Here is a 72089-nt window from a genome sequence, read left to right on the forward strand (position 1 = left end):
CCCCAGTGGTATTCATTAGACTGCTGTGTCGGGCTTATTTTTAAATTTGTCACTGGTTTAGGTGGAAGAGAACAAAATGTTAGTGTACGAAAAAAAAGGCAACGAGCTGGAGAAGATAAAGCACTGTACAAGTGCAGGCCTTTCATATTTAACGTTATATATGTAATTGCATTAATATTCACCCCGTCTCAGTCAGTGTTCAGTGGAAGCAGCGTTTGCTGTTATTCCGCTCACCAATTGCAGGAAGCATCTGCATAGTAGATGCAGCTGCCTTGGGCAGTTTGACACCATAACCAATGCTAAAGCTAGCTGGCATGGCCACAGATTACAGATGAGCAGTTTTCCTGTAAAGGCAAGTTGCTTATCTGCCGTTAGCACATTGAGTACCGTGTGCTCAAGCTCGATTGACAGCACTAAGACCCTCCTCCTGGTTCTAATTGGTTGTTTCTGATTGGATGTGGTGCATTTCTGCGGCTAGAGGTGGACAGAGCAGAGGTGGAAGATCTGGATTTGTTTCACAAATTATGTCATGTTCTACTGTTGATGTTATGAGTTTTAACAAATATGTACATATTAAAAAAAACATGTTTATATGACATGTCCTCTTTAGAGGGAGTATACAATTATATATTTGCATTTGCAATTAATTTTTGGAAATCGGTTTTGTGAAAAAAAATTTTTGATCATGATTGATTTGTAAAAATCAATAAAATAAAAAAGGGAATGAAAGGAATAAAAACTTGGGCTCTGTAAATTCATTTAATTTACAGCAAGGCCATGCGTTTACAGGAAACAAATAGGCTGTTGAAAACAAAACGAGCCAGTTTGATTCAAGCAACGAAGATTGAAACCAAGGGTTTGTTTGAAAATGGTTTAATAAAAGCCATAAAGACAGACAGTAAACCAGTCTGATTTAACCAGTGGGAATAATACAACCTGATATTCATTTGTGTTAATACATGAAGTAATATTTACATTGAACTGTTCTAAGAAAATATCTTTGGCAGATTTCATTTAAAAAAAAGCGCCTCATGTGCAGTTTTAATTTGGTTGTTTTGTTCAGAAATCTGTTTAAAGCAATAAACACAAGTCAAAGATTGTCTCTCTCCATGAGACGGAGCATCAGGGCGGATCTGTAGATCCTTAAAAAGATATTAGGATTCACCAGCAGCATAACCAAACCTGGAGGAAATATGCTTAAGGAAGTAGCTAAAGCTAATCTCGTGATTACACGTTGTTTATCAGTGTTTCACCAGGAGAATCATGTGATCAACAAAGAAAGTGCAGCAGGACTTATAAGAATTCCAACACACCCGACATGATGGCTGTGTGAGAAACCAAGGATAAAAACAGTAAGACGAGAAAATCTAAGTAAGCCAGCACATTAAACCAAAAGGACAACAGCATCACCTGGAGGACAGCATCTGATCTTCACTCTGCTGTAACAGTAACTGAACAATATGAAGGCAGAAACCAACAATAAGGTACTTCTGTTATGACTGGGGACAACAAACCCAGCAGACATGTTTAGAAACATTATTTATCAAAACACACCAATTACAGCAGGTCCAACGTATGGCCTGGGGGCCATTTGTGGCCCTAGAAATAATTTTGTTTGGCCCCTGACAACAAGTCAAGAGTGATAAAAATTTGGCCAGCCTAACAGAAAACAGCTGACTCGAAATTTGAAAATGTTTTTTTTTTTTTTTTTTAAATAAAGCAACAGTTTATGTTTAATAATTATAATAACACACAGACTTGATACAAATCTTTTGTTGAGTAGGTAAAGCTGAAAATCACCAACTCATTTTTGCATTTTTAATTTTACAAATTTTGTGGAATGCCAGTTTTGGCCCCCAGGGCAAAAAACAAATTCTGGACCCCAGTGAACTAGAAGGATCTGTCCTCATTTCTTCAGCTTGTTATGCTCTCAGTAACTACGTCTAACAGGGAAGGACCTGAGCAGAAAACTGGAATGTGATTAAAGCTCAAACTTCTCCATTCAACATCCCATAACTACACACACACAGTAATGTCAGTATATTAGCGCTGGACTGGACAGCTAGGAGGAAACGCAGTGGTACTTCTAGCTGAAGTCTCGGTCAGGAAGCGCCACAGGAGCCACCAGGGTCCACAAGTAGAGGGCCAACCCGATCCAGCTGGAGCAGATCTTCACCCACACGGCCGGCATGGCTGTCCGCATGGTCTTGTCATCGGTGCCGGGTCTGGGGATTCACAGGACAATCAGCTCAGCAGCGGGGAGTTGAGGAGTCTGGGTGAGGGGCGGGATACTTACTGGTACCAGTTGGTGAGGGTCATCATGATGTAGAGAGAGGCCAGGAAGAGGCTGAAGTGGAAGAAGGAGTAGCTGTAGGTGACTCCTTCCTCTTCATTGTCCACGGCCCGGTGGACTCCGTCCTCCCCGGCTGAGACGTCCGAGTCGGCAGTCAGACCCTGGCCCTCCTCCGTCTGCATCAGCTTGTTCACCTGGGAGTTGTTGGAGGAGCGGATGCTGCGGGGAGAGAAGGCAGCCAGTCCAACAGCAGCACACTGCAGCGCAGGGCGAGGAGCCGTGGAACCGTCTGAGTCTCTGCAGCCGACTCACCCAGAATGAGAGAGCGCTGAAAGGCTCACAAACACTCATAGGTGTTTTGGAGTTAATTAGCTAGTTAGGGTGTGATGCCAGTTTTTATAAATGACATTTTTCACAGTATTCTAAGACACTGAATTTAGTTTTCATTATCTGGAAACCACAAACACCAAAATTAACAAAGGCAATAACAACAGAGTACCTGGCATAGAGTGTACAGAACAAGAAGATGAGGAGTCCCACAATGCTCTGTGCGTCCCACCACTGCACATTTCCTGGAGCAGGTGTGGGAGAGGGACCCACAGGTGATGCAGTAGGCTTGGACTGGACCAAACTCAACAGGCTGGGGTTACATTGCTTGTCTACGGTGAAGAGAACACATAAGTATGATTACTCACTGTTTTTACTCTACTTGTGAAATGAAGCAGGATGACATCAGCTGGGACTTACTGGGGTTGTTGGTCATGGCTGACCAGGTGAGGTACATGGTGTAAAGGGAGATGATGGAAGCCTGGAGGAGGCCTGAGGTGGGCTGAGCCTCCTGTGATTAAACGGAGCAGAGAGGAGCTTTAACAGGGCCGAGCCCATTGGAGACGCTCTAATCAGTCTCCTGAAAAAAGTTGTAATCATAACTTCTAACACAAATTCAATCATCAATTATATATTTTGATATTTTCCCCAGTGATCAACGCTTTACTGCAACTCTGGTCAATCACCTTAATATTTTATGTATTTCTGTTTTCTTCTGTGAACTTTAAAGGCAGCTTACATATATAAAGGTATATTAGCGCCACCTAAAAGTTCCACATCCTATGACTTCTTAAAGACACCTAATATTTGCATCCACATAAACTGGATTGCCAATCCAATACTACATAGAACCAATGTCAAATACTGAGTTGCCATTTGGTGCAGCACATGTTTCCTTTCATTCAAGTCTTTACAACAGATTAAGACAACATGCTTCACAGTTTTGATACTCTGACAATAGTCACAACACCCAATATAAAAGGAAAAAAGACAGAAGAAGAAAAAACAAAAAGAAAGAATTATCCTAACCCAGATATGTTAAACAATTCCATTTTTGTTGTGTCACCACTTGGTTATGTTCTGTCTTCGATGTCTCCATTTATTTATTTTCTTTCACACTCCCTTGTCGTTCTTTTTTTGTTTTGGATATTATCTTCATTTTCTCTTTTTGCTTAATATTTTCTACAGATTAATACCTTTGTTTGCTAGTCTGTAATGTCTGTTTTGTATGCCAATTGGTGAATAACAAATAATAAAAAAGTAAATTAAAAATAAGCATAGAGGGGTGCTCCATCAAGAAGACACATTAGCGAGTTATTTGTTCTTAAATTCTAAAGGTGCTAAAACCCTGTCTATCCAATGGAATGAGAACTTGTTTTTAAAAAATTACTGGCTTAAAACAAGCTTGTACATTTTATGCAAAAGCTACTTGTAAGTTAGTTTTGTCTCATTTTAAGTGTACCAAGAAACTCGCTCTAGAAACTAGACAAAAAATAAAGAGATACTTGATCAGATTCAGTATTTTTGCACTGCAACGTTACCTGAACTTTGGGCAGAATGGCCACGATGGACACAGCGATGCAGAAAAGCAGGTTGAGGCTGATGAAGACCTTGTGCTCGGTGCAGTCGGCAGGTTGGGTGTAAAACACGTAGAAGAGGACGACGGCGGTAAAGGCCAGGGCATAAAAGATGAGGGTGAACGACAGCAGGGCTGGAGAAGGAATGACAGTCACGGAGTCAGAGAGCGCCTCCGCTGGCTGGCACTACAGCACGCCGACACGGGAGAGCTTTCTACCTGCAAACCAGCACTTTGTGTTTCCGTTCTCGGCCTTCTCCAGCCACGACTGGTTCCAGGAATGAGCAAAGTCGACCAGAAGGATCAGCTGGATGATGATGAAGACGAAGGAGCCCACCACGCCGAAGTAGTACCACACTGACAACACAGAGGAGGCAGCTAAGTGACACTTGTGACCTCACGCAGATGCTTGTTTGCTGTGTACAACAGGCGGCATACCGGTGTTAAAGGTGCCATCAGGAATGTAGAACGCTCCGACGGTCAGACCGACCAAGGCCAGAAACTTGAAGAACCAGAACCTAGAAAGGGCCAAATGCCACTGTTAGACCTGTCACAATAACACATTTTGCTGGATAAAATATGTTTAGCGTAATCAAAAATGATTGTGATAAACAGTAATAGTCATTTTTAGACTACTATATGATAAAAACATGAAAACACAAATCCAACTTCTCAAACATTGAAGAAGTGTTTGAGAACACTTTATCAGCGTGGAGAACCCTCCACACTGGAACCTGAAGACATTTTAAATATACAAAATGAAAAACACACAACAACCAAAAACAATAAATACACCTGAAATAAAAACAAGATTAAGATGATATTTTCAGAATATGGAGGCACAATAAAAACAATGTGCCACAATACAAACAATGTGCCACGAACTGACATTGGTGTTTATCCACCAATGTCAGTTTGAGGTTGCATCAAAACAAAATGTCATCACCTTTCTAAAACAATGGCCTAACTATTTTTTTTTTCCAAAAGTGATCATTTTGGGAAAAAAAATGAATTAGACCATTATTTTTAGAAAGGTGACAATGGAGAAAAAAAAGACAGTTTACAAAAAAATCTGCAATGCACACATTTGGCCATCAGATGTCAGTGTGACGCCTCTGTGCTGTACCAACCCGTTTTGGATGCTGGCTCGGGGGTCCTTGCTGCTGCGCACTCGGATCATGATGATGGAGAACAGGAAGAAGAAGCAGGCCATGGCGAAGCACACACGGTACACAGACTTGTAGCCCACGAAGATGTCACAGTTCACACTCGAGATGATAGAGCCACTACAGAAACCAGGAATCTGGGGTGTAACAGCACACCCACAAAAACACAGGGCCGGGTTAACAACGCTGCTCGTCTTCATCTCCTGTAACACATTCCTGTTGTCCAATCAGATTTTATTTCCTGTCAAGTACCTTTTTCAGATGTTCCTCCATGCCTGGAAAAATCATAATGCCAGACACCAGAGTTCCCAGCAGCAGCAGGAAGGAGAAGGCCAGCCGGCTGATGGTGGAGTTGTATGTGGAAGGGCAGCATGACGACAAGAGGCAGGAGGCCGAGCCGCACAAGCAGGACGCCTGGAGGAGGAATGGAGTGGGGATGTTAAGACTAGAGGTAGAAGAGTGTGTAGAGTGGGATGCGTGTGTTGGTCAGGCTTGTGGGGAGCAAAAATGTTTTCTCCTGGATCCCCCAGGAGACCAAAACCAAACAGCTCCTTCACAGGTTTTAATCAGGTTAGGGCAAATACAATCAATCCTCCTCGGCACAGAACTGCAAACCGGATCACAAGGGATGTCCAGCACGAGTCACGAGAAATACACCGAGACAAATGCATTGGCTGAGACCATCCATCCTCTGTACACCATCAGCGTCCCACTAGTAGATTAAATAATAATAATAGGTTTTGATTATAATGCCCTTTAAGGGAAGATCCCTTTGAGCTGAACTTTGGTGTTGTCAGCAGACTGACAACACCAAAGTCCGGTAGACTAGTTCGATTGAGGGTAAGAGTTGCAACATTTTCTTCCATTTTTAGTTGCTGCTGCTGCTCTCCTTCACACTGCACTGTCAACCCACCCAAACGCTTTGAAAAACCTGTTCCCAAAAATTCATAAATGATAGTGAAAGCTTGGTCATTTGTAGCAAAAGATAGACCTGTAGCTTAAAAAAATACTTCTAACATGAGCATGTGAATAGCTCAGCCCTTTCTGCTGGATTCAACTTTTCAATTAACCGATTAATATTTGGATAGCAAAAGGCGCTAATAAGTTGTTTTTTTCTACAGAAGTTGAGCCAGGAGTCGCAAAAACTCGCATGAAGAGTTCTGGGTAGACGAAGAAGGCTTTTTCCATTTGACCATAGTGTTGATTAACAGGAGAAACTTTAGCATTGATAGAAATGCAATCCAGTCCTGTTTGATACAAACAGTGACGTCATGTGCCAAACAAAACACGGAAATGACGATGCAAGCCGTTTAACTCGCTGTTTCTAAAAGGAGTATGTGTGTTCTGTTGACAGTCAATGAACCTTATGGTTCACCACAGAAGGCCACTGTTCGAAAACGGAAAAATATGTCGTACGCTAAATATTTTGTTTCTTGTTGTGGCGTAGTTTCACGTGAAGCCGAGTTGCTATCCAGACAGGCGTGTCTGGTCGAACAACGCAAAAAAAAAACTTGATAATTTATCAGAAATAACCAGAGAACAATTCGTTATATTCTACAAAGGAAGAAGAGTTAGTACTCACACAGCTGGCGAGAGAACTGACAGCCAAACAAGCTCCCATTGTGGTTTATTTCTCCGTTTAGTCCACAACCGTCTCAGCTAAAAAAGTTCAGGAAGAAACTCAAAGAAAAACAGCGACGTCAAGTTGCCGTAAAATAGAAGACACACATCCGTTGGTTTCTTTCAAAATAAAAGCGCGTGAACGTCTGACTGCGTTGAAACTCCATTGTTACGAATCACTGTTGGTTTTATTTTGTTACTCGTTCATTTTCCGGTAGTGTTCGGCTAAATTCATACAAATCTCAGTTCAAGAGTTGTTCGTTCTGGGCGTTATTTCCATCAGAATCCACTCGTGACCTCATTAGTCCCGCTTCTCAGTTAAAGCGCGATTAGTATTGGTGTGTGCCCATATTTCAAAACAATATAAATTATATTAACAAAAATGTCTAAGGAGGCACGCCTTCTTCGTATGTCACGGCGTGAAATCTGATGTCTACTAATTTTGCACACTTGAAGTAAGAACTAAATCACTTTAGATATTAGGCCACTGTTGGCTTTACGTTTCACACGTCGTGGACACATTTAACGTCAAGCCACAGAAGATACGTGCAGCGACATCATGAGGAACAGCAGCAACCTCCGTCTAACAGCAGGTGGCGTGAACACCTTAAAAAAAAAGTATATATATATATATATATATATATATATATATATATATATATATATATATATATATATATATATATATATATATATAGAGAGAGAGAGAGAGAGAGAGAGAGAGAGAGAGAGAGAGAGAGAGAGAGAGAGAGAGAGAGAGAGAGAGAGAGAGAGAGAGTCTTTCAACTGAAGAAGCTCTTATCGCCCCGAAAGAAGCAACGCAGATGAACCTGGTTTGGTGAAGAAGCTGGAATTTGGAAACTGTATTGCTTGACTGTCTCTAGGGCGGGGCGTCAAAACTCTTTTTCATTTTGGGTCATGACAGGATTGTACTGTACATCCCCAAAGGAAGAGGTGCAGCAAGATGTATCGCTGAAGCCATTAACAAACTCAAAAATATTAGTAAATAATTGTCTTTGTATTCGATGAGTACTTCTTGAAAGTAAACAATATTAAATTTCATAGTTATATAATTCGGCTTCAAACAGAGTGCTTTGATTTAATTGATTAAAAAAACAAACAAACAAACAAACAAACAAAACATTTAAGTACACAACTGTTGGATAGATAGATAGATAGATAGATAGATAGATAGATAGATAGATAGATAGATAGATAGATAGATAGATAGATAGATAGATAGATAGATAGATAGATAGATAGATAGATAGATAGATAGATTTTATTACACAGACTCAAAGTCCAAATATACATAGAAAGAAAAGAAAAAACAATAAAAGAATAAAAAGTGCGTTAAAAAATGGCAACTAACCCGTCAGGAGGCAGTCATACCAATGTCTCCAGAGTACAGATGAGTATTTTACGACACTATATTTAACATTTGTCAACAATAGAATAATTCTATTAGCCTACTCGTTTACACGACAAATAAATTGATACATAAGCTTCCTTAAAACAGCCATCAAAGTGCTAACGCGAGCAGATACAAACAGTTCGCTAGCACTGGTCCATCTGGGCTTATTTAACAAAAGTCTTAAAGCATCATTAAAAGCCACCTTCAATTTTTGAAATTTTACTTTGACATTTCTTGTGGTCCTCTTGAGTCCGGACAAGAACCGCATTAAATTAGAATGAATTCAGTACAGTTATGTAAAGATACATTCCTCAAATTTGAAATATAAATTTGGCTGAATATAATAACCCTTCGGAATTAACTATGAGAGAAATAACAGGATTCCCGTTTACGTTATATGCAGATTACAGGTGCAGAGTGAGCTATTCTGAACAACTATGTGTAGTATTATGATAAAGGAATTATGTTATTTCTATTCTGTTCTAGTTTTTCCCCATTGTTTTAGAAAAACATGTGGTTTGCCTGAAATCATTTATCTGTATTTCATCATGATCATAACCAACTAACTGAAGTGGAATCACCAAATTATCCAGTGATAATTACATTATAAAAACCTATCACATCGCTATTTGTATCAGCGATACAAGCTCTGTAATTATTTAATCATCAGCAAAAATTCCCAGTATTGCACGTGCACGCTCATGGTGCATTTAAGCGCGGCTCGGAAAAAACTTGTGACCACCTAGCACTGAATCAAACAGTTGTAACGGTTGGAAAAAGTGCAGGGGAGACAGAGAATAAATGAAGCGGCCGACCAAATATTTAGTACATTCTGTTAAGAACATGATCATGCTTGTCAGACAAAAACAACTGATTTGCTGAAATCTAATATTTTAGTTTTTAAGGAAAAATAACACTTGTTTCCACTTAGGTACAATATAACACTTAAAATTAACAGAAATAAATAGTTATGATTATTTTGGATATAATTGGTATATTAAACGTGCTCCTTTTTATTTGAGTTACTGAAAAAAAAAACGTAATTATTTTTTTCCATTTGCTTTTATTTTGAAGGATCCTCCTCCTCGTGAGCGCGCTCATCTTCAAGCTCTTCTTTGTAGATAAGGCGAACCGCTGCAGAGAGAGAGAGCGCTCGAGCGTCAGTCTGGCAGTCTCCGCCGCCTCTTCCAGCGCGCGCAGGCCCATCGGAGAAGGCTTTGAGCCGCGGTGATGTGCCGCACCGGACGGACTCGCTGACACGGCGCACTTTCTCATCGCCCCCTCCCGCCGAAGATGGTGGCAGTCGGCTAATTCCAACTTCGGACTGCTTTGTTTTTTCCTTCTGCGAAGCGCACTTCATTGGTGAGTGTTTGTGTCTCGCGCCCGTATACGCGGTCACCTGTTCTGCTCCACAGGTAGGACGAGCTGGTCTCAGCCAGACACCCAGCTGCTGCATTAAATGACAGAGCCGCTACACCGAGGAGTCAGTACAGCGACTTGCCCGCACATAAAGTATCGCCTTTATTTAAAACTAACCGATAACAGAAGCTTTAACAAGAACTTCTTGTTTTGGTCAGCACGTCCGCCGTTATTAGTTGCAGGTGTGTAATGAAATGTTAACTCCAGCGGCTAACCTGTCACCTTCGTATGAGCCGCTGCTGTGTGCATCAGCTGTTCCCATTGAAATGCCACCCGGCGCCCAGCAGTGAGCCCTGGGGCAGTAGGATTATCCGCTTTGGTTTATTTAAATGTATGCTGACCATGACCTTCATCATGCACTGAAAGAAGAAATTATGCCAGAATTCATTCTTGTGTTTTTTCCCCTGTATATCACGGAAAAGTGCTGCATCTGGGAAGTCATTTACAACTTGCACCATGTTGAGTCAAACTGACTGCTTACATGTCGGGTCATAACCTCGTTTGTCTTCTTGTCCTCATCCCTGGCTCAGCATGCATGCTCCCTGCAAAGAGCCTCAAACAAGCCTGAATCTTTCTGCTTTGGTGAATGTGGAGCTAAAAATATTCCCCTCCGAATTTTACACCCAGTCAGGCTGTCTGCCTTTGTCTTGTCTCCTTGTCTGAGCAGCTTAGCAGATCATGAGTTGTGCAACGCCAGGTGTAGAGAAATGAACTCTGGGTCGGTCTTTTCATATTCATTTTAACTCCAGGGTAGTTGCTTTAATTATAATTGTTTTTTGCTATGAGGATTTAATTGATTCTGCTTAAGGGTGAATGTCAAAAACAAAACAAAATAAACACCGGCCTTTATTTATAGTATTGGTTCAGTGGCAATGTTCAGTTGCAATTTGCCTACTCATTATATTTGCTGAATTTCCGGCATCACAAATGGTGGAAGTTTAAATTCCGCCGCTTAAACTTCCGTGCATTTCTTATGAAATCATAAGAGATTTTATATCTCTTATGAAAGCCAAAGTTTCATAAGAGATATGAAACTGGATTTAAGAAGCATCAGTTCTTATGATAGTCCAGAAGGGTCAAAAAATGCAAAAGTTACAACACAACAGCAAAAGGCCGTAACTAAATATATGTTAAAATACAAGTTTTGTTAAAATGGAAGTTTTGCTAAAAAGTTTCCTACAATTTCTGTTTTAGAATAAATTCTCACCTCTCTGCACTCCTGCCCCAGGGCTTTCTTCTTTATGTTTTATCAATAATTAGGGGCTATTGCAGGTATTCTTGCATTATTTTGTTGTGAAGAGCTTCAGATAATATGTTCGTCTTCTACTTATCTCTCAATGTTTCAAAAAAAATATTTGTATACCAGTAAGGACAGTTTATACTCAACATTAAATCCCGAGTAATGCAATGTAAATGTTTTTTTGATTTTTTTAATTGTCTGACAATAAGACGATGGCATGCTCTGCTCCTAGTGTCTTCTAGCTAATCTTGCTGTCAGTGATTGCTTTGGGCTAAGAACATCTGGGTTTGTCCCTACAGAGATATCAAGATGTCGGAACATAAACAGTGTCATTCTATCAGTGGTCACAATTCTGATTTATGTATGTAAAATTAGACACACCCGTTCAAAGTACACCTGCAGGAACACATGATGCCAACAGTACATTAAAGAACAGATAGTGAGTTGCGAGTGTTCAGAGAATTTAAGCTTCCTGAAAATGTTTTTCTACTTCAGGAATAAACCTGTAGATTCAGCAGATCTGCTTCTGTCTGCTCTTCAGTGGTGACCTCCTTTTATATATTCTTGTATGTCTAAATTGGAGTTGGCTGCAACTTGTAGCAGCAGGTCAAATCTTCACCTTGATCTGCCTTGAAGACTTCTCCAGCGTTTGCTTTCTTTGTCAAACTATATTTTTTATATCAAAGATAATAAGAGTAAATACAATACGCAGTTTTCAATTATGACTTAGTTCATTAAAGGGAAAATGCTACTCAAAGCAAGTAAGATGCATAAGTAATAGCCTCCCTTCATTGAATCAGGAATTATCTTTGAATCATGTAAACAGTTGGCAAAAATGTCTTAACAAAAAATTACAATTTTAAGTTCTAACTCATTTTGTTATTTTGACAAAATAATAAAACCTCGTTTCACGTTTCTTTTCAAACTTTTTCATCTCTCTTCCTCTGTCAGCTCTGTACACCAGTGTGCCTGATCTTGTACACTATTTTGTGAACAGGCAGCTAATTGACTAACTTGAACACTGTTGCCACCTAGTGTTTGGAGGGTTGTTCATTGTTCAAGCATAAATAAACACACTAATATGAAAAAAATACTCCTGTCTCTATCAAACAGAAGAATTCCTCCACAGCAACATGCAAGTTCAATCACTATTTATTGGAAACACTTGATACTAGTTTTTAATTTTTTTTTTTAAATATTCAATTGTGGAAAAAAAAGAAGAGAAAAAAGGTTTATGTAATTAAGTGAAGTGAACCGGGGTGTTTTCTCACCTGAGGTAGACTCGGTTAGATTGGGGACCAAAATTGCAACATTTGTTTTCTTTCACACTGCACTGCGTCAAACAAACAAATAAACTTTTTCGCCTGTGGTGGTGCTACACCAAGAACCATTGAAGAAAAAGACATAAAAACCTCTGAGGAAAATGCTGATCGCAACTTCCCTCCTCCCCAAATAGAAACAAAGATGGAGTAGCATCAGATGTTAGTGGTTATAAGATTTTTCTTCTTATCTGTGGTAAAAGACCAACAGCCATTTTCCCCTCTAGCGCATTTGTGTTGATTGTATTTACCCAGAATCAAAGTTCAATTGTGTATTTACTCCTCCCCAAATAAACCGGACTGTTTAGACAGAACTAGAGTTTGATTAAAACGGATTACACAAGGCTAGTGTGAATGCACCTTAATACACTTGAATTAAGACAAAACAAACTTGCATGCTATAGGAGATTGGTTTAAGCCAGTAATTCTTGAATATTCACATAAAGTACCGTTTTCATTTTCAAACTCTTTTTACTCATGGGAAAAATGACTTGTTTTTATATTTAATGTTGGCTTTTAAAGGATTTCTTGCAGTGTAACTATTTGAGCACTTCTTTGGTCTCTAACCTCTGGGAATGTTGGGATCCTCTGCATTTTTGTGTATATAGCTCCTTTTACAATTAAAGAAATAAAAATACAATAAACATATTCTAAAAATAGATTATCTTTAGGTGCTTTCTTTAAAATGATTTAAATGATGAAGACAACGTAAAAGCAAAAAAAAAAAAAAAAACTTTTCCACATCTGTGAATGAACAAACAAGCTGTTGTAAATAGAAGCAAAGCTGGCACACATAGAACCACAGGAACAGGGAAGAGGTGATGGATATAAATGTTTATGGTCAGTCAGATTTATGGTCCCATCCAGATCCAGGTTAATATTTGGTTTTACAGATGGAGGCTGGGTCAGCCACACATCCCGCTGACTGCTGTCACTCTGGGTGAATCATGTGGCTTCCTCTCACCCTGCATCCTGCTCTTTCTGAGAAATCAGACCACATGTCACCATAAGTTACGACAGATGAGGACTGACAGAACCATGGCCTCCACAGCAGCACAAGCCAGAGTGACTGGTTGCTCAGCTGTTTTTCACCCAGCACCTCACCAGTACCTCTCATATGGTGTGTACGTACAAAGGCCAAAGGTCGCCGCTTTTGTCAGTGCCCTATCTGTAGATGTAGTTCTATCCTGCTTGGCTTTTGTTCTGGTTTAGCAGCTTATCTTCATCTGCTATCAAACAGTTTCTCATTATGGAGCAAAGAAGACCAGATAAAGTGTATTAATAGTTCTTCATATCTGAGCAGGATATACTGTAGATGTGGTTGACTAATTGAACGTCAGAGACTGATATAAAGACTGATATAAACTGTTGATCATTGATCATTGTGACGTGTGGGGAAATCATCTAGATTTGTTTATAGCTAATTCACTTTTCATACGGTAGTTATGTGGGATATTTCCCATGACTTTGTTTATGGTGATATTTTCATATCTTTGTGTTGTCATAAACACATGATCGAGTTCTTAAGTTACTAGCCTGGTAAAAAACACTCCATTGTTCTACAAGCCGCTTCGTCCAGAGGGTCTGGACCCTCAGCTATTGAGAAGTGATTGCTTTCTGGAGGGGTGGCCTCTGTTGAAATGTTAAATATTAACCAATTGCTAAAGATTGGCTGTGACGTACGTGATATGCCATACGTCTTATAAGAAGTTTACAGGTTAGGCTTACTTGTGGTAAAAGTGGAAACTACCTGCACTGTAAACAACCATCCTCCACTGCGAAGTGCCGAGGCGAACAAGGCAACTGTTAATGCTAATTCAATATTTGGAAGCGTGACGTTAACGAGTCAAAGAAAATCTAGAACAGATCAATAAATATAAATCCAAACTAATTTTGGCCAACAAAAACAGTCTGAAATCAGCTACTGACTACCGAGTGTAAATAAAATACTTAAATACACAAATACAATATACTGCTATATTTCAGCAGGACACTAGTTTTACAAGTTGCTAAAAAGTGATTCCTTCTCATGTTTTCTTAAGAACTCAAACATCATGTGGAAAACTAAGAATCTTGTTTTAATATACAAGAAAATCATTTTAAGAAATGCTCAACACCAACATCACAAGACATAAGTTGCATAAAAATCCTGCAAAAAGTAAAAGCTTGTTCTCCTGTTTCCTGCATCTCTGTGACCCTGAACCACTAAGCTTCTAGTTATTTATTTACTTTTTGGGAAGATGTCTGTTTTTCAGAAAGTTTTTTTTTTTCTTCTACTGTGGCTGATCAACTCTTATCGCCTGTGTTGAGACTTCTCCTCTGTATTATTAGCGATTGGCAAACACCTATAGGAAACTTCACCACATAGTGCCTCACACTGCACAGGTCAGGCTCAGCTATATGATGTCATTTGATTAAGGAATATAATTATTATTTTTTTCACTATTGTCTAGAAATCCAAAGTCAGCCTTCTATTACCTGAAGGACATTTCCAGGATTAGAGGACTAATGCCTCAGCAAGATATAGAGAAACTCATTCATGTATTTATCTATAGTTGCATTGGTTATTGCAACAACATATTCACAGGTCTGACTAAAAAATCTATTCTGCAGCTGCAGCAGATCCAGAACGCTGCTGGTCACGTTCTCAGTAAAACCAGGAAGATGGACCACATAACACCGGTTTGACACTGAGCTCACCACTCTGACTCTCCTCGCTCGTTTTTTCTCTCCCGTTTGTGATGCTGCATTCTTGACTGCAGTATAAGACTATGTATCATGCTGCTTTGCTTTGAACTATGTAACCCTCCATGAGAGACAGGTTTTTAGATCAAAATATTTAATGTGATTAATCCATAATGTAATATTAGCGCCTTAACGCATGCAATTAATCTAAAACGCTTATCAACTCTCTTCTCAAGGTGATAAAAGTGAGCTTTTAATTACAGGTCAGAGCGGAAACAGAAATGACAACACTAAGGTGTTTTTATTTAGAATTCTGCAACAATGACCTAACATGAATTCATGCTACTTTGATGAAGGAAACAGTCTCATCTGATCTTTAAGTGCTTATTTTTTGTTATTTGACCATATTGATGAGTAACTTATAAGAACGTAGGCCAAAGCTTCTGCTTCTGTAAACCCCTTTGCCCTTTCATTGTGACCTTTTTTTCGCTGGCTGCCATTTGGCTACAGCTGCTTTTATCTTTCCTCCATTAAAATGTGCCAGTCCATCCTTTCCCCACCTGGCTCTTAGTGGCATGAAAGACAGAATGTGTGTTACACAGAGATGCAGGGGAGGACAATAATAGCAACAGAGGACACCTTTTTCCTCTAAGAAATTGTGTTAGGCTGTTCCAACCCTGACCTTTCCACGCCCGTTTTTCCAGCAACTCAACTTGACGACAGTCAGTGTGGTTCCTTTTTCACATAACAGGCTGTCTGACCCCTCCACCACACTCCATGTGAAAAGATTGGGGTTTGTCAAAGTCGACAATTCTGCTGCCTGCTTCCACATACAGATTAGATGGAAAAAGCAATGGTTTGTTGTTCCACCATGTAAAGGACTCATTCTGCTGATTGGCAGGTGGAGAGGTTGGAAGAAGGGCACTTGCTGTTCAAACTGCGTTGGAGCAGGTATTGTCAAGCTAAAGGGGTTTATTCGAGGTAAAACGCTGCGGCTCTTTGATAACTGTTGGATATCATTTGTTAGAAATCCAAATCATTTCACCCTTATTCCTTGTTAATGTAAATATTTCAAAATTACAAAAAGAAAAGTTCTTTTTGAGGATATGTGGTAGGCGGGGTTGGTACCTACTAGAGCTGGGTGATATGGCTGAAAAACAATACAAGTACTTTTTGACAGTCGATATTGAAGATCATTGATTTGTTTTTTTTTGTTTTAAATATCCAAAATTCAAAACTGGTAACATGACTTGTTCAGTCCACCCTGATATTTTTTTCACTTTTAAGCAGTTGTGGGGAAAAACATGCATATTCACGCATACTGAGTCTATTCTATGGACCATGCATAATCTGCAGGTGTTTGAGAGTTCATACTGAAGCGTACGACTTGCTTACATTTCTTGTGAAATTCTTAATTTCCTACAATCCTAATGGATACTAGCAAGTTTAATGAGCTACTTTGGTGTCCAGCTTGTTTATTCTGCATCAGGACAGCCACTGTCTGGAAGAGACAGAAAATTCAATGTGAACACTGTTTCCTGTGCAAGTCAGTGCATCACTGAGTACGCATTATTAAAGTACACCTGAATATGTTGGGGGCAACCTGAAACTGCTGCTGCACGTTACTCAACAGGTTGTTGCCAGCTCGCCACAGAGAGACACAAGGGCAACAACAATGAACACTCACTCACTTGTCGTGTAGAATAGTTTCTTTTTTAACTCTATAAGTCCTAGACATAGTGGTGATGATCCAGCCAAATTTGTTGTAGCCTACCATAATTCCGCCACACTTTGCAATACCTGAAAAATTCCAACGGTTTCTGAAAGGGCAGACATTGTGTGGTCCAGCCAATGTCATGACAATTTCACCCCCTGCTGTCACAGGGATTAAAATTAAACTGAGGAGCACTCTTTTAATAGTCGGTAATTTGCAAAACTATCTTGTTAGATATTGAAAGTTCCAGTTGTTATGGATATATGGGCAAATAGATTTACTCACAGAACATTTCAAGAACTGAAATGTTCTTGAAATTTTATTTCTTGAAATTTTAAAATTGAAAATTATTTTAAGCAAAATATATTTTTTGCTTATCAAACTAAACAAGATATTTTTTTGCTTATTAAAAGAAGCAAGATATTTTGTTTCCTTATTAAAATAAGCAAAAAATATACAGATGGAGAAGTTAAATTTAGGACATAAAGGGTTAATTCATTTTTGACATTCCTGTGCTTGCTTTGCCTCTTACTCACACGTTTTCTAATGCGTCCTGTCCAGAAGGTTTTCCAGAAGGTTTTCAGTCAATCTCAGGACATTGTTAGGCCACTAAATTGAGTGTGAGCTGTACAACTGTAAAAGGCAAGTATGTTGCAAGTTGGTCTTTCATTTTTAATAACTTGTAGATGGTCACAAAAAGATGAATCATAAAAAAATCTAAGGAATAAATGTAGGAATGCTTGATATGTTGGTGTTTGCATCACTAGCAAACAATGTCACATATTCTAAAATACAAAAAATAAAAAAATAAGCTCCTAAGCAAAACTGGTCCAACATTAACTGATATTTATTTTCATCTTGTGCTGTTTTTGTTGCTGGAGAGACAGAAGATGGGTTGGTCATATGGTGTTTGTTTGGTCATGTGACAGAAGCATTATCAACTGCATCAGCATTTTATTTCAGAGCTCAAAGAGTGGGATACCATCTACAACATAATGTACTAAGGTCATATATTAAGTATTTGTAATTGTTCATGGCAACATAGATATGACATATAGTCCAAGTTTTCACATTTCTGCCTCCTAAAGAAAATACAGGCAAGGACCTCAGACGCTACTATAAATTAAAAGTATTTGATCGTCATGCCAATGTAGGCTTTTTCATATATTACTGAAATTTTCTAAGCACCTATTTTTATTACTATGTAAAATCAGTATCAGGAGAACTGATAGTACTATATCGAAAAGATAAAGAACAAAGACAAAACTATTAACAGTTTAAACCAAATGTTTAAACTGTTTTCCCCTCCCTATCTGAAATTAAATTAGACCAATCTTCTCTTGTTTTTGGTTGGCTGAAATCACCAAGATCATTTTTGTTTGCTGAAAACCTCAGTAATAAAAGAGAGAATATTTCATAGATCTATTTATCGTTAATGTCTTCAGAATTAGAAGCTCACATACATTTCATCAGCGAGGAACAAATTCAGGAAGCTTTCTTACACTTCTTATTTTATCTCACATCACACACTCATAAATTAAGCCCAAGACCTCGACTCTTCTGCTGACGAAGTCTGAGAGTGTGTGCATGCGTGTGTGTGCCGTCACAGAATCAACTATGTGTCAGCCGTTGCCCCATTTACCCCGACTGTGGTCGGTGTGTGCCAGAGGCTCATTTGTGGCGGCCAGCGTGCTGGGGCGGCACGTGTAGCAGGATCTCTGTCAACACCATGGTCTACTTCGCAGAGCGCCTGGGGTACAGGACGGCCTTGGCCACGCTTGTCCAAACAAACAGTTTACGTGTTGAAATATGGATGTGATGGAGGCGCACGTTATGCTGCCGTTGTCATCCATGCATTAGAAACAGCAGATTTATGCTCGGGGACCCGCTGCTGCCTCAAGGATTCTGTAATTGAAAACCTAAGAAAGCTGATAATTGGAGCTTGGACTGGAAGGCATTGGTGCAACACTTTCTTTGTTTTATTTTCGTCTTGCATTTTAATAGCAGATGTATTCAGGAAGAGAGGAGGAGGAGATGTCACCTTGGACTGAACAGCGGGATCATCAGCGTGTATGCTGCATTAGTTATTCACTTCACAGGTGTTGCTGCTGACAGATGAAGCTAACTGAGGTCAGGATGCTCAACCTGTGGTCAGGAAGTGCAGTTTATTTAAAAAAAAAATAAAAACATGATCTGTCATTATGCTGCAATCAACAATTCATTCCAGTTTCACTTTTATTTGTCATGCTAAGTTAACATAATTGTAAACTGATTACTGACTAAAACAGTAAGTTACGATTTAGCAAACATTTACTGTGTGCAGGATCCCGTGTGAGCAGAAAGGCCTGACTTTTATAATTTCATGTCTTGGTCTCTCAGGGATTTTGAAATGAAAGCTCCAGACTAAATGGTTGATGGCAGATATGAAGAAAAATGGAGGACTGTGTATACATTATTTTATGATATTTCCTATATATTTTACCGTTAAGCTGACATCTAGCACCATTTGTTTAGCTTCTGTATTTCGCGTGATCCTAAACACATAAAACAACCTGTTTACAGAAAGATTGATCATTTCAACCTTTATGATTTTTAGTGTGTGTTAAGCAACCTTGGCTGATTCACTGCACACAGCAAAGGCTGAGGTCTCTGTCAACAGCTAAAACACAAAGCTTCAGGAGTCTTAAAAAATGTACTACCCAACAATTTTTTTTCTCCTTGTTTTACATTAAATGTGGTTTAAACAGATTAATATTTCCTTGTTCACACCATTAAAACCAGTTTAATTTACAGTCACAGTTTGGCCATATAAACTAGAATTCAGAATTGATCTATTCTGTTTTAACCCCATCATTTTCATAATGTCACTTGCATAAGGTAACGACATCTGTGATTTTATTTCAGCTATACTTGATGCCACAATGGTCAGAGAGCAAAGTTGAGTTGACATCGCTCTAAATCAGATTCCAGCTGTTTAGACAGGAAGATACTATTCCTTCAATTATTACTGTTAAAACAAGGACAAAGGCACGTAGGAAATTATAAAGTGACGTGGAATGTATAGATTATCAATAACTGGTCCCTGTGGATACAAATGGAAAACAATCTTAACACAGTCAGATACAAAAACACAGCAGTCACCTCTCTTACCTTTGAGGGAAAGGTTCTTGGCTGTTTTTTGTGTAATGAAGCTAAAGTTTGTTCTTATAGTTTCACAGTTTAGATCTTACCGTAAAACAAAACACACCTTAATGTCTAAGAGTTGTTCTCAGTTCAGTTTGAATTTTGTCATATAAATAAAAAAAAAAAAGGCTAAAAAATTGACCTTCAAAAATGACATCACAAATTTTGCTGTCTGACTGTTGTGCTGCTGCTCCATCTCAGTGGCTTATAAGGATGCACTGCCTGAGGTAAGTGCTGCTTTGATAGTGGATTTTACATAATTTGATCCAGGGTTGGGCATTAATTGCATCATCTATGATTTATAACAAAACATTTCTCATCTTGATAGAAATTTTGATTTACAATAATACAGTCAGTGTTGTTTGTAAATGTATTTTCTTTACTACTTGTTCCCCATCAAGAAGTATTGTTGATGAGGAACGACACTATTTGTTTGATTATATCCGAAAATATAATTAAATGCAGTTACAGTGTGCAGTTTGGTGCTGTCACTCTCACTTCTTTAAGTGAGTTGATTCAGATAATAATTTCACTGCTCTGATGCAATCATAGAGTGAAATATTTTAATATTTTAGTGTTGACAGGACCAAAGTGAAGTTTGGAACCTCAATCCCAATATGCATGCACTGTGCAACAGTAGCTGATGTCACACAAAATATATTTAGTTTCCTTATGCTTACGTTCAAATTGTAAAAAGTATTTTTAGACATGTAGCAACAAATCACTTACATTAAGGTTGCTTTTAAATGTGTTTAGCTTTCATGCAGCTGTAAATATTCACAGGAAATACATACCCATGAATTATGTATTAATTATTTTTGTTTAATCAACTTTGGATCCAAAATCAAGTGAAGACAAGTTGTGGTAACATTTCATTTGCCTTTTAGGGAAATGGGACACTGTGTAGTCTGTGTCAGATAACTCGAACCATAAATTGCTCACAATGTTTGCTGAAAAAGGAACACCAACTGGTGTAAAACTGCAACACTTAGTAGACTCAGCTCCCAAATTCTTGAAAAATGTGCTTAAAAAGAAGATATTATGTAATACAATGTTTTATACCCGTTTTTAGAGTGCTCTCTTGACATTAGTGTCAGTCTAAATACAATTCAAAGAATCTTAGGATTTTACTTTATCCGTGTTGCAGAGTAAAAGTCCAAAGTTCTATGAAAAAGTTTCAGATTCAGTGTAGAAATCTTGTTTAGCAAAATCAGTGCAGCTTCCTGAAAGGTCCACACACTGATCAAACTCAACAGGTAGTGATTGGTATTAAAGGCCACCTTCCATATTTGTGTTTCCTCTCTCTAATTAGACTCGGTAATCAATGCCACACAAGCAGGAAATTTTGTGGGGTCAGGACGGGACTCTAATTCTCCCATTTGACCTTTTCCAGACAGGAGCAGTATCTGTGAAGTCATTTATAACCGGAGCTCTTTTAGAACAAGATGCTTAAAAAAAAGAGGCGTACATTTTCTAACTGTGTGTTGCTGCTTGTCCTGTCCTGTTCTGTCTCGCTCTTGCTGGAGCCGCTGCCAGTGCTGCTCACCTGCCTTTGTTTCCAGCTTTCTGTTGAGTGTGCTAATTGCTGTGAACGGCTGAGTGCTCTGTTGTTTGGATTTGACCCTTATGAAAAGCTGCTCAATCTGTTCCACATTTGAAGGCGCTTGGCTGTTTGTGTGCCTCTTCTCGTTTAATGGTTTGTTGTCATTACTGCATATTAAACTCATTGCAGCGAGGGTCAGCGAGCTTTTAGGCTTTAATGGAGATTAATAAGAATAGGAAAAACTTACTGGGATTAATAATCAGCAGCTTTGCATGCTATTCTCGTCTGTCTTAATTTTTAGAAGTTTGAACTTGTTTGTTTTTTGCAACAGGAATTCTCAATGATCTGTTGGAGTAATTGTAGACTCGCTTTGATTTGGAAGCAAAATTGCATTTTGTTCCATTTCCAGCTGCTGTGGTTCTCTTTCTCTCTGCACTGTGTCAAAGCAACCAAACCCTTGGAAAAACCTGTTCACCTCCTGCCCTGTGGGGGCGCTGCGCCAAGAACCACAGAAGATAACGACACAAAAGAGCAACTTCTTTCATTACCAAATGTAAACAAATGGATTTGTATCAGATTTTAGCAGTTGTTAGATTTCTATTTTGTGTTTGGTAAAAGACCACTCATTCGTTTTGGTTGTAATTACCCAGAATACCCTGCACTTCTTCTTCTTCTGGATGATTATGACTCAAAACTGTGAAAATCCAATATCCAGTTTTTCATAAAAAGAAAATGAATGTTTTTCTTATGGCTGTATGATAGAATTTTAAGCAGTAATATTCCGTCTTAAAGAATTTTAGAAATGCATTTCAGCCAGTGAAATTTATTGTTGACAAATGGATTCAAATTTTTGGAATATTTTTGTCAGCAGTTACTACATTCCAATTCTTGAGTACAAAAATATTTTACAAATTGATAATGGGCTATCATTGTATTCCTAAAGAATATGAAAATAAATCTCAATGTTTTCAGTGCAGAAACGCCAATCTACTCAGAAGTGTATGTACAGACTATGCAGCACATGCATGGAATATCTGGTCAGGTACCACGCATTCTCCTTCCACTCAACTTTCCATTGAGAAACTTGACAGCCAACTTCTTTAGTAACTGTTTCCGCCTTGCTTTTCTGGTAGAGAGTGTCAATTTGTTTTAATTACAGCTTTTGCTTTTTAAACTGAGGTACAATATTGTTAGATGTCTTGTGTATCTACCATTGAGTTGTCCCGAATCATTCTTGTCTAGTTAATACTTAGATCCTGCAAGTCTTTTCCTATTGAGCTGTATAATAGCGGTGATTATGTTGTCTGGAGCCAATCTTGAGGCGGCAGACCTCGAAATGTCTCTGAAAACATTTTGTCCCCCAAAAGCCAAAGAATCTAGATGGCTTGGATGTTACTGTGGCTTCTCAAACATTAAAGGAGGAGAAAAGGCTGTGATCACTCCCTCTAATTATATCAGATTCGCCTCTCTGGTCCTTCATCACACTCTACAGAGAGAGAAAAAGATTTTTTCCATTTCCTTTTTAACTAGTCACTAATGTCTTAGTTGAACTTTACCTTCCCACACATATGCAGGACCCTCTGTTCTTTTTATTTCTTAAATTTCTCGTTCGTCTACTGCACACATTACATGCCTTTTTATCATCCATCCTACATCAGTTATGTTTTGAACTGATTTAAATAACCATAACATAATTCCTCAAAATGATCAGGTTTGTCTGCGTTGCTCCTATGTTTTACTGCCGACCTCTTTCTCCCCGGACATGAAACGACTGTCTCTGAGAAAGTCTTCCACTGCAAGCTGAGAAAATAACAATATAAATGCCACAGAAAATAGTCTTCTTCCAATGTTGGCTCCCCTCCTCCACTATTTAACTGTCTTTGTACCAACGGTGCTGTTTCCATGGCAGCTAGAGCATGTTGAGCTTTAGGATAACAGTGAAAAAAGTGGGGAGAAGGATGGGGAGTGATCACTGGCTAAGAGGGACTAAAAATAGTGAAGCACCTAATCCAGGCCATTATTTATTCATTCGAAACTTCTCATGTCTGTGTAAACATTTCTTGTGCAGTTCCCTGCCGAGTTAGCTGCCAGTCTTCCTGCCTCAGCCCTCTTGGTCTTAGTGGCTATCGCCCCGGCTACAGAAGGGCCGGGAGCCGCTCTCATCGTTGTTCTCAGCAACGGAGACAAGACATTGTCAACAGTCACTGTTTCGGTCAGAAATGAGTAACTGTTACCAGACAAAGTTTTGATTTGTAGGAAAATACATGCACTGTAGAGTTAAGCTACTGGTTAAATGCAGAAAAAAAAAAACTGAGCTAGTCTAATTTGAGCGTCGCAGGGAACGATAGCCTCAGTGGTCTGGAACTATCACTCTGTGGGTGTTAGATTGATGAGCAGCAGAAGAGAGGTCAGCCTCGGGCGGCAGGCAGAGCCGGGCTGTTTGATTCCTGGAACTGATGGCTAACATTGCTCCCGGTTTCTCCCAGCTGCAGCTAATTAGCAGAACCACGGACCAGTAAGGATGTCATATTCAAGAAGAGACTGAGGGATGTCAAAATATCAAAGTGATGTACATGATATGACATTTTTCTTACCCTCCTTTAGCTTGGTAAATGAACATTGATTTGAAAATAAAAAATGTAAAAAAAATTTCAAACTGCAGATGTTTGAAGGAAACATCTGCAGTCAGAGTTTCTTTCAAAGCTGCAGCAATACAGACTGCTACAGAAGATCTTTCCTGCCCACAGCCATCACCTGCTGTAACTCTTTGAAGAATCTTGATTTGATGAGTTACAGCAACATTTCACTTCCCCTTAAAAATAAGGTATTTTTAAACTGAATTGAGCAGAAAATATAATTCAAAAAAGTTACTTACAATGAAGCGTAGCAAAATGTGCCATGTTACAAATCAGATAACTTATTTATTTTGCTGTTATCTAATGATAGCTACATCAATAAAGATGATAATTTTGGTCTACTATTCATTTATAACCATGTTTTTGTGCTGGGATTTGAACCATTTCATGGCTGCACATTGCTTTGAGCTCTACATTTAAAGCTTCACTCCACAAACAGAAACACAGAAACTGTTTCTTGTTCTGATAGTTTGTGTTTGATATTGATGTACAAGATATTATCTTGAATTTTTAAAAAATGTTCAAACAACATTATCTCATAGTTACTTTGCACCATAATGTACCCATGTTTAGTTTCTAGAATAAGTTAAGTAACAGATTAAAAGAAATAATATGATTCTGCTCCAAAGACTGGAGATATGACTTGGACTCATAATCTGAGGGTGGAGTCATATATAAAATCTTCATTTCCTGTAATCTGGAGTGAAAGCATGCTGGTATGTGAGGCACAGACTGCAGTCTGACAGCTGCATATTTTTCTGTGAAAGCTTTAGTTCAATAATTAGAACAATTATTGATAATGATTAATAACAATATATTAATGTTGATGATAGTGATCATTCAGATGTCTTTCCAACTGTATTATACCAGGTAATTTCAGTGTAAACAAAATTTCTGACATTCTCCCACTGCTAAGCCATCTGTTTCAGTACAAATTCACTTTCAGCCTATCACAATAAAAGCACTTTATGTTATGTTCATGCTGAAAATTGGCATTATTCTCCACACTGTACATCATTCATACTGTCATTTAAATATTTTTTACAATTATTTTTATAAATTGTTTACTGTTTAGACTTGTCAACAAACACTCTTATTATCCTGTCACAATATTATCTGCATTGTGTTTTTCAGGGATATAAAGATCCCTGAAAGCAGTTTCACCCCTACATTCTTGCAGCAGAGTTTTAAAACATGGAATTCTGTGTTCCATGGATTTTGCCATTGAGAAATGTAGTATGCACCACATATTTGGCACTGCTGTGAAAATTAATGTAGTAACTATGGCTGGTGATAAAACAATAACGATATCTATCGTCTGATCAATATCAGCCCCTCACAGCCCAGCTAAGAAACGTTGGTGCCATCAACTGAGTCGCTCAGTCTTTGGTTACCTAGCAACAAGTTGTTGGGGAACAAGGTTAGCAGTTCCATGTAGCCTCCAACATACCGGGGTGTCCTGCACTCCTCGAAGGTCTGCGGGTTCTCGAGGCGGGCTCAATGCAGACCCAAAATGGACGTCCACCAGACAAGTCTGAAGAAAGGTAAATTTTCATGTGGCGCAGGAAACGGCAAACACTGCGAACTGTTATGTTGCAACACCGAGCTGATTAATGTTGAGAATCAGCACAACCAGTCACAAGAACACACAGCGTGACTGCTGCTCAGAACTAACAGGTGAGCAGTGGCTGGCCTGGTTTAGAAGAGACAGGGCTGGGTTCCTAACTCCTCAAACTAGTTAATATCCATTTGGATTGTGGGAAATGAAGGACTTTGTCAAGAGAAATATTGTCAATCAGTACACAATCTCAGACGTCCACAGACGGTTTGAGTTCCACAGAATAGAGGCAGTCTCTCTGAGTATGTGGGAACAGTTTCTTGATTTGATATCGTGCCCCATAACTAGACATGTACCAATCCAATATTAATATCTATATTGGTTCTGATATTGAATTCCAGTCTGCATATGGGTCGGGATGTTCTCGATCCATAAGGGCAGATGTATTCAAACTAATTCTATGCCTTGTGCTCTGAGTGATGTCATGCTTTATCATTTATTTTATGTTGGCTGTTTTACTCCTAATTGCACTCGCTGAACAAATTAATGTTGTGTTGTTGTTATATGTTTGACCAAGCTAGTGAAGCTATTAGTGCATTTAAATTTGCTGCAGAGTTATCAGGTAATTTTGTAATTCAGTACATTTATGTCTGTTTCAAAATAAGAACTGTTTTAAATCATTTCAGCTCTTTTTCTGTATTGGATCGGTATTGAATGATACTAATCTTCAGGTATCGGTAACAGAAGTGAAAATAGGGGATGGCGTTCGTACTTATAAATGCTGAAAAATAAAAACGATCGTGGTGGCATAAAAGAAGAAAATGAGCACAAACATTCAAGAGGAAATTGTGCATAAAAGAGGAAAACCCCAGAGGAGCTGGTTTGACTCATAAAATATAAACCCTTTTTTGTAAGGGTTCGCTGATTATTCGCTGATTATATATATTTAATGTTACATTTAATAAAATAACAATAGCTGTTGATGTCTGCAGAGCATCATAAGCAAGCAAAGTCATAAAAATACAGAACGACTCTCTAACTGAGCGTCCAGTCCTACTGTTCAGGGTAAAAAGCCGTTCAAAAGAGTCAGACTGTAAGCTGAAGATGATTACAAATACAACATGTTAGATGGTGGAGTTTTTTTAGCCCAAAGAAAGCTGGATGTGAAAAAGTATTTTATTTTAGGTGTTTAAAAATACAGGACGCAGTTAGACAGCATAACTTGGGTCTGTTAAACTCATGTACAATGGCAATACTTTCAAAATCTGGAATAAATACAAATATTGTCAATCAATTTAGCGGCTGTAGAAAAACTAATTACTGCTATGCTAACTGATTTGGAACATGGATTTTGCAGCCCTTCTTCTTGGTTTAGTCTTAAATACAGCACTGTTTCTTCTGCAATCACTCGAGGAGATGAGACTGAAGAAAACATGTAATTTATTCTGACATGACGACTGATTATATAATGGAGATGACATTTTCCAGGATCCTGCTGTATGCATTTGATTCACAGCTGGTTAAATCCACCAAAGCCTGATCAGAAGCAACCACGTGTTAGTTTCTGCATTTGGTTTTGGTACTGATCACAGATTATTGATCAACCTACATACAAATCAGTTTTTTTTTTTTTCTTTATCAACCAGTTACTGACCACAGAAATTTGGGATTAGGCACTTGCTGTCTAATACTTAATTGAAACCTGGTTTATGTTCATCATCACCGGTAACTTGGAGTGTAATACAATAAAATGCTACATATCATTAGTATTATGATACGTAGGCCTCTAGAGTAAAATCATCCATGGCCTTGTTCTTCGGGTCATGACTGAAAGCTATGAGGGTAGGAACGTAGATCCAATGTTAAATCGAGAGCTTCTCCTTTTGACTCTGCTCTCTTCACCATGACAGAACTGTACAGCTCCTGCTTCACTGCACATGCTGCTCCAATCTACCTATTAATCTACCGCTCCATTTGCCTTCATTCATGAACTCAAGATGCTTAAATTCCTTGCACTTGTGGCAGGACGTCTTCCCTGACCTGGAGAAGGTGCTCTACCCCTTTCCGGCTCAAGACCATGTCCTGGGATTTGGAGGTACTGATCCTCGTCAGTTCACACTTAGCTGTGAACCGTTCCAGTGAAAGTTGTAGATTACAATCTGATGAAGCAAACAGAACCACAATAGCAGCAAAGAATAGAGACACAATTCTGAGGCCACCAAAATGGATCCCCTCAACACTTTGGCTGTACCTAGAATTTGGTTATAGACATAATCTGAGACTGAGAGCAACCGTGGTAGAGTCCAACTCTCACTTTAAACCAGCCAAACTTACGATGTGGACTAACTTCTGACACCGCTCATACAAGGGCCTAACAGCCCTGATATTATATATTGATATGTATTGTGAAGTGCACAATTCAGAGACTTGAAAATAATTCCACTGGTGTTATTGTAGTTTTCAACAAAAAACCTTTGGGAACCACTGATCTAAGACAACACAAGTGAAGTAAAGATGTCTTGTATTGTATTCGTGTTTTATCAGTCCCGTTCCATCCTCTTTGTTAGGGGAGATGGGCTCATGCTATGAATGGATGAAGTTCCTTCGCTCTCCAGACTCCAAAAGCACCAAGATGTTAGGGTTGGGTGCTGAATGCAGAAGATATACAGCTCTAAGCATCATTCTTTTTGAAGTTGCCGTTTTATTTTTGGTTCCCCTGTGGGTGAAGCTGAAATCTTTGATTTTCTGTCAGTGAAAGTGTAAACAAAGAAAAGTTTGCCTGATCTGGGTTTTGAAAGATACAGCAAGGCGTCTACTCCAAGTTGAGAGAACTAGGCTCATTCGGTATCGTTGGTTTTTGAAGCAGTACTTCTAACATTTCATAGGTTAGAGGGAGTATGCAAAAGACTTGCTCTGTTTTACCAATCATTGCAATTGGCCTCAATCCCAGTTACACTGCTGGAACCTTCAACCTCATACTAAACCTTCCCATTTCAAAATGGCCCCCACTGTAGGACTCCTGAGTAGTGGCCACCTAGCCAACCAAAGGCCTCTCTGTATAGTGGCTTTTATTGCCAGATGACCACATTTCCAATAAAATGAAGCCCCAGAGGGTGGTGGTCAGGTCTAAATCTTGAGTATAATCATGACTATTGCTAATTTTGTCTATTTCTACACAATGAAGAAATACTAAGTCTCACAGAATATCTGTTCACATTAAAACAGTTTATCTTTTGAGAGACTCTCTTAAACTCCAGCAATAGAAAGCTTTCAGTGCACTACATCGTTGCATAACATACCTTGAGTCTAGTCATGTCACTGGGATAGGAAGGACTTTGTAGTATGTGGGTCAATTTATTTGACAAGATAATCCCCTCGAACCTGTTGTTGGATTACAATCTAAAATAAACCTGTTCACATGATAGGACAGTGCCTGTTTAATGTTTAATCCTCCAGCTTAATGAAAGTTACCAGATGTTCTAATTAGAGCAAGACCAGCCATGGTTTTCCCAAGGCTTATGCTGCTAAATATAACAGGCTTGAGGCTGCTAAGATGGTACTGTTGTTCAGTTCCTATGGCAACAGTTTATAGCAAGATAAACAGTTGACCCGTCGGCCATAGCTGCATTTTTGCAGTCTTAAAGTTGAAATGTAGAAAAAAGATCCATCACATTGCAGATTTTGGGACCCAATGAATTGCTAGGACTATGGACTAGAGCTGCCAGTGAACAGCTAAAATTCACAAGTGCTTTGGACCCCTCTAAAACACTTCCAAAATCTGCAAAATTTAAACTGCTAATAGATGGCGTCCACTGTAGCAGCTTTTTTTTGTATGGACTTGATGCTTAATAATGCTTGATACTAGCCAAAGTTACCTTTAAGAGACAGACTGGTGCTTTTCACCGGTAGGTAATCAGTTTGATGAGCCAGCCTTACCAAAGCTTGAGAAAAGGATCCAACTCAATTTCACACCCTTTCATTCAGCAGAAAGAGCAGATTCAGTGCTTGAGTTGATAGGGAAATTTGAAATAACATTAATTCTTTGACCACCCACAACACTCTACTACTGATGGACCAAAAATAGATGAGTAGTCAGAGACTGGAGAGCACTTCATTCCAGACCTGAATGGAGTGGTAATCAAGGAGAGGGCATGGCCTCTGTATGTTTCTGTTAACCCATGTTGTTGAGTAATCGAGATTGTTTTGGTCTACATATAAACTGGGTTTTCAACAGAATGGAGCTAATTTATTAATAAGCGTTTAAGTAAATGAGGAAAGAGACAAACATGCATTTATTTTGGAGTCAAAAGTTAAGATTAGAAATAAACTCTGGCATACTGTGTGTATTCTGTTGGCTTTGAATTGTGAGCAAATGTTCCAATGCCTACATTTCTTGTGACAAATTCCTTCATTTCCCACAATCGATGCTAGTTTATTGACCTAGTTGGGGCTCAGGCCCAGTTTCTGCTCCACCAGGGCAGCAACTGCACATCCATCATCTCTGCACAGAGACGTGATTGGTTGTGGAACATGAAACTGCTGCTGCACATGTTACACAACCAGATGTTGTGCAACATTGTACATGTTAGCTAACCAAAGAGCAGGTGAATTGCTAAGCCACCAACCAGCTTAACTGGTCATAAGGTGTTGAGCCTTTCCTCTGCCTACCTCACACTCCTGGAATGCCATGTGCTTCTGGACTCCAGTGAAATTATCAAAATTTTATCAGACACATTTTCTATTAATATTAATATTTCACCACCTAAAATATTGTTTTACATTAGCCTTTTTATAGTGCAAGTTCTTTGAGTTTTTAATGCAAGTAAACAGAAATTCTGGGGGAAGTCATTCCGCTCTGCTTTAGGTTAGCATCCTGTGACCATTTGTGTTTTTCATGGACTTCAAGATTGCTTGTGTGAAGAAAATGTGTGAGCTCATGGTTGTAAAAACACATAAACTCATAGTGTTTATTTGTTTTAGAAGTAAAATTAGTTTTTCCCACAGAATGATGTAGTTATTTAAACACGAGCGACGCAACAAAAGACAGTGATGGGAGAAATGAAAAGTGTGATAGCAGAAAACGGATTTGAGTCGCGTTTACCTGCCAGTGGTCCTTTTTTTTTTTCTGTATTGTTGCCATAGCAACAGCAGATTCTTGTGTTAGTGTGTGCTCCTCTGGGCTCCAGTGTGAGCGTGTTTGAGACAGGGGATGTAATTCTGCCTGTCACCAGAGCAGCCCAGAGCCGACTTCTCAACTGCTGGTTGCCAAGAGACCAGACAGACACATCCTCCGCCTCTTCAATGAGAAACCCTTTTTCACTAGATTCCTAAAACCTCCAACACACTAAGATTTTCTTTATTTTCGGGAAAATTTCTACATGAGTACGTCTATTTGAATCTCATGAAATAGGGACCACGTCAGAGACCTTGTATACGACATGAAAGGAATGAGCTCTGCTCACTAGATCATGTAAAATGTACTTTAAATAAACTTTTTCACAGTCGTATTAATCCTTAGGTCTTTTTGTTTTTAAATTGCATAACTATAGGAACATAATAAATAGGCATATGTCATCTTTCCCACTGTGTCAGCCTGTTATAGCTCTGGCTAATGTGAATGATAATTGTTGAACACAGTTGGCTCTTATGCTGTTAATAGAGAACTACTGTTCTAGCTGCTGATATGAATTGGTTAAGTGCCATTTGTACTGTAAAAGAGTTGAGCCCCAAATTATTCAGACCTCTGACAAATTTTGGATTTTGATGCAAGACGTTTGTCTTTGATACATGTGTGTATCAAAATATAATAAAATATGCAACATAAGTTCTGTTTTGTTTTTTGTTTTTTAAATGTGATTTTATTTACATTTTATTCAAAATGTTTTGAATCAACTGGAAATTCCTTTTTAATATTACAATTACAGAACCACCTTATGTGTGTTTCCATTAATTATCTTTGAGACTGGAACACCAGCTTACCATCACCCTAATCTTTAGCTCCCTCCACAGATTCATCACATTCACACTGGGATTGTGTTTGGTCTACTTAAAAAAAAGTAAACGAGTCAGAAGAAACAACTTTAGATTTCAGCTAAAAGATTTTTTGAAACTTCAATCCTGCAGGTGTGTGGATACTGTTGTTTAATTTACATTGACATATATAACAGGATTGGACAGTGCCTATAAGACGAGGTTCACTTGCAGGCGCTATTACTATACATTCTGTTTCAAAAATGGTTGCAACACTGTTAATTTTCGTCCCATTTCTATAAAATATATCTTAATTTAAAACTGAGAAAATTGTGGACGTTTTGATATGTGAAATACATGTTCTTCTACCTGGACATAAATCTATAAACATATTGGTTTCTGTCAGTTCTGTCAAGATGCAAGAGAAGACCGAACAAATTTCACCTTTATATAAGGCAATTAATTAAATTTTACATAACTGCCGCTGTAGGATATACTTTATTAGTCTACAGGCAGGATATGCACTTTGTTACTACAGAAGGTGGAAAGTACAGAATATGAGCAGCAGAAATGCAAAACGAGAATAAAATCTTCAATTATTTCTTACATGCAGACAGTTCACAACATTTTCATCTAAAAACTGTTTATGTAATTTATTAGTCATTTAGCTTTTATTTTGCAAAAAATCAGTGCTGCTTGCTTTTCAAATGAGAATCTTTGCTGTGGTGTAACATTGCACTGTGTGTTTCTGTTTTCCGTCCAGTAAGCCTGTGATGACGGAGGTGGAGCCTGTATTGGACTTTGCCTCCTCGGGGCGATCTGGGAGGAGAAATGCTCTTCCGGACATCCTCGGATCTCCAGCAGGCGTGAACCCCGGCGACCTGCCTCTGAAACTGGCCGAGCTCTCTCTCGAAGGTTTAAGAACTTTCTCTTGTTTTCCATGTTTATTTTCTTCAAATAAACTGTAAGACATTCTGCAGATTTTTAAATTTTTTTCATTTTAATAATCTCCTCCTAACGAATCCTAATGACTGGCACCGGTCCTGTATACCCTTCATAGATGACGACCACATAATATCATGTACTCTTAAAAAAACCTCTTTGGACCTTTGGAAGAAAAGCAAGCCCACAGCATCACAACTGCACCACCCTACTTTACAGTGGCTGTGAGGTCCTTTTCTACTCATCTTCTGTTTTAATCCAGCAGGAATATTTATTAGAGAAAAACTCTTAATTCTCAACTGGCTAAAGAAGATATTACTCCAGCATGGTGTGCAGAAAGTGTCTGATTGTTGCTATGGAGATTTAAAGACCCCAAGATACCAATTTTTGCTGTAGTTTTGAGTCTCCATGCTCTCTGTGTGTGGTGACAAAATAAACCTGGACGCTTCTCCAGCCCAGGGGTGAGTGACTAAACGTAGTGGGAAATGGTGTCATATTTGTACCCCAAGAAAACAGAAACTCTAATTATAAGTTCATAGTAACCCTGATCAGTTCAATAAAGTCAGAGAATTATTTCCATTCAATTGATTTTCTGAGAGCGACCAGCTGTCTAGCTACCATTAACTTTGGTAAGATGTCTGTTTCTTGTCATGTATTATTAACAGTGCTCATGTTAATGCACACGTTAACACTGGAATTTGTCAGGTATCTGTGTTTTTGCTCCTTAAGTCCAGTTTTCACTGTGTTTGCAGATGGCCCTGGAGGAGCTCAGTCACCCACAGCGGAGGAGACCCCTGCGCCACCGGAGGGCTCGGAGGAGAAAACCGGATCATAGACGCTTGTTCATTAACCTTCCTGAGGACGATGCATAGGTCAGCTGAGTGGAGCGAGGTGAGGAGCGACCTGTGGAACAACAAGCGACGATCCGCGGAGTGTTTGCCTGAGTTGTGGCGCAGCAGAACCACAGGGGGGGAGGGAGACAGAGAGACTCCTAAAAGGACCGACGCCCGAAGCTTTTTGCTGGTTAAGACTTCGCACTATCTGAAAAGGTTCAGATGACACTCGGCTGGTGTTTGTCTGTTCAAAGATGACTCGTACAAACCGCTGAGAACACAACACGGAGAATCAAAGAGACAGTAAAAACTTTCACACTGTACAGGACTATTTTTGTATGATTTATTTAAAACTAAGGAACTTGTTGCTGTAATTTCTCCTGATTTGCTAATTTTGTTTTGTCATTCTATGTGTTTTTCCAGCTTTCACAGGATTTGGAGTGTGACAGATTTGAAGCTTTTTCACCCATATGAATACAACCTGATGGTAACTAACCAGAGTGAAAAAAGGAACTCTTTGGTTGTTTCGCACAGATATGCTGTAACGTTTAGGGTATTTTCACACCTAATAGTCCTGTAGACTCGGTTCGGTTGGGGCCCGATACTGCAACATTGGTTTCATTTTTAGGTGCTGTACTTCTCTTTCACACAGCACTGTGTAAAACAAATCAAATACTTTGAACAACCTGTTCCACTCCTCGCCTGTGAGGGCGCTGCACCAAGAACAACTGAAGGAAATGACACAAAACCCTCTGAGTGCAGCTTCCTTCTTCAGGAAAGGTAAACATAAATGGAGTGGCATCAGATTCTACCAATTGTGGAATTTCTCTTTTGTCTTTGTATAAGACCATGAGCCATTTCTCCTGTTAGCGCTACACTCATGCGTTTCTTTTGGTTGTATTTACCCAAAATACAACCAAAAAAAATGGACTGTAGTCCACTTCCTGTCTCTGGTCCGCTTGGCTCTTGCACCAGAACCCACTCCCAAGTTTTTTCTAGGCAGACCAGAGTTCACTTTTTAGTTTGGTTACACATTCACACAGCCCTAACGGAACTATAGTTGGATTAAAGAGGACTGAACATTACTGGTGTGAATGCACCCTAAATGGGGATAATCTGCTGTATGTATTCAGATCTGACGCTGAGCTGCAATTGTACAGTTTCTACCTGTTTGACTGTTTCAAGTCAGAAACAGTTTAGCTGACCATGCAATGAGGTGTGAGTGCTTTTGGAGGGGGGTCCAGCATGGTTCCACATCTTGAGACATTCCTCTAGAGAACAGTGTTCTACTGCCACTGATGGCCCAAACTCTTTTATAACAGTGCTGATATAATAGTTATTTCAAATTTCTTCAGAATTTTGATGAAGTCTGCTGTATTTTCCAAATGTATAAAAGTTTGTGCCTAGTGGCAACTTCGTTGTAAAGTACTGTTATCTAATGACTTTGGGCTACTGATATTTCCTCAGATTTAATTGGCGGTCCATGTTTACTACTGTGGGATGTGTGGACCTGTTCTGTGTTAGCTGTTTCTTCATCCCGACTCTGGCATATGCCCATTGCAAACAATGCGTTTTCCCTGCAGGGAGAGCGCAGGCCGTCTGCCTCTCCAACCCGAGGAAAGTCTGTTCGCGGTTATCAACACATGAGCGCGAGCTGTGAATTTGCCGCGGGACTGAGCGCCACACACAGACACAGAGTCCCGTCTCGTCAGCCAGCAGATAGGCTACTGTATATAAACCCAGCTGTAGTGTAACATGTCATACGTCGCTGCGTGTGTGTTTACCAGACGTTGACCATAAAGAAACGCTGTTGTGTAATTGTGTCTATCGGGGCGTGTGTCGCCAGTGGGTGTGTGTGTGTCTGAGTGGACGCTAACTCACCAATGCAACAAGTTGAACCCCGTGCTCTCATTCAGATGCTGAGTTCCCACTGAGATGGTTTCCACTGGAACCGTCCCAAGGAACCAGACTTGTATGTTCGTTGGTGCATATGTCTGACTTAGCTGGGCTGAATCCATAATGTTGATTCTATCTGGTGGTGAAAATTGCCATAATAAACCCACAGGCTTTATGTATTCCTTTGTGTGTGTAATATCATTTCTCTGGAGGGATTTTGTTTTTTCCTTTCTTTGCTTTTACTGATCCAGATTCGAAAATTCTATATTTACTTTCCCCAAAGGGGAATTAACTCCTGTCATTGAAGTGTCTTTAGAGAGTCGTGGATGCTGATGTGGGCAAGAAGGCTCTCCAGTAGCAGTCAGTCTTCCAACGAATTTGAATAAGCCTCTGACTATTGGACATTGAATTCTCTCAGTAAATGATAAATGAGAATATTGTTTTGAGGCCATTTACAGTAAATATGTTAATAATCAAGTTAAATGTATTTGCACGGCTCATTTCAGCAATGTGTTTTAATGAACAATTTCATAAATGATTAATGGAATTATAATGCCAGTTTGTCCTCTCAAAGACAAACTTTAATTTTGTAAAGAGATAACGCTGAACTGGGAGATATTTTAAATATCCAGATAAATTAAATGACAATATGGGATATGGAGAAACTTCTCAAAAAATAAAACTAAGTAAGGATGTTGATGTCAAGTTTGGACATAATTACAACTACTTCAGTCTGATGCTCCAGTTAGGGAAATTTTCTATAGATCAGGGAAAGTCCTCCAGATCTCTCTCCAACTTCTAGGTTTTCTCAGTTAAGTTGACTCAAACAAGAAAGTGGAATTCACCTTCCTGCACTTTCAAATTTTATTTTGGAACGACCCTGAATGACAAGAACCGTGCCTTTAGTTGTCAAAAAAAAAGTTTCATTTGCTACATTTTCTTTGTAGAATATTGTTTATTTTCATCATGCTGCGGCTTCGATGTTGACATTTTTGAAATGTTCCACAGCGGCGGCAGCGCCTCCTGCTGCTGGGGAACATGACTGCAGGTTGCCCACACACTGAAGAGATCCACCGGGCACAGAGTTTAACTGTAGATTAGGATGAGGAGGTGGAAGGTAATCCAGACTTTCCTCTGTTAGGTGTCATAAAAGCAGGTTAACATTTTAATGATAGCTTGACGGCTGAACCGCTCTTCACCTGCGCTTACATAATGCTGCTATTCCTGCTGCCGGGCAGCAGATGGCGACATTCCCCGCATCATCCTGCAGCCTGATTCCTCCACAAAGATGGGAGGATTTCTTCTATCTGTGGAGAAACAAAATGACGGAAATGCTATTTCGGCTCTAATTTGGGGAAAAAAATTAATAAATCTTTTTTTTTTTTTTTTTTTTTTAAAGAGCATGGTTTTTGAATGGATTTGCTGTAAAAGCTCATCTTCAGACAGCAGTTTGAGGGTGTCGGATTGACACTTCTGCTCAAGGCCTTTATGTCCTTCTGGAGTGGGACACACCCAGACTGGTTATTTTTTATAGGTCAGCCTCAACCTGTGGAGAGGTCTGTGTGTGTGTGCATGTGTGTTTGTGTTTCAGTTGTGCACCCTGAACCCTTCTGCCTCTTTGAGGTCAGACACAAGGCTCAGATGTTTCAGACGCTGATGCTCTACTGCTCATTAAATATGCAACAAATGATCCTCCTGCACATGGCAGCATGATCTTAATAACTCTGGCATCCAGTTTTTGTTCTTGCTTAAATATCTTCCTTTGTCTGCAGTCTCAGACATCCTCCTCCCTGTAGCTCAGAGGTGGCTCCCTACACCCTCCTGCTACGACGTAACTTGTTGCCAGGGCAACCTGGCCTTGTGAGAAGCTCGGACCTTGCTTCATTACATGTAAGCACATTGTCACAAGGAATCGGTTTAAGGACTTTTGCCTGCAAAAAAAAAAAAAGAGTGCTTTAAGTATTTGCATTTCATGCTAGCTTGTAGTTGGGCAGAGCTTCCACCCTGCAGCTTTTCACCATGAGAGACGATAAGGAGATGACAACATGTCAAGCGTGATCTTCCAACCAGGACCTAAATATAGCCGTAAACAGTTAGGCTTTTGCTATTCATACATGACGTTGCGACAAGTTCTCAATAATGCAGCAGAGCAGACAGCTGTCTCTTGCTACATAATTGAAGAACACAACATCAGCGGTCAGCTGTTGGCTTTCCTCAAGGAAATCTCTGTAATTGCCTGTGGTTCCTCTCACAAGCAGATTAAAGCCAAACCCTGCCTCATCAATCGAAGCTAAATGAATGAAGAGCAGGAACAGCCTCAGAGCCTCTCACGTATCGCTCTCTCCTTTAAACTGAGCCGAAGAGCGATGATGGTTCTGTGGAGGAGACAAAGAGTTGCAAAGAAAGACAAAGATGAGACAGGCACTGGGGCCATGCAGACGCAGGACAGCCAGGCGGCCCAGCCAACGGAGGATTTCACGTGGAAGCCAACGTGCCGAACCTAACATGAGAAAACCAAGCGGCAGAAAAAACTAGATGCCAGACACGAGAGGGAGAAAATAGGAGGGAATGTGGAGGGTGGTATGTCGACGCTTCTTATCGAGGCAACATTCTGTGTTTCTTTGTCATTCATCAAAATGGGAAAAATGCAGCGACAGATCAATCGTCGGGTTGGTGCTGCGTCTGCAGTGATGTGTCTGAAAGTGAAAAGAGAGCTGAGTTAAAAACGAAGCTCTTTATTTAACGGTCACTTTTCTTTCCTATCCTCATCTATGGTCATGACCAAAAGAACGAGATCTCGGCCAAAATGAGTTCCATCTCCAGGGTGTCTGAGCTGTCCCTTAGAGATAAGGTGAGAAGCTCAGACTGAGAGTAGAGCCACTGCTTTTCCATATTGAAAGGAGCCAGTTGAGGTGGCTTGAGAATCTGTTCCATCCCTTTGGGAGGAGGTGATGTGGAGTGACTATGTCTTTCTGTTGGCCTGGATTCCCCAGAGGAGCTGGATCCAGAGGCTGGGGAGGAGGAGGACAAAGAGATTTTTATTGAAACGTGTTTGATGTCACGTTCAACCAATCACTATAAGCTCCACTCTAAAAAAGGAAAAATAAAAATATTCATGGCTGGGAATAAATGTTAGGAATATTACTGGATTAAAAATCCATTTTACAGTTTGCCAAAAACCCAAATATTGAAACGGAAGGCTTTGACCTCGCCTGGTAATAACCAGCCCCTTGTTTTATGCTTTGCTTTGTACAGAGTATCTGGACTCGCAACTATTGAGAAACAATTGCCTCCTGGAAGCATGAAGTGAAGTGGGAAGTTTTAAACTTTACCTGGTCGCTAACGACTGGATATGACATGTGTACAGTAATGTGCCAGATCCACTGTGAAGAAGGAAATGCTGAGCTGAACATGTCTGATAATATTAATTTAATATTTGGAAGACTGAACGGCTTCGTTCTCTCCTCCAGTGCCATTGTTAAAACTACAGGCAGAGTACAATTTTAAAACGGCGGAGAAAATCAATGTCATCGTTCACAACTTCTTTTTCTGTTCACTCATTGGCCTCCAGCTCAAATGGAGAAACCTGTGACGGAGCAGCTGAGGAAGATGAGCATCGAGCGGAATTATGAAGGAAGTCAATGGCCAGGCAAGTTTTAGAGAAGGAATGCTAAAAGTCAACCATCTGTCCTCATTGTCATCTCTGCTGAGAGGAGAATCTCTGCACAACAGCTGTTGGAACCCGCCTAATGGGAGTTTTATGGAGGAAGCATCTGGCTAATCTGGCCCAGCTTGTTGGACGATTCTCCACTTTGAATCACTGTGAATCTTATCTGGACCCAAACACCAAGAGTAATGCTTAGCAGATCCTGGGAAGGAAAAACTGGAGATCTCAACCAAAAAAACACAAAAACTGTGTTTAAAAATAAAGCAGAAGACAAGCAGCTTCACAGCAGACTCACAAGGCCTGCTTCCACTTGGCAGAACTTCTTGGTTCAGTGTAAAGCAGATTGAGAGCATCACTCTGCATCCTGTAAATTGGGTTAAGGGTTGAATTCCCAATCAAGAGTACCAATACATCATTGTCTTAGTTAATAAAAATGTGAAGATGATAATAACCAAAATATAATTGCATCATAGAGAATAGATGAGAGAGAATGTCTAACTTGTGAAAGAACAAAACAAGAAGTGGAAGGACAGATCAGTCACATGCTGAGTGAAAGCATTTCTCAAATATTTAAACAACTGAGCAGAAAAAAACAGTAACATTAATGAATTAAAAGAAAAAAGCTCTGGCTTTTATAATAAATTGAATTTCAACATAAGTGAGAAGCTTAATTGATTTACTTAGATTTGACTTTGATCTAGAAACGTTGTGAAATGTTGTGAAATAATATATATGGATGTAAAATTTGCCAATAATTTAAGTGAACAGCATACCTTGGTTTATATAATGTCACCATGCTATCAAAATCAGTTAACTTTGAATGAAAGTTAAATCAATTAATTTTGATTTAATTGGTTGCTGCAACAAATTAAGCCCTGGCCTGCAACTTAACTGACCAATCCATGCCATCTATTTACCAATGATTGTCATAAGATGCTCAGCCATCCTTGTTCTGACCGTGTTTCATCATGATCAGAGCTCCTGGACCACAGAGGATTGAGTGGGTCCAGTTTCAGCTCAGAAAACCTTTTTACTTCATTCTCTCATGCAGACAATAACCTGATTATTATAGCTGATATCTTAATGGTTTTATATGGGAGTGATGAAAGTCAGGCTAAAGCTGATGCTGGAGGACCTTTAACCTCTGCGGTATAGAAAATATGCAGACTGTGGCAAGGCTATGGAAACAACCCAGTGCAGATTACTATTGACTGTGTGGTAATCTATGAACAGACTGATGATCAGTGAGCCCTCTTGAGTAGAGTTAAGTAGGTGAAACCAAAGCATCATTCTAATATCCTGTCTTCAGAGAAGGAAGGAGATTGAGACTATAAGCAGTAAATAGACTGGAACTAATGTTGTCAGGTTTTTCCTCCTCTTTTTCTCTCTCTTTAACGCGCTCCCTTCCTTTCTCCTGATTTCATTCTTTGTCCGGGCCTGGATCACAAGGCTGCCAACACACACATGCTCCCACAACCAAACGTATGACATCATTCGAGCAGCAGTGGGGTGGAGACTGGCAGAGTAAGCCTTGCATCCCAAACACATGCGCATACACACAGTGTGTCTTTCTATCTTCGGAAGAATTGTATTGCCTTCCATTCATTTTTCATCATTGCTACAGCCTAAACCTGACTTTTACCTTAGTCTAGGGGTGCCTAAAGTCGGTCCTCGAGGGCTGGCATTCTACAAGTTTTAGTTCTCTCCCTGGTAGTACCAGGAACCTTTTTTTAGCATGTCAATGTTCTTCTGAGGCCTCTAACGAGCCATCATTTGATCCAGGTGAATTAAACCATCATGTGGGATGCTGGCCCTCGAGAACTGACCCTAAACCTAAATCTAACCTAAACTCTATTCACACTTTGGTCCAAAACTGAACCCCTAAGCCAAAATCAACACTTCTTCATATAGGACCTAGGCTTTGGACCCAATAGGGAGTAGTTGGTTAGGAAAGGGGACCTTGCACTTTACATTAATTAAGACCACATATACACACACATCACCCAACTGAGGACAGAAATGACTTCCACTCATTTCTATAACTATGTTTATGCCTAACTCAGACATTTTCTCTAATCCTAGTCATTATTAGTCTATTATTCCTGTAAGCACATGTATTTACCTGTAAATACATGTATTTGTAACATGTACAAATACATGTTACACATAGACACACATGTGCATACACACATAGACAGTGTGTCTTTATATCTTCAGAAGAACTTTGTATTGACTTCCATCCATTTTTATTATTTCTGCAGCATAACCCTGACCCTAACTTCTTCCTCTATGGTCCTTATAGGGTTTTGGTCCCAGAAAGAGCAGAGGGTCCTCATAATGTAGCAGGTTTTCAGAAAATGGTCCTTACAGTATATCAAATACAAGGCCACACAAATGTGCAGCAGGACGGTAGGACTCTTCAGCCTCAATAAACTCTCTGTCAGACGGCTCTACTTGGCATCACTCCTTGGGCATGACCCCTCTCACTCAGGGTCACACACTCTATGGCTTCACTAATCTCTACCATTGACTCTGTATGCCATGTTTGCTCTTTGGTAAAGCGCCAGTCCCTCCTCCTCTCCAGTCATTTCACCAGAATAGACTGAGACCTTCTCAACTGGTTTTCTTCGGCAGCAAATTGCACTGTAGCATTGTAGCATTGCCCCAGGCCCTGCTACGTCTCATAAATATTTTACTGCTTAAAGGTCAGTGAGTTCATTGTCAGCCATGATTCTCCATGTGTAACACATGCAAGTCAGCCATGGCAAACACAGAGTCTGTCTGTTACAGCAGAGGAGAGAATATGATTAACCATATTATTATTAAACCCAAAAGGGGGAAGATTACCCAGAAATTGTATATAAATCATATATTTTAAAGGGATAATATTATGTAAAAATTGACTTTTTAAAGTTTTACATCATGTTATTATGTTATTCCCTCATCAAAAGCATACCTGTAGTGTTGCTTTGATTCTTTCATGCATGTTTGAGAAATCCTTTAATCTCCATGGCAACCATTCAGCTGTCCAAAACACCTGGGTGGACCAAGCTCTGCCTTCGAGGCACAGCTGCTCCTTTGAGCTGCTGTTCCTAAGAAATGCCACAGAGCACTGCTCCCCTACAACTCCTTCAGACTAGCCAGCAGTAATTAGCAAACACCTGATGGAACTGCTCATCCACTGAACTCATAAATTTACCGTGTTAACGTGAGGCCTTGTCTATATTAAATGATGAAACCTTCATTTTATTTCTTGAGTCTCCCACAGAAATCTCAAATTTCACTTCCCAGTCAGGTAAAAAGGAAGAAAACAGTATTTCATAAATAAATATCAGACTGAATAAATATCATCAGAGCTGGCCAGCATGAGATTACACCGATAAATAAACTGTGCTAGGCTTTGCAGGCAGACATCTGGCTTGTTTGACTGGATGTTGATATGAAATGATTCCAACACTAATCTCCTCGATTGGGATTATGAATATTACACGCCAACAAACGTCCATACCAGTGGTTTTTACACACATCTACTTCTGAGCCTAATGAGATGCGTTCATTTTTCAGAGGCCATCTGGAGGTAATCTGCAAATCTTTGTTTTATTCCCTTTAGATTTCCATTATTACCAGCCACTCCTTCTCATCCCTTTGTTTGTTGCATTTCTTCTGTCTGCCTTGGGATTGACATCAGACTCCCTCAGGACTCCAGTGATGGTAAAAAGCCCTGATTCAACAACAACAAGCTCCATTGCTGGTTTATCTCTCTGTCACTTTGTAGGCAGTGGCATCTCCATATCCTATCCATCTTCACCTTCCTTCTAACATGGTTTGAAACCACACATGTCCAAACAATGGAGGAAGCCAAATAAGCCATTTGTTTTGATTTTCTCTCAATTTATATTTTTGTTTGGACTTCATTTAGGAATAATTTCACACATTTTAACTGGTTTGTTTTTCTGTTTTTGTTTGTCATGTTAATATGTTATTAACCCTTTACCACTAAGTCCAAAAATTCTTACATGTCAGTCAATGGGTCCATGTGGACACTGGTGACCTCATGACAGTGAAGGGGTGAAAGTGTTTTGTAGACACCTATACATTTTGTTTAAATTCTGTCTTAGGTGTGAACTAAAAATTCAAAGGAAAAACCAAAAAATAAACAAAATGACCCAGAAATTGAATCAAGCTTTTCTTTATGCTGGTTTATTTTCTTTCTTTCTTTATTTTTTTATTATTATTATTTTTTTACTATTATCAGCAACTGATAATTATCTATTTCAGTGGCCCCCAAAATAAATGAAATAAAGAATTGAAAACAGTAACTGCACCCTCATCTTTCAGTGAGCGCTGCGGTACATTTTTTGCACGTGTGCAGCCATTTCTCAGACACGTATGCAGACTGTACACACATCCAGGGGAGGTGGGGGCAGGGATGCTGGAACCTCTTCCAGAAGGCCTGCTGCCTCCCAGAGAGAGAGAGAGAAGCAGCTGAGCTGGTGATGATGTAACCCTCCATTACATAAAGTTATCACAACTAAAACACAAGAGCAGCATCTGGTTAACATGAGACAGACAGACAGCATCCTTTTCCTGTGCATTACTGGGCGGGTTAGCTGGAGGCCTCAGCCCTCTGCCATAGCTAGCATCCTAATAATGTGCTGCAAATGGGATCTGTGTACCTGCTGCAGCTAGGCTAGCTGGAGATTAGCCTAGAGCTCCATATGCTAACTTCCGAGGATCCCCGTTGTGCTTGTTATCATCATGACAATCAGATCAAGCTCCCTCTCTATCAGCTCTCTGCTCCATCCTACCAGCTTTGCTGATAGGAGAGGCGGGAGGGGTGGGGGGAGTGGTGGTCTGCTCTCTGTTTGTGTGTGCTGGAAAATGGGTCAGCAACCAACATGCTAATGCTGCTCCTGTGCTGTGTGCTCCACTGGATCAGCTCCTGCTGTATTAGCGACATCAGAGATGAAGCACAGCACCGGTTGATCACATTCCCGCCAAGTGTCTCCGTCCTGTAGCGATTCTTACACATCTTTCACTAGACTTGAGATCTCAGTGTCCCTAAAGACAAAAAAAAATATTCTCAGTGTGTTTTAATTTGGAAGAAGAGATTCTTGATCAGATCCCAAACTTTGACACTCACTGGCACATAAACGCAAAGTGTAAAAAGTGTTTCTCTGCAGACCAAAGATCCGGTTCCCATCAGTTGTGTTCATACACTTCTACCGGGCCCTGCTGTCTCCATCTGTCTCCTGCTCACTCCCTGCTTTGCTAATTTGATCCAATAAGGCATCATAGATCCAGTCAAAGGACAAAGGCTGATGCTGAAAGGCATGAATCTGCTGTCTGACTGATGCAGCGGAGCACACCGCTGTACACAGTTCCTCAGACATAGGGACCAAACACAGGTTGAGGACCAGGCAAAGCTTCAGTCATGCACTCCGGTCTCATTAACAGAATAAAAAATACATAACTCAAAGCCAGTTCCTCTGACAAAAAAAATATTTAGTCTTTGGTAAAAGACCACAAGCCATTTGTCTTGCTAAGTCCATTGATGTTCACTTTTGCATTTGAGCTGCACCAGAGCTCACTTCATCCAAACGCAGACCAAGTTTGGTCCTCCCACTTCGTAGGTGGACCAGAGTTCAGTTTTTTAATTTGCGTCAGAGTTTGGTTATGCATTCACTCCTCCCCAAATGAACCAGACTCTCTAGGCAGACTGCAGCTGGATTAAAGCAGACTAAGCAGAACTGCCTTGAATGCTCCCTAAGGGATTGAGGAATTTGACAGAGGCCTTGGAAGAGCATCTTCTAAAAGTGCTGTTCTCAGCAGCAGTTGCTGGTCCGGTGTAGTCAGTGTTTTTTAAAGGATGGTCCAAAGAGAGCAAAAGCTGACCTGTCATCTTATACAATTGAAATAGCTAAATAAGTCAATGGAAAGGTAGTAGGATGATGCCCAACATTTCTCACTGCTTTAGTATTTCATGTCATCTTCTTCTCAGTCATATATTCTGCTAACTAGTTTACGCAACATTACTCCTGTATTTTGATTTGTAAGCACATTTAACCTCACCCATGTCAAATGTCTGTGTTCCATACAGTCTGCATTCAAGTACACAAACAACATCATGGAAACATTTTATTGAAGAAAAAAGCTATGTCGCATGTCTCCTTCCTGTCTGCCTACTGTCAAAAATATGAGCCACTAGCGCCGCAAAAACTCTTTGGAGAAAAAAAGAAAAAAAAATCAAATTTTTAGATTATTACAAAAGTCAGATGACTTTTGTAATAATCTAAAAATTTGATTTCGACTTTTGTAATAAAGTCAGATGACTTTATTACAAAAGTCATCTGACTTTTGTAATAAAGTCAAAAGTCACTTGACTTTTGACTTAGAGATTAGAGATTCAGTTTCATGATTAAATTAACATTGATGTTGTGGAATCCATGGCGGTGGGTGGATACGTCCGTCTCCAGATAACAGCACCAGAGGATGCATCAGAGGAGTCGTCTATATGAACGGCCCAGCTTTCACACACCACAATGCAAATCCTCCCGAAAAGAAGACTCACCTGAACAGTATGTCTCATTCCATGTGCATAGAGATTTATAATTGTGCAATTTGACATTTAAAAAATACATTTGCTTGATGGAAAAATGTAAAATTTTCAAAAACTCACATTTTTCAATGAAAGGTTTTGGTGACAGGATGTTTTTTTTTTTTTTTTTTGCCATATCAAAATTGGTACTGCAATGCAATCACTATTTTCGCATCACACAAGTCACATGATCAGGAACTGGATGTTGCCACTGGCACAAACCATGAAGAAGACGACAGGAAGTGGTGCCATTTGTAATGAATATGCAGCTTTATTGATGAGCCTGTGTATTAACAAGTTTTCTCTCAGTGTCTTCTCTTCCACTCTCTTCTTTCAGAAGTGTGGAAGTCGAGTCATGTGGCTTGGAATCTTGCCAGACACGAGTCACAGATTTAATGACTCAACTGGATGAAATCAGAGGATTTTGGACTTGATTTGCATTTTCACACCAATGACTCATGACTTCACTGTGACTCAAACCCTTTGACTTTATTGTCATGTTGTGTTTTTGCAGTGAGGAGCACATCTAAGTGATGTGCTCAACGTTTACTTAAAACAGCTAAATTTAGGAAGTACGCTTTTCAAATGTTTCAGACAAGCTTCTGCAATTCCATAGACCATTTACTTGGGTAATTTGATATTTTGAAAATAAACTTAAACACCAAACTTAGAAAAATCTCTAAGTTTTCGATAAAAAGTTTTGGCTCTAGGATTAATTGCTTTTTTGGTCGTATCAGAATTGGATTCTTTTGCAAAACTGCAATGGAAGCAATTTTATAAAATTTTTTTGTTTTGCATCACACAAGTCACACAATCAGTAACTGGATGTTGCCCCTGGTACAAACTACAAAGTAGTGGTAGGAGGATAATGGGATGGAATGGTTTTAAAGACTTATCGCTCAAACTAATTAATTTATGCGTGATTTCTAACTTCCTTTCTTACTTAATAAAAAGACTTCAAATGCAAAATGTTGTTTTTTGATGTTAGCGGAATATAGGCAAAGTTTTGTGCATATTTGTAGTGGACAGACATTTAGACTGACATTTATAACTAAAATGTCAATTAAAAAAAGGAAAATTGCTTAAATTATTCGGACTTCGTCAGGTTTTTGAGACAAACAGACGTAAACATAAGTCAGATATGGAGACTGGGTGGAGAAGTGAATGCTCCACATGCATCCTCACTGAAAGCGATTTCAACACCGGTAGCAATCGGAGAGCCGACCCACAAAATGAAATGATATTCACACAAGGTACAGGTAAAAATAGATCTAAATGTTCTCACATCAGATACTTTTAGTGCAGCGTCTCTGTGACAGAACAAACACTGGTCACCTTCTGCTGTCATCAGAATAATGGTACGTTAAAAATAGTTGATTACAAAAAAAAAAAAAAAATCCAGTGAGTGTTTGCAGTCCTAAAGTTAACGTTTCTAAAAGGAGCAATGGTTTTATCAGAGGGTTTTATCTGAAAATGTCACGTCTGTTTGCCAAAAAACATTTGTATCTTGAACTTTTCCTCGACACAACTCCAGCCTGTGTGAGTCTTTGAATTGCCGCAGTGCGCTCTTTGAAATCTTCCCCAGTGGTTATTGCTAGCCGGATTCTGCCGAGCGCAATGTGTGCTGATCCTTCATGTTTGAATCAGCAGATCATTAAGTTCAGGGTCCAGCTGACCACTCACAGCAGTTTCCTCAGCAATAACACACATGGCCAGAATGGCTACCTTTATGAAAGAAAGCAAATACATTGAAAAAATATATGAATGACATAATGTGCATCATTCTGGTTGATTCCACTTTCGATTCTTCTTTTCCCAGAGCTAACATGCAGATATTTGACCCTCAGACTAGCAACTGGACATGTGAAACTTCACACGCCTCCAAATATTAAAAATAGTTATTTCCCAAAATGAGCTACATCTCACTGGCCAGGAAGGCTCAAAATATTTGTCCAAATATTTGCACAGTGCATCCAGAAAGTGCTGACAGCGCTTCCATTTCTCTGTATCATGTTATGTTACAGCCGTTTTCCAAATTGTTTTCAATAAATCTCTCTCCTCAAATTTCTACACACAAATACCTAATTATGAGCATTTTTCTTTTTAACTTTAGCATTACATTTGGGCAATCCAAATGACTAAAGTTAGGGATATTTCACTGACTGGTTGATTAGAATACAGCGACAGTTGGAGAAAGTACGTTTAAAACTGTTGTCCTTGTTTTACTATAAGGCGTTTTTTTGTCATTTTCCATGCCAGCATATTTCTCATATGGATGCATCTAACTTCAAACTCACTCCAGTTTTCAGGTTGAATCACATTGAGACTGGAAAAAAATAACCACTCATCGTTTCCTTTTCTCTTTCTTCCTTATTTCTGCTGTATTTAAATGACTGTGTTACATAATCATCACGAATTAGAGTAATGCAGTCTTGACCAACTTTTTAGATTTTTAGCTTGTTTCATCTTAAAACAACAAGAACAATGGATATATGTGCACAACCTGATATGTTTGGTCAGGAAGGTTTTTAAAATGCTTGTTTATCAAGAATAAAAAAAACAAACAAACAAAAAACAAGCATATTGGGTTGTAAAAACAATAGAATAATAGACAACATACTCCATTCATTACAATAGGCAGCAAAAACAGAGCTAAATGGTTGCACCACACGGCAAAGAGCCTTGAGAAAAAAACTACAATTCCCACGCGGAGTATAGCGCCAACTGATTGGTGGCAGACTGTTGAAACGTCACGGGCCGTGTTCTATTAATGCGCGCGTTGAGGGTGCTCGCGACCGGGGCTTGTGGTGAAACCTGAGCGAGAGGAGCTGAGCAGAGCAGCATCCGCAGCTTGTTGGAGGTGGGTGTGACAGGCAGGCAGCATCTCTAGCCCAGAAACCCGACAGGAGAGCTTTCCCTCGCTGCTGTAGGTAGGAGTATTCACCTCAGCGCCAGGCTTTACAAATCCTCACTAATTGGGGTCTAATTGCTCTAATCAGGGGAAGTTTTTCTTCACCTTAGAATGAATTGTTTTGTAGTAATTTGTTTTCGTCCTGTGTGAATTACGGCTGGATATGAGTTTAAGGCTTTAGGAGATGTTGCTCGGCTGTTACTGGTGCTTTGTGTTATTGGAGACAAACGGGCGTTGTTGTGACGGTGGGCTGGCGGGCTGGCAGCCCATTGTACTCGGGGAGACATTGGCACGGTCGGCTCTGAGGGGGCATTCAGACCAGTCATTTCTGCCTCTTCAGCTCGACTGTCTTTGTACTTAAATGTACTAAAATATTTTAGCAGTCACTTTATTTTTGATATATTCGTTTTTTAGTGATGTATTTTACAGCGAAGTGTCCAGTCTGAGCGCCCCTTTGTCTGTGGCTGCTCCCCTCGTTGCTGTCAGAATAAAAGCTCCTTTGTTTGCTGCGTTCTCCAAATGGAGCTAATGAGACCCATCTAATTGAATTTATGCGACTAAGATTTGTTAAAGTTTTTGAAGCTTTGTCGTCTTGACGAAACATTGTTTCTTTGCCAATTCCATCTGTTTGGACTGTTAAGTCTTTATTCTGCTCACATGTGCGACTTTTATTCGAGCTTTTTGGCATTTAAGAAGGGTAAACAAAGAACTTAAGCTAGCTGTTAGCCCCAGAGAAAAGCCAGGGAAGGGCTCTGTTTCTGGGATAACTCAACAGTTCTTCAGCCCTCTAATTAACAAGAGAGCCATTTCATCACAGAACATGGCTGCTGTTATGTCTCGTCATTTTTGCTCGCTGTTCGTCACAGTGGAGCAGATATTTTTCCAGCCATCCCTTTGTGGCTTTTGTTTCCCACCTCCATCTGTGGGTTCACCCCTCCCTGGTTCCCTCTTGCTTCCGAGCACATGGTGGAAGGAACAGGTGCTGCCTGCTGCCGATGTTCCCATGGATCTGCACATTCCTCATTCATGTCGCTTATGTGTCGTTTATGTCGCGTCTGGGCGCCGAACACACCCCACTGGCGGTCTTTTGTTTCAGCAGATTATGACTGTCTCATTAACTATTGACACTGTGGCTCTGCTTATCCAGGAGCCCCTCCCTTCGAGGGAGGAAGGAAAGGAGGGGGAAGGGGGTTCGATCGGTCTCTGATCGATCTGAATGTCAATGCTGTTGCGATTTGAAACATAAACAATGGCGCGTGCGCAACACGGACGCACTGAATGCCGTGTGTTGGGTGGGCTGATGGGCGGTGGTTTTATGCAGACATGCAGTGCGCCACCAGATGTCGCTGTTGCCGCTGGTTTCTTTTCTTTTTTTATTGGCTGCGTGAACAAAGATGTTTCCTCTGTTTATGACAGAAGCAGAGGTCAGCGACCTGCGGCTCTTTGGCGCTTGATATTTTGATATTGATATTTTCTGGCAATCATCTAATCTCTCTATTAATAATCAGCACTTATACTGAATGAATACAATCTGCTGACTTTCAGGTTACCTGTCCTGCACTTGCGTCGAAGATGGCATCAGCTGAAGGTAATTTTGCATTTAAAGTAAATGTACCTTTAAATTGCTGGTATCTCCTGGTGTCTTTACTCTGGTGTTCTTCAGATATCCAGGTCAAGGAGCTTGACAAGCGGGCGTCTGGCCAGGCCTTTGAGGTCATCCTGGGTGCTCCAGCCCCAGATGCGAAAGGAGAGTTCCCCTTGTCTCCTCCCAAAAAGAAGGACGTCTCTCTTGAGGAAATTCAGAGAAAGCTGGATGCTGCAGAAGAGAGGCGCAAGGTAAGAAGAGAAGACCTATCCCTTGACCGTCTTCTGCTTTTGTATACAAGTAGTGGAGAGTTTGCTAAAGTGGTCTAAGTCTAACTTCCCTCCCTGCCATCAGAATCATGAAGCTGAGGTTCTGAAGCACTTAGCTGAGAAGCGGGAGCATGAAAAGGAAGTGCTGCAGAAAGCTATGGAGGAGAACAACAACTTCAGCAAGATGGCAGAGGAGAAGCTCAATCAGAAGATGGAGGCCAACAAAGAGAACCGCACAGCCATTATGGCAGCCATGAATGAAAAGTTCAAGGAGAAGGTTGGTGGCGTTTGCCTGGACGTGTGTGTGGAGCGACATGGGGATCCACTGTTACCTTCTCCTTTTGTCTTTACAGGACAAGAAGTTGGAAGAGGTGAGGAAGAATAAGGAAAAGGAGCCCGGCTCAGAAGGCGGCTCGGAGGACTGAGGGGCAGCCACCCGGGGATTGTATAGGGTTTTTTACGTATCCAAAGATTAATTTATTTTTTGTTCAGCCAGTATTGTTTTTTCACGACTCACCTCTTTTGGAAATACAACTTCTACTTTGTGAATTTTTTCAACTCTCCTGCTATATCAGTGTAGTTGCGCTCGTTCTACATGTGGATAATTCCTGAGTCTGCTGTAATCATCATGTAGCTTGTCGGTGCAGCTTGAGCCCCCTTCCTTTGATATTAGCGGTGTGTGTTTTTTATTCTCTCGGGAAGCATGTTTCTATGCATTGGTCTTTTACTACCACCCGTTTCATAGTGGGTTTGAAAACGTCTGTGAACCACACCTGTTCTTGGCACTTACTGTATATTTAAAAAGTAGCACAAGTTTCCATCGAGGTGTTGGCTGTTGGACATGCAGCTTTGCTCCCGGATTCAGCTGACTTTTACCTGCAGGTCATGGGGGATTTTGCGCCACTGCTGATTCTTGGCTTTTGTAAAAAACAAAATATTCCAAAAAAATATGGGGTTGACTTAAAGCACACGACTTCCTGCTGTCTAGCTGTGAATTAACATGCCCGTCATGCAACTGGAGGTCATTTTCAACATCACTGAGCAGATGTCTACACATGGAATGCATAAGAGCAATACACTTCTGGCATTTCAATAGAAAAGTGGCTAGCTAACTTAAACTGTTGTACTAAAACAAATAAAGTGTAAAATTGGTTGCTGTGTAAATGTCTTGTTCCTGTTTTAGATGAAAGTGTTCATTATATTGCGCAACCCCAAAGTCAGAGCTGCTGGGTTGGAATATGGCTCCCTCTGCTGGTGAGATTGTGACATGCAGTTTAACGAGGACGTTTGAAGCAGGGGGACCTGCATGTATTTAAATGATTAACAGAACTTGGTAAAAACTGAGAGCGGCACTAAAGGTTGGTGTTTTAGTGGTGGGGTGGCTAAAGTATAGCCAACTAGACTAATTACAGAACTATTGATGAATAGTTAATTGCAGGGAAGGTTTCAAAGTGCCAAAAGGCAACGTTACGTACGTCTGAACTTAGCACAAGGTTTTAGATACTGTGTGGCTGGGTAATAACTTAGAAAAAAACTGTAAGGTGGGTAGAGTCAGCAAGTTGCACATGAGCAGCATTACTTCAAAATACTCTACTAATTTCAGTGAAGGTTACATCATCACTTCTCCAGGGTCGGGTCATGGTGACGTCAGGCTGCTGCCAGCTTCTCTTGGGGAATCACAGGCCATCAGAGACATAGTCCCTCTCTGTTCTGGGTCGTCAGCTGATGGAACCTGAACACCTCGCCAGGGAGGCGTTCTAAGCAAATGCTTGAACCACCTCCATTGTCTGAAGCTGGAGATGCAGCAGCTCTACTCCAGGATGGCTGAGCTTCACCCTATCTGTGTAGGAGAACACAGAGACCCTACAGAGAGAAATCATTTCAGATTTTTTGCTCTTGAGCCCCTTTGATGACCCTCATTGATGACCCTCACATACTTGAACTCCTCCATTTGGGGCAGAACCTCTTCCCTGACCCAGAAAAGTCCATTCAGCTCTGAACTGCTCCAGTGAAAGCTGCAGCTCACAGTCTGATGAAGCCAAGAAAAAGCAGAGACCCAGTCCAGAGGTCGCCTCAACGAAGGCAAACCTGCATTGTCACAGAACTTTTGTCTTGGTCAATAAAAATACCAGAATGTGCATTTCAAAACAACATAGTTGAAGTTTCAGAATCATCTGTGGACTTGCTGAATAGGAGTTTTTTTCTACAGGAGCTACGGACCTGGTCTTTACTTCCAGTCCAAGGTGACCAACAACAAACCAGATCTCAGGTCTTCTTGGTGCTTGTCGTTGCCAACATTCACTTGAATTTGCAGCGCACAGTCTGCAGATGGCACTGTGAAACAATCTATCGGGTGGATTAGTTGGTTCATCTGTGGAATGACATCACTCTGCCTGCAGCTAAAACTTCAGGGAATATCGACATTAAAATTCTACGGTTGCCGGTTCAGATCCCCTCTTTTGCAATCGTCATATATGAGAGTCAGACTCAGCTCATTGCGAGGCGTCGCGTTATCCAGGGCACAAGTGAACATCATGTAAATCCTTAATGTGGATGCACTTTAGCAGGCTCACAGTCCTGTTACTTTCACCCAACTTACCAAGTATGTTTGGTTTAGTTTATAGACACTTATTTCTTGTTTAGTACCCTTTTAATAAGACAAAACTAACTCACAAGTAACTTTTCTGCAAGATATTGGAGCTTGTTTTAAATCATTAATACCTTAATATTGATGAAAACGTTATAAGGTAAATTACCTGCTAACGTTTGCTAGTTTATCATTAATATTATGGTATTAATGACTCAAAAAAGCTCCTATTTATTTCTTTTGCTGAAAAGTTACCTGTCAGTTACTTTTGTCTTATTTTGAGTGGACTGAAATATTTGCACTAGAAACTAAACAAAATACTTCGAACATTTTAATGTTTTTGAAATGATGCAGTTTTTTTGTCAGATTGCATCAGTGAGATGCTGAAAAGAAGAGAGCAGAGACTCTCCTTTTTAAAGATAAAATGTAAAATTCAAAGCAGAGACAAGAAAGAGAAAATAAAAATATTGATATTAAGTATTTCAGTTAGGTATTGCTCATATTTACGTCACAATCTTACTTTAGTTTAAGTCTTCCCAGCTGCTGGAAACATAATTTTTGATAGAGAGGGTTCAGAGGAGAGATCCACCGATACAGGTTTTTTAAGGTTATGTGCTGCCGATTTTTTTGTGTCAACATTACTTTTTCTTCCTCCATTTACATAACAAAAAAAAGAGGACACAATGATAAATCCCTAAACAATACTAAAACATAGTATTTTAGATGTTAGGAAGGTGGTGATGGACACCAAGACGCCTCCAGGGGTCAGATTTCCAACTGGCCTCCTCTTGTTCTGCCCTCTGCGGTGGATCGATGCCCAGCAATGATCCCAGGTGTCCCACAAGTTTTCGGATGTATTTCTGCATCAACAACCTAAATCACTTCCTCAAGCAAGACTGAGGAGAACTCGAGTGCGAGTGGACTGTCCCAAGGGGTTTGTGTTCAGGAGAAGTGTGGGCCTTTAATTCAGATTCATTACCTGGACCCGGTTTGCCTCAGCTGCTGACAAGGCACAGAAAGGTCAAGACTTTGAGAAACACCACTGCAAAAAAAATCATATTGAATTCCAGTTTGCTAGTGTTGTGCCAAATCGGGGCAGCAGAGAGCAAACAGACCGAGACTGGCGAGGTTCTGCCGAAATTGGTTAAAAGGTTCTGCTAAAATTTTCAGTTTGTGTCCGAGGTTTTCTCAGAACTCCCAAATGCAGTTTTGAATTTAAGAATTTCTCGTTTTACAACCAGATGACATTTCACGAATGAAAATGAATGAATGAATGAATTAATAATTTAATTTAAATTGTTTCATTAAATAATAAAACATTTTTGAATATTTAATCTGAAAATATATAGATTATATTTGAACTCATTAAAGATGCACCTGACAGCTAACAGTTAATTCGGAAACAAGTTTTGTTACAAGTTTTAAGCCGAGTCTCAGAGCGTGTGCATCACCAGACGATGAGCTGGTTCCAACAGAGAGGAGCAAAAACAACCGATGACACATAAAACAGTAACTACAAAATTAAAGTCCAGCTTTTCTGCAATGTCCATGAGATCACTCACAAAACAGCTCCGAAATGCTGTAATGTACTAACTGCACTACTATTAATCCCTCAAATAATTATCTAATAAGACTGTTTCTTTAAAATCTGTGATATATAAAACCATTTTTAAATGGTTAGACAGACATGAGGAAAAACATGAAGGGACTTCTGCAGATCGCCAACTTTAGATACCAGTTAATATTGGTGATTTCTTCATGACGCCACCAGAGGACAATGTTGCACCTTGAGTCTTCCTTGTTCCTCCTGCAGCCTCTCCAAGCTCCTATTAGAGAGAAAAAAAAGAAAACATTTTCGTTTTTTGTTTTTTCTAAACTGCTATATATGATGGATCTGTTTCTCCAGCAGCCTGCTGCTCCTGTCCAGACCTGCTGCATATTCAGAGCTCCTCACTGAGCTAAATCAACTCTGTTCAGGGGCAAATTCAACCAACTCTGTGTGACTGGCTGCATTTTCACTACAGGAACCATTCCCATGCACCAGTATAGTTTCCTGGGGTGTTTATTACCCCTCACGTGCATCTCCAAAGCATTTATCTGGTTTAAAACAATTTCCCAGGGGTAGAGATGGATCCTAGAAGCTCCTGATACAGAGAGTAGAGTTGTTTTTTATGACAGAATTAGTTTTGGCTAAAATTATTTAATTTCTTCAAATGAGTTTTTTTTAAATTACCAGTGTGAATAGTCTATAGATGATATTTTCTATCATCTTTAACTCTAACGGAGGTTAAATAACCAATTCATGTTGATGACACAAGACATAAGGGAGCAACGTCTTAGTGAAAGTCATATTTTATGGCTTCCAGGAAAAATGTTTTATGGTAATCCGAGGCGCAGGTGTATAAAAAAATACATTACAACCCTCCTGAATCATTAACAGATGTTTAATAAGCGGGATGCTAATTCCGCTGTATGGATGCTGTTGCTCGATTGTGCAAGAGCGAGGAAGAGATCAGGTCTCAAGCCCCCCAAAAAGCAGCCCCCTTTCTCTTTCCCCCCAAGCTGCCACAGCCTCATAACATGTGTTAATGAATATTTTTTAATCAGTATCTAAAATATTTCCCCTGATGTTTTCTCCAAATTACAAGCTCCCATTTCTCTATCAGGAGATCAGCTATGTCTGAGATAAACTTGACTGTGGAGCATAAAAAAAAACCCAAACAGGAAAAATATTGTTGTTGATTATTTAACTGAACCGTCTAGAGTACTATTCAGCAATACGGCTGAAAAAATCGCATCACAATATGAGCCTTTTATATCAGCTGATGGTTATTGATTCATTTTTGTTGGTTTTAAGTATCCAAAGTACTGCTGAACTGTGACGGGACCATTCCTCTAGTATCTGCAATTTCTTCTTGAGCTTCTCTGCTCATTTCTTCCTTTTCCTTCACCACGATCGGCTGAACGTGCGAGGCCATTCAGGCCAAACACGACCCTGCTCCTATACTCAGGTGTACTGTGTGGATTCAGTGGGCCGCGCACTTTCCGCAGACAGTTGATATTTCATAGTCAAGCACACCGATGTATCGTATCAACCTTCCAGACCTCTCAGGTTTTCTGGGTCTGTTTCTGCTCTGCATTCCCAGCCCCAGAATTAAACATGAAGCAGAAAAAGCAAATGAGGTGGATCAGTAGAGCTGCTAACAGCTGACGGTGCCATGTGTGTGCCAGATGTTTCTGTGGAATATCGTCTCTGCTGCTAGGACATTGAGCTATTAGCTTTCCAGTCCCAAATCAGTCATGAGACCGTCATATAGCAACAGTCTTCAGTCAGAGGCCTCTTCAGATTCATTGCAAGACTGACTGCTAGTGGAGAGCCTTCCTGCCAACAGCATCACCATCCACAATGACTCTTTGAAGATGCTTGGATGATGTGAGTTATGACACTTAAGTTTTCTTTTTAATTAAAAAAAACAATTGCTCAAAGTTAGGTAGTATATATATATATATATATATATAATATATATATATATATTTCTGTGCGATAAATAGCTATGCCTTGCCAGTAATCAGATACCCTGCTGGAATAATTAGTTGGCCAAAGGAGGAGATAAAAGCCACAGATATTAAGACCAGAAAGCTACTAACCATGCATGGAGGGTTCCATCCCAAATCCAGCACTCTGAGACTGTACACGAGCCGCAAGGAAGGAGGCAGAGGACTAGTGAGTGTGAGAACCACTATCCAGGACGAAACAACTAAGATCCATAAATACATCAGGGACAAAGCCTCAACAGACAATGTGCTCAGTGAATGTCTCAGACAACAGGGAACGGAGGTTGAGGTGCCAGAGATACCATCATGGGAGGACAAACCCCTACATGGGATGTACCACCAGCAAATAACCCAAGTGGCTGATATCAGTAAATCCTACCAATGGCTGGAAAAAGCTGGACTCAAGGACAGCACAGAGGCCCTCATCCTGGCAGCCCAGGAACAGGCCCTAAACACCAGAGCAATAGAGGCCCAGATCTACCACACCAGACAAGACCCAAGGTGTAGGTTGTGCAAGGAGGCCCCTGAGACAGTCCAGCACATCACAGCAGGGTGCAAGATACTGGCAGGGAAAGCGTACATGGAGCGACATAAGCAAGTGGCAGGCATTGTATACAGAAACATCTGTGCAGAATATGGACTGGAAACCCCGAGATCAAAGTGGGAAACACCCCCAAAGGTGGTGGAGAACGCCAGAGCTAAGATCCTGTGGGACTTCCAGATCCAGACAGACAAAATGGTAATGGCGAACCAACCAGACATTGTCGTAGTGGATAAACATCAGAGGAAAGCTGTTGTGGTAGATGTAGCAATACCAAGTGATTGCAACATCAGGAAAAAGGAGCACGAGAAACTGGAGAAATACCAGGGCCTCAGGGAGGAACTGGAGAGGGCCTGGAAGGTGAAGACCACAGTGGTGCCTGTGGTCATCGGGGCCCTCGGGGCAGTAACCCCCAAACTGGAGCAGTGGCTACAACAGATCCCAGGAACAACATCAGACATCTCAGTCCAGAAATGTGCAGTCCTTGGCACAGCCAAGATACTGCGCAGAACCCTCAAGCTCCCAGGCCTCTGGTAGAGGACCCGAGCTCAGAGGATAAGAACCACCCGCGGTGGGTGAGAAGGGAATTTTATATATATATATATATATATATATATATATATATATATATATATATATAATATATATATATATATATATATATATATATATGTATATTTAGTTTATTTTAGCCTTGATACATCAGCTGCCGTGTGACCTACACACCTCAGCTGGTCAGCCAGTATCTTCTTCTACTAATAGCCTTACTTGACATGATATTTTTATAGTGTAGCATTGCACTTTGCATTAGTGTCAGATTCAAATTAAAATCATATTATCTGTTGCTCTAAACTAAAGGAACAATGTGATTAAAACACTTATTGTTTTCATTCCTGGCATGGCGAGCATCCAGTTTTGTCAGACAGTGTTTGGGCTGAAAATCAATTTAGTAACTGCCGGTGTTGAGAGCAGGGGGAGAGGCCAAAGCTCCAGCTCATACACGGATGCCCTCCTGATGGATGCTGCAATTTAAAATATGTGGCATATACCTATAGGGCATGAAAACTTAAATAGGCCTAAGCAAACAACTCTTTCTAAACAAGCTAAAAAAAAAAAGCCTCTAAAAAGCAATTATCAATATTTTCAAGCAAACTTACAGAGAAACCTCAAAGCTATTTTAAGGAGGTTTATGCTGCTTTGCCTCATGCCCCTCAGGTATTAATAGTTAAATATCTTTAAATGTCATACACTGATTATGATTTAGTTTTATAGTGTAAGTGTCATAAAATGTTTACAAGTTATGGCTAGAACTGTCCATGGACTTTTTAGTGACTAAGGACTTTTACCCTGTAGACTCAGGTCTATTGGGGAAAGTTAAAAAGTTAAAACCTTTGTTCCATCTTCAGCTGCCATGGTTCTCTTTCTCTCACTGCACTGCGTCAAACAAACCAAACACACCTGTTCCCCTCCTCGCCTGCGGGGTTGCTGCACCAAGAAGCACTGAAGGAAACAACACAAAAAACCTCTGAAGTGCAACTTCCTTCTTTATGAAATGGAAATAGAAATGGAGTATTTCTACTGCTAAAATCCTCCAAATTTTAGCAGTTGGAGGATTTCTCTTTAGACCTTGGCAAAAATAACTGAGCCATTTCTCCCGCTAATGCTAGACTGGTGCGTTTGTTGTGGTTGTAACCACCCAGAATGCCATGCGCTGCAGTCCAATTCCTGCTTTTAGAGTGGTCTCCAGTCCACTTAGTGTTACATATGCATTCGAACTGGACCAGAGTTCACTGTCATGGAACAGAGACGGACCTGGGCTCACGTTTTGGTCTGCATCAGAGTTTGATGATGCATTCACACTTCCCCTAACACACCAGACTTTGCCCTTTTCTGAAAGTTTGATTATATTTTTTTGCATAACGCTTCATAACGTAAAGTCTATTACTCATTCTTTATTTAAACAAACCAGATTTATGTTATGTATTTTATTCACTCATTTCTGTCTGCATGGTTACATGTTTACTATTTCCCTCTGCTGTGGGTATTGATCATGGTTGCAGAGAGCCAGACTATAACAGCTCCAGTGTTCTGTCATGCTGCTGGTTCAGGTTAACAGTCTTTAATGAGATGCTAAAGATTTAGCTCCAGAGTCAGCGCTGCACAAACGCAGCTCTCCTCCCTTGGTTACCGTCCTCTTGGTCTCTCCGACAGATTTCTGTTCTTTACGACAAAGACTGCTGAACTGTGTGAAAAGTCATTTTAGACAAACCTAAAGTATGGTGAAATGTCAGAGCACCATGTCTGCAGAGCAACTCCCTGACAAGCTAATTAACTAATTAAAATCAGCTTGTTAAACTGTCAGCCCTGCTCTCTAAAGAGCAAGAGATTCTAAAAATTATCATGGTTTTTAATAGACAAGTTCATTGAAAAACGTCTGCTACTTTCCTCAAGTATTTATTGCATATTTTCAGTCTTCAGTTGTGGTTAGAGTCTCAGCCTGTGGTCTCTGCATGTTTGGAGGTTCTCCCTGTTCATGTCTGGGTTCTCTCTGGGGACTCTGGCTTTCTCCCACAGTCCAAAAACATGACAGGTTAAGTGATCTCCATATTGTGTGACCATGCGCTCAAGAGCTTCCCATCATCCTGTAACGTTAGTCTTTCATCTAAAAGATACATGGAGTATTGATTTGATTATTTCATGCGTGAAATTAGGAAGTCAAACTATGTGTTTGACATATACAGCATTTTTATAACAACTGAAGGTAATATAATGAATTGATTGTGCTGTGAAATGACACCACATGCCTGGAAAATGCATAAAATTGTTTAATAGAGCATAAGGACTTTTTTCTTGACTGCTCCCTATAAGGACATAAAGGCATCATAGATAACAAAATCAACAGTGGTGGTGGATCAAAGGTTGTCCTGAAATTGATTTATCAACTTTAAGAAACCCTCTATACACTAAAATATTTGAATGAAAATAAAAGGCTGATGAAAACGATGAAGAAAGAGAGCTGGGCCAAAAACAGGCGAGAAGTTTTGATGAGACAGGAAAGAACCAGCGCCACTTAAAGGTCTGGAGGGGTATAACAAAAAAAGCTTTCTGGGGAATTCCTTGTTTCATGTGGGAAAATAGCTGAAATATATAAATGATAGGATATGATGATAGCATATACGAGACTACAGGAAGTGCATATAAAGCCTTTTTTATAAAACTATAAGGCCTTTTGCAACCTGGGCTACTTTCTACGAGTTTTCAGTTTTCACTGTGATGCCTGAATTATTTGAACTATTAGCAACAGGCCAAATCCAGAAGTAGACCTGAAAACACAATAAACTTCAGTTTGTAATTATTTTTGTTTTGGAGAGAACAAAATATCAAATTCCACTGGTGCAATTTGATATTTTACTTTTCTCATAGCAGGTGATGTTTTTCCAGCGGTATTCTAATCTGATGTCATTTTACCTGTGGGTTAACTTTGATGTTAACTTTGTTGGTGCAAGAAATGTAATAACTCGTAAGGTTTCTGTGTAATCTGAACCCAAAAATACAACCAACCATCAAAGGAAAGGTTTTAAAATTTGACACTGAATTTGTAAGAAAATGTTACTTATTCTAACAGCCTCTCAGGTCAGAGGTCGCCGTTGGCTGTGGACAGTGTCACCCACAGGACCAGGGGCGAGCAGGAGGAAGGTTTTAGTGAACCAGGAAGTGTCCCGTCAGAAACAAGTTGATCAGAGATCATTTAGAAACTTTACCTACTCCCAAATAAGAAGAAAGATGGAGAAAGCTAAACAAAATAAAAACTATTTTGATTGCCTCATGAATATATGCTTATTCATAGGATCAAATCATTTTATTTGAGATTTCATCTAGAAATTATCCAGTCAAATATTTCTTAGTCCTCTTTAAATGTCAGCAACAACTGCTCTTTTTGTCATTACAAGGGCAAAAGTACTGAACATTTATTTGTGGAGTTTTCTCTTGCTGTAATATTTTGGTCGGATTTGCAAAATGCTCCTTACAGGAAATTGTTTAATTAAATTGCAAATATTGCTCATCTTGAACAATTCAGCCTTTTGTTTAGATGAAATATGTAAAGTAAATCTAATTCTAATCCCTGCAAAATATGATGTCCACAAGATGAAATGGAGAAAAAAAAATCCCCACATTGAATAATTTTAAAGAAACTGAGTTAAAAATTTATGCTGACTGTTGAAAAACAGTCAGCATAAAATAATAATAAACTTGTAAAAACTATAACTCTTAAGAAATCCAACTTTCTCTCATAAACATATCCTTTTGTTAAATATATATATTTTTTAACTCTTGGTTTCCTTTTTGCTGTAACAGACCCTTTATTACATCTATTTGCAAGAATTTGTTAAGTAAATAGTACAGAATTTGGAAGTTTAGAATAAAGTGTACATATTGTCTTATATCAATTTATTTCACTTTGTTTACTTTATTTATAGATTTATGTTTTAGATTGGGAGACCTTATCTTCAGTACTGCCATGTTTGTGGTTATTTTATATTTTTTAAATAACATTATTATTCTGTTTATTTTTATTTTAATGCAATCTATTACTTGTTGTGTTGAAGAGCTTTCAATTTATTTACGTAATGTTATTTGTTTGAAGTAAAGTACATTTATAGAACAAAAAATATTGCGTTCAATGTTAAGATTGTTGGAAAAATTAGGGATCAATACATCCACTGTCCATTCTGCTCTCATGGCAGAGAGCAGAATCTTCCAGAATCCATAAGACAATACAAACAATAAAGAAAGTTTCCATAGACCAACAACTAATCGGGACCAGAGCCACTTTGGCGTTCAAACATTTAACTGCTGCCACCAACCGTTCTGGAGGGGAACTGCAGTGGTGACCAACGACTGAGCACATATACAGTTGTGTTGCACTCAACACAAGTGTTTGTTAAGGTTTAGCTCCTTCCAGCACAGCTTTTATTCCATAAATATAAAAGGGCAATTAAAGTACTCCTTCCTTTCTTGATTCAAAATAAGAGTCTGAGCCCCAAAACTTGAAAGTCCTCACATTAATTCAAAAACAAAGTTCACTTAGATGAGAAACTCTGGTGGTTTAATACTCCGAGATCTCCTGCAAAATGTCATGAAGTCACTGAACAGTGACTTTTTAAATGAACTGTCTGCTTTGCATCAGACTCTGACCTGAACCCAGATTTCTACCCTGCTGAGCAGTTATACTGCTCAGTGATTAACAATTTTTTGGAGCTCAAAAGTCAGAAAAGAAGTTTTAGTTCATTGTTCAGTTGCATTAAGCCGAAGGTCCAAATCCTCATTAGTGATCAGATATGCTCATGTCTTATATCCCTGCATTTGGTTTGTTTTTCCACCGATATAAATTCTATCAAAGGGATCCACATAGAAACTACAGAAAAAGAAGATTTCTGGTGTGAATTGCCTCACTAAACACTTTCAGAACGAGTTATGTCTATCCTGACATCATCTTAATTGAAACGTCTCCAAGCAGACAATAAATGCCCCTCTGTTTGCTCCATGCATTCCTGCTGAGGTTAAAACAGTTTTGAACTCCTTGTGTTTGGTGGCAGAAAGACATTCAACAAACTGAAAGACTCGGATTGTTCAAGTAAATACTAAGTCTGGAGCTGTCTGGAGCTTTTACATGACTCTTTTATTAAAAAATGGAAACATGGAAATTTTTGTCCATATTCTGCTGCTGTTGAAAAAAATACAATTTGGCCATGGTGGTGTTTCTGTTAGCTCCAGCAGGAGCAATGGTTCATAGTATTTTACCAGAGATGAGACAAATCCTACAGCTACTAACATTTTTATTTACATTTTTTTACAACATTATATTTATTGAATTTTCTAAGATAAAACATGTGGAAGTGATACATTTGAATTACATTATACAGCTTAGTCCCCAACATAAACAAATATAAATAATAAAAAAAACAGCAGAAAAAAAGCAACTCAACAGTATGTATATCAGAAAACAAAAATAGAGAAATAAATTTTAAAAAAAGCACAAAAAGAATCAGCAATCTGCACTGTTCTCTTAATTTCCTTTCAGAAAGTCGGTCAACGCTGACCATGTTTGTTCAAAATTCACTCCCTTTCCTCTGACAATATAAGTGAGTCGCTCCAGAGCCAAACATGATGTCATCTCCTTCAGCCACATGTGGTTTGGAGGTATGTCCATTTTTCTCCAGTGTAGATATTTATCTCCTGGCCTGCAGGAATCCAAAGTCAATCAGTTTGAACTGTCTGGAGCTAAAAACACAGCTCTCTGGAGAAAAACCCAAAAAAACACTAACGTTAGCCTCAGCAGGTACATTCACTTCAACAATCTTTGACAAAGTTGTTTTAATTTTTGTGAATAAGGGAGCTGCGCTCAGTTTCTTCTTCAGAGGTTTTCTTGTCGTATCCTTCAGCGGTCCTTTGTGCAGCGCCTCCATAGGTGAGAAGAGGAACAGGTTTTTCCAAAGTGTTTGGTTTGTTTGACAGTGCAGAGAACCAGCTGAAAATGGAACAAATGTTGCAACCTTGTTCCCGAATCGACCCGAGTCTACCGGACTATTTAATGTGAAAGCAGCCTAAGCTGATGGAGCCAGACTCTACGCAGGAAAACTCTTCAGCGCTGCTGCTGTGCTGCCCTTGGCGACAGGGGATTTAGGAGGCAGATACTTTTTCTCTTAAACCCAGATTGGCTTTGATGCTTTTTTATCCCCTTAAGAAAGAAAGCCACACTGAAGTCACCTAGACCACCTTAATGGCCAGCATTCAATAAATATACTAAATATTTCTATTGAAGAAGAACAGACGCAGGTTTGCAGCAGAGATTCAGGAGACGACCATTAAGGCTATTAAACGTGGACCAACAGAAGCACAGACCATGACTGAGAGGAGGCCAGGATGCAGTGAATGATAATGATGATCCCCTCAGATGTGAAAATGCTATTACACAGCTTACCGAACCTTTAATGGAGCAAAGTGATACAGTAATATTAAAAGCAGCAGGTGGCTGAGCATTCAAAGTACAGAAGAAAAAACAAAAACAAAACAAAAATCTGAGCATGTGAGACTCCTATGAGATATGTCAATGTTTGACATGAGTCAGCTTTGTAAAGGCAGACACTGTCACTCTGGAGAAACACTAGAGAAGAGCTGTGTCTGTTTTATCATCATGGTTCCCTGATGTTTCTTTGTTCTGAAGTTGCCAGTGTTGGTGTCAAGTGCCACTTTTATAGAAGGGAGACATGTTTAACATGTAGTACTGAGGAAAGGCTTGGAGTAGGACTGAAACTAGTCCATGGATTTGTTACTTTAAGGCTGGACTACTCTAACACTTTACTATCAGAATGATCAGAAAATGGAGTTAAAAGCCTTCAGCTGATCCAAAATGCAGCAGCAAAACTCCATCATCCATCAACGATCCGAATGGTCCATGTGTTCCTAGCGGAGCGTTTTGCTCTCAGACTGCATCACTTTTTCCACATTTTGCCATGTTTCAGCCTGATTCCAAATGGTAAGAATGATTAAGAATTGTAGCCATACTACTCCAAAAATACTGCAGCTATGTGGAAAACAAGTGTCGTAAATGCTTCTGGACCCTTCTCCAGACAGGAGCCTCAAAAACAGCTCTGTCTCTGGCTGCGCTTCATTACGACATAGAATTGCACAAACTAACATTCTGAAAATAAATTTGCATAATGGAAACAATATTGAAAAAACAAACAAACAAAAAAAATGTTTTTGTGCCTGGATGAGGTGGGTTTTCAGTTGTATTGAAGCCGGTGTATTTCTACAAAACACGAAAGTTGCATGATCAACAGTCAAATGTAACTACTGTCGGAAACAACAAAAAAGACAACAGGAAGTAGTTAGTAGAGGAACAATTCTGTTTCTTGTTTTTTTTTTGGCAGTGTACAGCAGGCTCCAGCAGAGCTCTCAGCATCCAGTTCATAAAAAGTTGTGTTATTCCAGCATGTTGAATCCTGAACTCTTCTGTAAAATCCAGGACCAGAATTTCTCCAAGACGCTGCACGGCACACCGAGCCATCATCCTACCACTTCCTGTCTTCTTTGCCTTTTCTGTCAGTAGCAACGTCTAGTTGTTGATCATGTGATTCCTGTGATGCGAAAAAAAAGTGACTCCATTGCAGTTTTGTGAAATGCATCTGTTTTAATAAGGCTGAAAAACCACCTCATCCTGCAGCCAAAACCTTTTACTAAAAAACAAAAAAGTTTTATTTTTTTTCAGATTTCCCTTGTTTCCATTAAGCAAATTTATGTTCAGAATTCCAACTTGAGCAAAGTTTCTGTCAGTGTGAACGCAGCCGGTGATGACGAGTCGGGTCGAGTTCAGGCTGTCCAAAGTGAAAAAGTCCACCCGTTTCATATTGACTCCAAACTGACACGTTGGCTCTCAAAAACCATTTTGTCCTCATCCGCAACACGCTAAAAATTTTTTAATGAATGTTAAACGAGCAGAGTGAAGCAGAGGCAGACACAGAACTCTAATATTTTCTTGGTGCGTAGGTGTCAGCTAGCCGAGCTGCTCACTTAAACCTGCAGAGCTCATATTGATCAGGAGTGGATGGTGAGAGGCCGGCACTGTGTGTGTGAGTACTTCCACAGTCCTAAAGAGATGAGCATCATTCACATGCATCCATATTTCAGTCTGAAAACACAGCAACAGCTAATCCAGCTGCCCCTGTGGTCACAGGAGATGATCCCAGCCACGCCGACGCCATCTCTCCACTGCGCTGCCCTTGTTCTCCGCTATTGTAAAGCACAACTGATTGTTGGATTTTCTGTTGGTTTAGAGTCCATGATGCCTGCCATCCTCCCTCTTTAGGGATCCGTTTCCAGCTCTGATTTATGCAAATCCTCCATGGATAAGTCAAGTAAATCCTGCCTGGTGACTTGTGGGGTGGAGGAGGAAGAGGCGACGCGGCGTCGTGGCGTCGCCGGTCTGAGAAGAGACGCAGATAAACACACAAAACAAGAAGGCAGAAACACTGCCTGATGATTTTTTTTCTTTCTTTTTTTTTCTTTTCTTTTTTTTTTTTGCCTAAAAGTGAAGTTTTTTTGAAACTGTAAAGAAGAGAGAGTATGCGTGTTGTGCAGTTGCTCGGGTAACCTGATCAAATTGGAAGAATGCCTAATTACATCAAACATGATTTGCTTGGGTGAATGTTTGCATATGCAAATACACTGGGGCTACATCTGTGAGCTTTAGATAAAGATTTATCTGAAGGAATATGAAAGGTAACTGTGAGTCCAATTATCACGAGGAAGTGTGTTTTTATTTTAGCATTAACTGTAGTTTGCCACTTCCAGACAGTCTGTATGTGTCGTTATAACAGCAAACACACACAGTAAGTTTGTGCTAACGTGTCCAGATGCTTCAGCTCTCACTCTGTACAGTTATGCTTATTATTCTTCACCACGTCTCCAGCTTTGCAGCAGAAGCAAACAAAAGTAACACTGTGCACACAGTTACAAACCTTTTAGTTTCATCCTCCTGACCACAAATTAAAACATCTGCAGAACCTTCCATGTCTGTGTGCAAGAATCCTGCAGGCCTCCTGAATTCATACTTACCCAACACTTTTGTTTGTAAAGTTACAAGAGTAAAGTTATAACATTGCATGAATAAAGTTAGAAAATTAACTGAATGAAGTTTTAATACTGTATTGACTTAATTCTCATGTATTTTTTTAAACGTTATTCTTGTAATTTTTCTTTTCTTAGTGTGGCCCTAGAAATGTTGCAGTAGAAATGAAATATTGCACTAACTCATTGTAATTTTCTTCAAACAGCTACAGTTTAGGCTGTCGGCGGGATGGAGCTCCTGTAGCAGTCTGCATTACAGAGACCCTAAAGAAGCCTCTGACTCTGTTGTTGTAAAGAATGCTCTTCATGAGGCTCTGCCATAAATTTATGCCCAGATTTGGAATGCCTAAGGCCTTTGATCAGATTATAAGCAGAATGTTTGAATTCAGACGTAGTTCTCTGTAATTTCTTGTTCCTGGTTCTTCCACTCACAGCCTGGTTGGGATCCACTTCCATGAAATGCAAATTTATGTCATTTCTTCCCCGATTTAAAGGTTTTAATTGTGAATGTGAAAAATGGGCAACGGTTCAGAAGCCAGTTATTCAGCCAACCCTGGCTTTATCTCAAACTTCTGTGTAAACTACCTATCCAAACATGAAACAGTAGCAGTATGTTGTGCTTTAGATGCGTAGCTAAATACTTCCTGTTTTGAATATGAATTTTTCACTTCATGTCTGATCTTTTTTGGTGTCTGTTCGGCAGGTTTAAAAGTCGGTTTTAAGGTGGTTTAAAACCGACCTTTAAGGGGTATGCCCCTTAAAAGTGAACCCTTGCTGGTATAATTAGCTGTTTGCATCCACACCTGTTCCGGTAGATCCAGCTTGTGAATGCAGAGCAGAAAGAGTAAAACTAGTTGATCCAAAACTGTTGCTAAAAGCTGTTGGAAGTTGCACTGGCTTGTGAATTCCTCCTGCACTGTTTGTTTCTGGTTATTGCTGATGATTTGGTAACTCAGTTTTTTGGCTTTTTACCTCATAGATCCTTTTCTTAGTTTGTGGTGAAACAAAACGTGGAAAGTAAATGCTGTCAATTGTCATAAACTCTGAACTTGCTCTATGTGTGATGTGACGTTATGCTAAGAGTTAATCTATACGGCTGCAGTAGCATCTTCATCGGTGGAAAGACCAGAATAAAAATTGAAACATCAAGCTGACATGGTGGGTGACAAACTGTCACTTTCAGGCTGGAAAAGTGGCTTTGCACCAAGAGCTCACTGTTTCTATATAAAGAAGAAACCATATGGTGTAAAAAACCCCCAAAGTTTTTAGCTTACCTGTGAACCATGAAATACATAATAGAATTACCAAAACTTTTTGTATTTGTTAAAAAGGCCACAAGATCATTTTAAAGGTGCATTATGCGCTTTCTGGGCATGTGGCGCTATTTTATAGCATAATAAATAAATAAGTTTTTTTCAGTTGTTATAAAATTTCTATATGTCAAATAAGACTAAAGAGAAATTTGACTTTGGATGGGTCTAAAGCATCTTTGCTGGAAAGAAGTACAATTGATTTGGATATTATTTGTCAGAATTTTAGATTAAAACAAAAAGTAGCAATATTTTTATTACCCCTCCATCAATCTGTACTTATTCTCTGCTTGATGGACACTTTCCTCTCCAAAAATGTGTAATTTCTTTGGACACAGAACTCGTCATCGAGCCGTGAAACTGAACCGTTTTATGGCCGAGCTGTTCATGCTGCTGCTACTGAGAAGCTGCTGCCATCTTTAGTTTTCAAAACCAGCAGATTTTAGTCACATGACCTCAGGGGACTGCTGGTATGTACTAATTCTCAGAGGGCTGCTGCCTCTAGGTTTAAGTTACTTTCTAAGTGCTGACATTTTAATGGGACTTTGTCTTCAGTGCTAACAGATCATTTATACTCAAGGCTGTGTTGGGTTAGCTATGGGATGTTTCCCTCCAGTACCAGTTCAGAACCAGGCAAAGACTTACCAACTACTATCACCAGCGTTTTTCTCCCTGAGAGGATGCATGTGTTATATTTTGTCTCTTCTGTCCTCTAAGAAATCGCTACAAGACAAAACTCAGTCAACACTCAATGCATCAAATTCATTTTTCATGTGTTGTGTAATATAGTCACCTTTACACGAGAAGGCAGGATGCTTTTTCACCTCTCAGCATGAGTCAGTGAAAGGCAAATTCATCCGTCGTTGGAACATACTATAGATATTTATCTTCTCAGTTCTGGTCATTTAAAGGAGAAATAAAGATGTAGTGTGTGTAAGGAATTATGGTTCTCCTGATTGTTTTTATCCTTTGGCTGTGATTCCTTCGAAAGATAATTTGGTGACTTGGCATTAGCTATCAAAAAAATTGCTAAAAGTAACTCTAAAATAAAACGGTGAGATAAATCTCACAAAATATTCAAGAAGAAAAAAAAAACGGTAAAATTTTCAAGTTTTGAAAATTGAAAATTTTCAAATTTCATAAATGTTCTGAGTTTCGAAAGTTGGAGATTCGCCCTAAAACTATTTGACAGTCTGTTGCAGGGCAACACAGAGACATACAGGACAGACAACCATGACACACAAAGGGAGAATTTAGAGAGACCAAGTAACCTGACAGTCATGTTCTTGGACTGTGGGAGGAAGCCGGAGTACCCGGAGAGAACCCACGCCTGCACAGGGAGAACATGCAAACTCTATGCAGAAAGACCCGGAGCCGGGAATCGAACCCAGGACCTTCTTGCTGCCAACTGCGCCACTGTGCAGCCACGTGCCTGTTTATAAGTATAAATGTTATACTTAACTTTAACAATCAGATGCTTCTTCCATGCTGAAATATTGGCAGTTTTCAGTCTGTGTGAAGCTGTGTGTAATAATGAACACACCATGGTCTGCAAATGTTGCAGGAAAGGCCTTCCGGAGAAGAACGGTCCGGTCTCCTGGGGACGTTCCGTGTTTCCCCTGCGTGGGAAAAACAGCCGAGTCATCCGAAGAGGTCAGACTGGGTCGCCAGCTCCGCCTCCCGTCTGGGAGGTTAATGAACAAGCTGAGGTTTAACGCTCGTGACACACCGCACAGGTGGAGCTCCTGGGAGAGCGGGAAGCGCGCGCTGCATTCCCTGAATGTAAAGTCAGCTGAGTTATTGCGGGCCGCCATCGGCGCAGATGTTTTATCAGCGAGGCTCTTGGCTCATGATAAACAGAATGTCCGTTCCCCAGCAGCAAGCTGTACGTTATGCTAATACATGACATGCAGCATATGGCGCAGCCGGCTCTGCAGAGCTTCCTACTTCACTCTGCTGGCTCTCTAGCGACACGTTTAACTTTAAATCACCAGGCAGGCTGTCTCCCTGTTCGCCTTTTTATATTCTCACCATAAACTTTTTGGGGTTGTGAAATATTGATAGGGCTGCTGCAGGAAAAAAAAAGAAAAGAGAAAGGCTTTTACGGCGCTATAAGTTACTACAGGCGAAAGCCTTAAAAACAATAGGCCATTAGCATACGCCAGTCCATCCATCACCAGACAGAAGGGGCCCCTGGGAGCCATCCATCACTCCTGTAGCCGGCAGGGCCTCAGGGCCCCTCTGGAGACGACACCGACACGGTGAGCTAATATAGTAACTAATAGAAACCAGTTTGGCTGTGACCAGAAAGATGAACCCCTGGAGAAACAGTGACATGGTCGCATGAAAAATAAAATAAAATAAGATAATAATAATAATAATAAAAAAAAAACAGTTATTAAAAGTGTTTAATCGTTTAAATTTGTTCACATTTTTGTCATGTTGCAGCAACACACTGAGAAGAGTTTTACTGGAATTTTTTATGACGCCCTCAGTGAAGCAGAATGATTTACAGTTGAAACCAGAAGTTTACATACACTGAATAAAGTGACACGTACACACATTTTTTTTTTTTTTTACAGTCTGAAGTTAAACCAGATCAAACTTCTCTTGCAGTTTGAATTATTATTATTCATCTGAAGACACATTTGGACGTGAGCTTTAACTTCCTGGCTTCAGTATTTCTACATAATGTTCCTTCCTCATGATGTTGTTTATTTTGTGGAGCGCACTGGTTCCTCCTGCAGCAGCATGCAGCATGCATGACGTATGAGACACATACTTCACCATTATGACTGTGGAAGCATTTTTCTCCAAATGTAACAACAGTCATAATGTCCAAACAGTTCCACTTTAGTTTCATCAGAAGACAGGACATGTTTTCTGATGAAAAACATGTCTTGTGAAGATCTTTGTCCCTGTGTGTATCACAAAAATGCAATCAGGCTTTTTTGTGTCTTTTGAAGTCATGGCTTCCTCCTCACTGACTGACGTTCAGCCCATCTCGATACAGGATCACTGTGGATTATGAATCTGTCTTACCAGCTTCAGCAGCGTCTTCCTGTGGTCTTTGTTTTTTGTTCTGGGTTTGTTTTACAGATTGTGGACCAGAACTCGTCTTCTTCCTGAGCGCCATGATGGTTGGACATTCCCATCACGTCAATACTTGGTGTAATCGTTTGAACAGTTGAACATAGATGAAGGTACGTCCAAAAGGAAGAATCAGCTCCTGATTCTCTTCCTGTTATCTGGGCTGATTTCTGCTGACTTTCCCACCATATTAAAGAAACGAGTTCCAGGTGAGACCTTCAGATACACCCAGTGACTCCAGTGAACTCACATGTCTGAGTGCTGCCAATTGACTGGTGGAGTGATGAGAAGACAGGAAACAGAAACTAACAGGAAGGTTTAGGTAAAATGGAACCACTAAGCCTGAGAGACACAGAGAACAGCAGCAGTAATGGGAAATAATTTCATAAACTGTGGCGCTGAAGGACGCTAAAATACTTAAGAAGGTTATACGTATAGTGTTCTCATTCAGGTTGAATTATTACATGCTCTTTGGTGCAGATTGACTTCCTGTCAGGAAGGTGTGTGAGTTCATGTATATGTGTGTGTGTTGGAGCTCTATTGGGGCTCGAACTTTGAGTCGACAGCTGCCTGAGCTCCCATCGTTAACTCCAGCTGTGGGATTTAACTGTGAACCTTTATGGACTTGTTCCTCTCCAAATATCAAACCAGAGCGCTGCGGCACAGCACCACTCACATTCTACGATGGCATACTAGTACAAAAATGAAATCAACATTTCTGCCAAAATGAAATAAGAAAATCTCAGAACATTTCCAGACTTTTTTGGTAGAAATTTTCTGAGATTCATCTCAAAATGTCTGACTTTTTTTGACAGAAATGTACTACTCCCTTTTTTTCTATCTACAATTTTCTGTCCACACCGATGTACACATTGTGACTAGGGGTGCACCGACTGCAGTTTTCTGGCTGATCACCGATTACGATCATTAAAAAGCCTGAGCTGCTGAGTCCAATTTTGGCTAAAATGCGATTTCTGATGTCTCTTGTCTGAAATGTTTCTAAATGTACCAA

The 72089-nt window shown here is 39.9% G+C and overlaps 3 protein-coding genes across 6 annotated transcripts; 2 read left to right on the forward strand and 1 right to left on the reverse strand.

Moving 5' to 3' along the window:
- Positions 1 to 745: 745 nt before the first annotated feature.
- On the reverse strand, positions 746 to 7049 carry LOC129376340 (serine incorporator 1-like). The gene is made up of 10 exons (XM_055055951.1): positions 6945 to 7049; positions 5615 to 5776; positions 5327 to 5499; positions 4635 to 4714; positions 4416 to 4553; positions 4162 to 4331; positions 3041 to 3131; positions 2793 to 2952; positions 2297 to 2512; positions 746 to 2225 (listed from the first exon to the last, which is right to left on the reverse strand). Exons 1-10 carry the CDS (start codon positions 6981 to 6983, stop codon positions 2087 to 2089), a joined length of 1368 nt encoding a protein of 455 aa, XP_054911926.1. The 5' UTR covers positions 6984 to 7049; the 3' UTR covers positions 746 to 2086.
- Positions 7050 to 9550: 2501 nt separating this feature from the next.
- Positions 9551 to 35513, forward strand: pkib (protein kinase (cAMP-dependent, catalytic) inhibitor beta). Of its 2 annotated transcripts, none has more exons than XM_055055971.1 (3): positions 9551 to 9758; positions 32427 to 32578; positions 33358 to 35513. In XM_055055971.1, exons 2-3 carry the CDS (start codon positions 32437 to 32439, stop codon positions 33438 to 33440), a joined length of 225 nt encoding a protein of 74 aa, XP_054911946.1. In that variant the 5' UTR covers positions 9551 to 9758; positions 32427 to 32436; the 3' UTR covers positions 33441 to 35513. The 2 variants fall into 2 exon arrangements, with proteins under 2 accessions (XP_054911946.1, XP_054911944.1); XM_055055969.1 differs by lacking the exon at positions 9551 to 9758 and adding an exon at positions 25551 to 25679.
- Positions 35514 to 48375: 12862 nt separating this feature from the next.
- On the forward strand, positions 48376 to 51516 carry stmn1a (stathmin 1a). 3 transcript variants are annotated; one of them, XM_055055965.1, is made up of 5 exons: positions 48376 to 48459; positions 50056 to 50098; positions 50174 to 50346; positions 50450 to 50641; positions 50718 to 51516. In XM_055055965.1, exons 2-5 carry the CDS (start codon positions 50083 to 50085, stop codon positions 50787 to 50789), a joined length of 453 nt encoding a protein of 150 aa, XP_054911940.1. In that variant the 5' UTR covers positions 48376 to 48459; positions 50056 to 50082; the 3' UTR covers positions 50790 to 51516. The 3 variants fall into 3 exon arrangements, with proteins under 3 accessions (XP_054911940.1, XP_054911941.1, XP_054911942.1); XM_055055966.1 differs by having other exon boundaries at positions 48391 to 48529; XM_055055967.1 differs by having other exon boundaries at positions 48391 to 48525.
- The last annotated feature ends 20573 nt before the right edge of the window (positions 51517 to 72089 follow it).

This window comes from Poeciliopsis prolifica, unplaced genomic scaffold (assembly GCF_027474105.1).
Source record: "Poeciliopsis prolifica strain line A6 unplaced genomic scaffold, Auburn_PproV2 SCAFFOLD043, whole genome shotgun sequence".
NCBI lineage: Eukaryota > Metazoa > Chordata > Actinopteri > Cyprinodontiformes > Poeciliidae > Poeciliopsis > Poeciliopsis prolifica.

Coding starts and splice junctions, on each gene's coding strand:
- pkib (XM_055055969.1), top strand. CDS start 25,636: ATGCAGACCCAAAATGGACGTCCACCAGACAAGTCTGAAGAAAG. Junction 25,680..32,426: donor CCAGACAAGTCTGAAGAAAG/GTAAATTTTCAT, acceptor TTTTCCGTCCAG/TAAGCCTGTGATGACGGAGG. Junction 32,579..33,357: donor GGCCGAGCTCTCTCTCGAAG/GTTTAAGAACTT, acceptor CTGTGTTTGCAG/ATGGCCCTGGAGGAGCTCAG.
- LOC129376340 (XM_055055951.1), bottom strand. CDS start 6,983: ATGGGAGCTTGTTTGGCTGTCAGTTCTCTCGCCAGCTGT. Junction 5,777..6,944: donor TCAGTTCTCTCGCCAGCTGT/GTGAGTACTAAC, acceptor TTCCTCCTCCAG/GCGTCCTGCTTGTGCGGCTC. Junction 3,132..4,161: donor CCATTCTGCCCAAAGTTCAG/GTAACGTTGCAG, acceptor GTTTAATCACAG/GAGGCTCAGCCCACCTCAGG.
- stmn1a (XM_055055965.1), top strand. Junction 50,347..50,449: donor CTGCAGAAGAGAGGCGCAAG/GTAAGAAGAGAA, acceptor CCCTGCCATCAG/AATCATGAAGCTGAGGTTCT. Junction 50,642..50,717: donor ATGAAAAGTTCAAGGAGAAG/GTTGGTGGCGTT, acceptor TTGTCTTTACAG/GACAAGAAGTTGGAAGAGGT.